Source organism: Takifugu rubripes, chromosome 16, assembly GCF_901000725.2.
Source record: "Takifugu rubripes chromosome 16, fTakRub1.2, whole genome shotgun sequence".
Lineage (NCBI taxonomy): Eukaryota > Metazoa > Chordata > Actinopteri > Tetraodontiformes > Tetraodontidae > Takifugu > Takifugu rubripes.
In genome coordinates, this window is record NC_042300.1 from 6,651,589 (window position 1) to 6,719,716 (window position 68,128).

The 68,128-nt window shown below is 51.2% G+C and overlaps 7 protein-coding genes and 1 long non-coding RNA gene across 12 annotated transcripts in view; 5 read left to right on the plus strand and 3 right to left on the minus strand.

Moving 5' to 3' along the window:
• The window catches only part of LOC101069307 (serine/threonine-protein phosphatase 2A 56 kDa regulatory subunit gamma isoform), a 10,541-nt gene extending 5,425 nt beyond the window's left edge, over nucleotides 1-5,116 (plus strand). For 3 of the 5 annotated variants that reach the window (XM_011611947.2, XM_011611949.2, XM_029849491.1), the window contains 13 exons: nucleotides 813-1,012; nucleotides 1,567-1,677; nucleotides 1,790-1,882; nucleotides 1,963-2,093; nucleotides 2,162-2,221; nucleotides 2,309-2,417; nucleotides 2,492-2,545; nucleotides 2,675-2,845; nucleotides 2,921-3,048; nucleotides 3,110-3,211; nucleotides 3,288-3,396; nucleotides 3,479-3,595; nucleotides 3,667-5,116. In XM_011611947.2, coding sequence (XP_011610249.2) covers nucleotides 813-1,012; nucleotides 1,567-1,677; nucleotides 1,790-1,882; nucleotides 1,963-2,093; nucleotides 2,162-2,221; nucleotides 2,309-2,417; nucleotides 2,492-2,545; nucleotides 2,675-2,845; nucleotides 2,921-3,048; nucleotides 3,110-3,211; nucleotides 3,288-3,396; nucleotides 3,479-3,595; nucleotides 3,667-3,798 — 1,517 coding nt within the window. In that variant the 3' untranslated portion in view covers nucleotides 3,799-5,116. The remainder of the gene's footprint in view (nucleotides 1-812; nucleotides 1,013-1,566; nucleotides 1,678-1,789; nucleotides 1,883-1,962; nucleotides 2,094-2,161; nucleotides 2,222-2,308; nucleotides 2,418-2,491; nucleotides 2,546-2,674; nucleotides 2,846-2,920; nucleotides 3,049-3,109; nucleotides 3,212-3,287; nucleotides 3,397-3,478; nucleotides 3,596-3,666) is intronic. The other 2 variants (XM_003971544.3, XM_003971543.3) reach the window with 1 other exon arrangement.
• Nucleotides 5,117-11,438: 6,322 nt separating this feature from the next.
• LOC100191069 (deiodinase, iodothyronine, type III a) lies at nucleotides 11,439-12,343 on the minus strand. The gene is given in 1 exon segment (NM_001136146.1): nucleotides 11,439-12,343. A coding segment is annotated over 1 exon segment (807 nt). The 5' UTR covers nucleotides 12,301-12,343; the 3' UTR covers nucleotides 11,439-11,493.
• A 1,334-nt stretch (nucleotides 12,344-13,677) lies between these two features.
• LOC115253053 (uncharacterized) lies at nucleotides 13,678-25,451 on the plus strand. The gene is made up of 3 exons (XR_003891379.1): nucleotides 13,678-19,833; nucleotides 20,265-20,384; nucleotides 20,456-25,451. It is a non-coding gene; the product is annotated as an uncharacterized lncRNA (long non-coding RNA).
• An 869-nt stretch (nucleotides 25,452-26,320) lies between these two features.
• slc25a47a (solute carrier family 25 member 47a) lies at nucleotides 26,321-30,586 on the minus strand. Its single transcript, XM_003971602.3, has 6 exons — nucleotides 30,417-30,586; nucleotides 29,689-29,732; nucleotides 29,539-29,610; nucleotides 29,177-29,356; nucleotides 28,841-29,105; nucleotides 26,321-28,506 (listed from the first exon to the last, which is right to left on the minus strand). The coding sequence occupies exons 1-6, from the start codon at nucleotides 30,451-30,453 to the stop codon at nucleotides 28,193-28,195; spliced, it is 912 nt and encodes a 303-aa protein (XP_003971651.1). The 5' UTR covers nucleotides 30,454-30,586; the 3' UTR covers nucleotides 26,321-28,192.
• Nucleotides 30,587-31,389: 803 nt separating this feature from the next.
• Nucleotides 31,390-35,757, plus strand: LOC115246429 (mitochondrial basic amino acids transporter-like). The gene is made up of 4 exons (XM_029849469.1): nucleotides 31,390-31,870; nucleotides 33,084-33,127; nucleotides 33,222-33,305; nucleotides 33,613-35,757. Exons 1-4 carry the CDS (start codon nucleotides 31,843-31,845, stop codon nucleotides 34,375-34,377), a joined length of 921 nt encoding a protein of 306 aa, XP_029705329.1. The 5' UTR covers nucleotides 31,390-31,842; the 3' UTR covers nucleotides 34,378-35,757.
• Nucleotides 35,758-35,843: 86 nt separating this feature from the next.
• On the plus strand, nucleotides 35,844-37,969 carry LOC101063526 (uncharacterized). The gene is made up of 7 exons (XM_029849468.1): nucleotides 35,844-36,258; nucleotides 36,329-36,571; nucleotides 36,652-36,936; nucleotides 37,022-37,087; nucleotides 37,245-37,346; nucleotides 37,548-37,588; nucleotides 37,683-37,969. Exons 1-7 carry the CDS (start codon nucleotides 36,060-36,062, stop codon nucleotides 37,776-37,778), a joined length of 1,032 nt encoding a protein of 343 aa, XP_029705328.1. The 5' UTR covers nucleotides 35,844-36,059; the 3' UTR covers nucleotides 37,779-37,969.
• Nucleotides 37,970-39,274: 1,305 nt separating this feature from the next.
• Nucleotides 39,275-42,894, plus strand: vrtn (vertebrae development associated). Its single transcript, XM_003971604.3, has 3 exons — nucleotides 39,275-39,522; nucleotides 39,994-40,315; nucleotides 40,398-42,894. The coding sequence occupies exons 2-3, from the start codon at nucleotides 40,004-40,006 to the stop codon at nucleotides 42,120-42,122; spliced, it is 2,037 nt and encodes a 678-aa protein (XP_003971653.2). The 5' UTR covers nucleotides 39,275-39,522; nucleotides 39,994-40,003; the 3' UTR covers nucleotides 42,123-42,894.
• A 17,951-nt stretch (nucleotides 42,895-60,845) lies between these two features.
• Nucleotides 60,846-68,128, minus strand: part of syndig1l (synapse differentiation inducing 1-like) — a 19,320-nt gene continuing 12,037 nt past the window's right edge. The window contains exons 3-4 of the mRNA XM_003971546.2: nucleotides 68,075-68,128; nucleotides 60,846-63,115 (exon numbers count right to left, since the gene is read on the minus strand). The exon at nucleotides 68,075-68,128 is cut by the window's right edge and continues 84 nt beyond it. Of these exons, the coding sequence (XP_003971595.2) occupies nucleotides 62,957-63,115; nucleotides 68,075-68,128 (213 nt within the window). The 3' untranslated portion in view covers nucleotides 60,846-62,956. The remainder of the gene's footprint in view (nucleotides 63,116-68,074) is intronic.

A 68,128-nucleotide genomic window follows, 5' to 3' on the forward strand; every position in this document is an offset into this window, starting at 1 on the left:
GTTGTCTCATGTTGTCTCATAGCCACTGAAACTGATTTTAAACTGCAAATTTACAACATCTACTTGTTAATGCGCAGATTAAATAATTGGTCGGGATTATAAGAGCTGGAAAAGAGGTGATATTTGTTTTGTTTTTTTACTGAATGGGGTTCATTCAAGCCAGGAGCTGAGAGTCCTTCCCTGTTTCACCTGATGGAGAAAACAGATCCGAGCATCGCTCCACTAAATACTCCCGTCGGGGTCTTTGTAACACGGGAGAAATGTTAATCCTGGAGCGCACGTTTGCATTTAGTGACAGTCACCGCTGGTGCCACTTTACAGATCACATCATCAAACTTTAATCGTTCGATGATGCTGAGCTTTGCACATTTGCACCCACGGCCGGCTTCCTGTCTGAGCTGGAGGCTTCAGATGAGTAAAGGTTATTTTCCCATCATGCCGAGGGCTCCGCCTGTGACGTCTGCGCCCGCACAGCGTGTCTCTGAATATTTCAGCTGCGTTCAGAAACCCTAGCGCTGCGGCGTAACTCGAGCCGGGCTGATGAGAGCGCGTCCGTGTCTGGGTTTATGTTTGGGTGTGAGTCCCACCTCGGCCTCTGATCACCGTGGCGACAGGCCGTATGTTTGCAGAGCCTAATGGAGGGATGGCTCTTTAACTGCCATCAGGATCGCGTTAAACACCAGGATTCTTGGTTGACTCAATGTAAATAACATAAAATGATGAGAAAAAGGAAGGTTTTTGTTCATCTGTTCGTCACAGATCACCATATTAGTGCCGGTTGTACATCTGTGGGTTCCTCCTCTGTTCCGCAGACGTTCCCCCCGCGGAGCAGGAGAAGCTGTTCATCCAGAAGCTGCGGCAGTGCTGCGTCCTCTTCGACTTCGTTTCGGACCCCCTGAGCGACCTAAAATGGAAGGAAGTGAAACGGGCGGCTCTGAGCGAGATGGTGGAGTTCATCACCCACAACAGGAACGTGGTCACAGAGCCCATCTACCCAGAGATGGTTCACATGGTCAGTGCTGCGCTCAGCGCGACGTGTCGGCAGGGTGGAGCCGAGCCCAAATGTCAGCGCCTGCGGGCCTGCTGGCCTTCCTCTGTGTCTTCCTGTCTGCTGTTTCAGGGTACAGGCCCCATCATGTACCGTCCATTTATCAGCCTCTGAAGCTGCTCCTCGCTCACCATCCTCAGTGTTGCCGGGGACACGTTTTCACGTCGTATTAAAGCGCTTTTGATGTGAATCAAAGCACCGCGTCCGCGCTAAACGCCAAGCGATCAAGGTGCAAATGCACCCGCCTCCCCCTCGTTGGGGGTTTGTTTGATCAGGGCCGCCAAGATGCAACAGAGCGTCCAGATCAGCATGAAAATCTACTCAGATTAGCTGCAGCCTGGGAGACAAAAACCCTTTAAAAGCCCCTCATCATCAAAGGGTCCGGAGCGACGCGTCCGCTCTCATGTTTGTTGCATGTTTTCAGGATTTAGACCTGGGTGACAGGATGTGGTCGTTCCATTTGCCTCGTTCGGGCCAGCGTGGTCTGACCTTTGACCTCTTTGTTCCTCTCCTCTCAGTTTGCTGTAAATATATTCCGAACGCTGCCGCCGTCGTCCAACCCCACAGGAGCCGAGTTTGACCCCGAAGAAGACGAGCCGACGCTAGAAGCAGCCTGGCCACACATCCAAGTAAACCCACACACACACACACACACACACACACACCCACACACACACACACACACACACTGAACCTGTAAATCGGTTTGTTTCTTAAAATAACCTGTTTCTCTTTCCGCAGCTCGTCTATGAATTCTTCCTCCGCTTCTTGGAGTCGCTGGATTTTCAACCAAACGTAGCCAAAAAATATATCGACCAGAAGTTTGTAATGCAGGTAAACGGACGCTGGTCTTCATAAAGCTTTTGTTATTTTGGGTTCTTTGGTTTGTGAAACGTCTCTTTTTTTGGAACCAGCTCTTAGATCTGTTCGACAGCGAAGATCCCAGAGAAAGAGATTTCTTAAAGACGACTCTTCATCGCATCTACGGCAAGTTCCTGGGCCTGAGAGCGTACATTCGGAAGCAGATTAATAACATATTTTATCGGTGAGTGTTGCCTGAGGCGCTTCAGTTTTTGGCCCTCACAGGTGTTTATGCAGGTGTTGCTCTTCTAGGTTCATTTATGAGACCGAGCACCATAACGGAATAGCAGAACTACTGGAAATTTTAGGCAGGTGAGTTCTTTTTAAACACTTAACTGAGGTTTGTGACAAATCTTTGACTCCCCAATGACCAGCTCACCGTCGCCTTCCTCTTCACAGTATAATTAACGGCTTTGCGTTACCTTTAAAAGAAGAGCACAAGATTTTCCTGCTGAAGGTTCTGCTGCCGCTACACAAAGTCAAGTCTCTCAGCGTGTACCACCCACAGGTAACCACTTCCTCATTCTCGCTCTGAATCGGAACCGTCTGCGCTCAAACGGTTAAATCTGCTGTTTTCTTCAGCTGGCCTACTGCGTGGTACAGTTCCTGGAGAAGGACAGCACCCTCACGGAGCCGGTAAGCACTAACGATGAGACGCATGGAAAGGTGGACCTGTGCGGGATGCTAGCTGTTAGCGGCGGCATGCTACATGCAGCGGGCGGTCTGTTGCTGCCTGTTTTAAGCCTGTTTCTGCTCTGCCTGCAGACGGTGATGGCTCTGTTGAAGTACTGGCCAAAGACCCACAGTCCCAAAGAGGTGATGTTCCTCAACGAGCTGGAGGAGATCCTGGACGTCATCGAGCCGTCCGAGTTTGTCAAAGTCATGGAGCCTCTCTTCAGGCAGCTGGCCAAGTGTGTGTCCAGCCCTCACTTTCAGGTCGGCCCCCTCCCTGGATGAATGTGTGTCACCTGTTGACCTGTGACGTAGCGCTGACGACACGCGTGTCCTCAGGTGGCCGAGCGAGCTCTGTACTACTGGAACAACGAGTACATCATGAGCCTGATCAGTGACAACGCTGCCAAGATCCTGCCCATCATGTTCCCGTCTCTGTACCGCAACTCAAAGACCCACTGGAACAAGTAAGTGTGCCCCCCCCCCCCCACCGGGGTTGTGATCCACACTGATCCCGTCTGTCCACAGGACCATCCACGGGCTCATCTACAACGCGCTGAAGCTCTTCATGGAGATGAACCAGAAGCTGTTTGATGACTGCACCCAGCAGTTCAGGGCGGAGAAAAGCAAGTACGTCCTGTCACATCTGCAGCACACACGAAAACCAGCGGGGGTCTGTTAACTGCCTTTTCGCAACTTTTGTCAGAGAAAAAGCCAAATGGGTGGAAAGAGACGAAGCCTGGCTGAAGATCGAGAACCTGGCTAAATCCAACCCACAGGTACTGGCCCTCCCCAGTGGGATCAGAGCAACCAATGTGATGGCAAAAATACCTCCCAGTCTCACCCAACCGTGTCTGTCTGACTAGCCCACTGATTTATCGTCTCCTCTCGGCACAGTTTCTGATGTACCACGACTCCGCGGGTCCAGAAAGACCGGTGGACATGGAGACAGACGGGCCACCGCTCGACGATGTCAACATGCTGAAGAAAACCGTACAGGAAGAAGCCACAGAGGTCAGGAGGTCATGGGAGCGCAGAGCCACTGGTGCGCGTCCTGGTTTTTGAATCCCTCTCCTCTCGTTCAGATCCAGAAGGAGCAGCGTCGGGAGCGCCCGCTGGTGCGGAGGAAATCCGAACTGCCCAGAGACATCTGCACCGTCACGGCCTTGGAGCTGCACCGGCGAGCCGAGGAGATGCTCACACCCGAAGGCCAGTGAGCAGCGAGACCCACTGAAACCAGCAGAAACCATCAGCCACAGACACCCGGCGACTCATTTCAGCCAAGCACAACACACAGACCCTCGTTGCCCCCCCCCCCCCCCCCAAATGCCCTGTCACCCATCTGGACCAGCGGCTGCGCCCTCGGCATCACACCTGCATCTTCTCCGCTCTCCTGTCCCCTCAGATTGGACCGTGCTGCCCCCTTCTGGCCGTTCCCTCAGGTGCAAGCACACCTCCCTTCACGGACATTTCTGCTGATTCTTCCCGTCTGTGTGTGCGGCCACAGTTCTGTCCCCCCCCCCCAATGATAATTTTTGAATCAGGACAGGGTCACTCAGGGCTCCTGCGGGGTGTCAATCATGCCCCCCCCCCCCCCCCACAGACTGGTATTCCAGTGCCAATCTTCCTCCAACAGTCTCACTCCTGGGAGTTATTTTCAGTCTCTCGTTTGCTTCTACTCAACTACAAGTATTCGGGGGGGGGGGGGGTTATGGACGGAGCAGGCGATGTCGCTGTGTGATGATAAGAGGACAAGTGGGGGCAGGAGGCTGTTTTCTCCCCTCAGACGATGTGTCTGGTCAGGGGGAGCCTTTTGTTTCAGTGCCTTTAATAGTCGGGTGTTGGCTCCACCGACGCTGGAGCAGATGTGGCGTCCAGGTCCAGGCCGGAGCTACGGGAGCGCTGAGCATCGGCCCTCCAGCGCTGACGCACTTCCTGGTTACACTTGAACGAGAGCGGAGCGTCTCGGAGCCCCGCTGGACCCGCCGCCCCCCCTCAGATGATCGTGTTTTGTGGTTTCCAGCCCACCTTCTTTGTCAGTGTTTCAACTGAATGTGGAAAATTGTAAATACCGCCGCCGTCGTCGCGTTGTTCTCCGTTATGTTTGTTGAAGAACGACGTTCGCCCAAAGTGTGTCGTTGGTGAGCTTCCTTCCTCCTGAGATGGCTTTAATAATCGCTTCATTTTCAGACGCTTTGTTTTCTCTGAAGTGACTTTTAGTATCTCGACTAAATGGCTTCGTCTTCGTTTTGTACATACGATGTACTTTTATTCACGTTTTTAACTGTTATTGAACGGTAGAATTTTGTACAAACGCCCACGTGTACAGCCGAGCGTCCGGAAACCACAAAGAATTTTTTTTTTTTTTTTTTAAAGAAACCTCTTAGTAATCTTGATATTTCTCGTTTTATTTTCATCTCCAGATGTGTTCAGAGTCAACATTCATGATTTTTTTTCTCCAAATCTCTAGTGGTGTACAACTATCTACAAACAGCAAATAAAGAGAACATGTGAGTTTTATATTTTCATGCTAAATTAAGTTTTCGGCCTCAGTCATTTTCCAGAAATACGAAGTTTGACTAAATCGTGTTGAAGCCGTTTCCGAAACGCGCCTCTGCCGCCCCCTGCTGGACGAGGCGGGAACAGTCTCATCCAATTGGAACCCAGGTGAGTTTTTAGATCTGATCAGAACTCCGTCTGATCCTCAAGGTGATCGAGTTGGGCTGCGTTTCATGCTCGGTCCATTTCCCTGCCTCCGTCACCCACTCGTGCATCCCATCATGAGCATCTAATGACGCCCCCAGTGATTCGTTCAGGCTGCAGAGCCGAATTAGGCACCTCTGCCCCGGCAGGTGGCGCTATTCATCACACCTTCGGGTTTCCACTCCCCCCCACCTGCATCTGTCTCCCCCCCTGCTGGGCTCAGCTCTGAACCCACACGACCCTCTGCTGTGGGTTTTTACATTTCCTGCCTCTTCATGGTTAAGAATGATGACGACGCCCCCCCCCCCCCCCCCCCCCCCCCATCATGGATGCGCCTGGATTCCACCCTCAGATCGTCCGACGGCGGCTCTAATGAGGGTGCAGATTGTTTCCCACAACAACTTTTGCCTCATTATACAGGCAGAAATCCTGGGGGCTGCATGTGTCACCCGCAATCAAATTGCGTCAGAGTGTTGTTTTTCTTGCCAGGTCACTCCGGTTCACCCCCCCCCCCACACACACACACACACACACCCTCCCCCGACCTGCAGCTGATGAGGTTCTGTTCCGATCCGGCTCCTCTGACGTCTCTGTCGCCCCCGACAGTCAGATTTCCCTGCAGCCGGAAAAATAAAACCAGCGCTCTTATCACAACAGATGTCACAACCCATCGCCATGGAAACAGCGCTCAAAAGTTTCCCCCGCTGTGACTGCATCCAATCAGATTTTAAGTGTTTCATCGCCGAGACACTTTAATCTGGAGTGCTCCGTGGATACGTGTGTGTGTGTGTGTGTGTGAGAGAGAGAGAGAGAGAGAGAGAGAGAGTCACGTGATGCAGAGGGAGCCAGGAAGTGAGTCATCAGACCGGTGCACCCCAGGGGTGCTGTGCCTCCTCTTTTGTGGCCCTGCTTCTCTCACTAGACCCCCTCCCTGAGGATGGAGGGGGTTCCAGTCTGGAGATCAGGTCCAGCTGAGTCTGACACCTTTGGGATCTTCCACTGATGGACGAGGGGCTGAAGGAGAAGAGTTAGTGGACTGGGGACACGGGGACACACGGTGAGAAGGTTATGGGTTCGATTCTGGGCCATTCGAGAGTTTCCCGAACCCGAGTGATTTTTGCTGAGTTTCTCCTCTTTTAAACGCCGTTTCCCTTTTTTCCCCTCTAGCTAATCAGCAAAATGTCACTTTTTGATCCCCTTTTTACTGAATCTTTCATTTTATTGTTTCCTTTAGCAGCGAAGGACGTCGCCGAACAGTCGAAGCTTTTAATGTTCAAGTGACACAAACGGGAGCGCCCACGAAAATCCCAGAACATTTCCGTGTCACAAAAATAGACCAGCACAGCACAATTTAAAATTCTTCACATCAAGAGCCTCGTTTATTTCTCCAGTGTCTCGTGCTCCCGTGTGGGAGAAAAATTGTGGCAACACTGGAGCAGTGATCCTGACACCCACACACACACACACACACGATGATTACCTGCCATTGTCCCGGGCAGCTGCAGACACGTGGCCTTTGTTGGACGGGCCAGATGATCTGGGACGTGTGGAGGCAGTGTCCTGGGCTGACTGTCTGGAGACGCACAGGTGTGTCTATTTTCCATTAATCTGTCCCATTTGCAGGCGAAAGGCTGGTTTTCCCTCGTGCCTATGACGACAGATGTGGTTTGGAACTACTGTTGCGCTCCTGGGTCCTCCTGCAGTACCGCGTCTGGCCGCCAGGCGTTTAATCGCGCCGTTGATCGCTTGATCGAATTACTCTTTTACTGATTTTCTTCCCTCGTGGATAATCTGTCCCAGGTTGTTGTGTAACCTCAGGAAATAGACTAAAAGCACACTTTTGTCAGGGGAGACAAACATGGCGATTGTGTGCATCATCCAGCGGGTCAAAACAGTCAAAATGTTCTAATTTAATATACATAACATATTTCTCAGAGGAAGGTTATTAACCCATTTACAGACTCATTTGTTCCCTAAAATTGGTTTAAGATTTAGTCCAGTTTAATTTAACTGGGATGTTTTGAAGCTCATGTGACCCGATGAGGTTTTATGGTGTCAAACTTTGTGATTCGCAACACGGACAGCAGCAAAGTGGGCTAACGAAGCTGTGTTTTGTTAGCATGTAGGTCATCTGAGCCCCACAGGATTACGTGCCAATTTATAGGTGTGAAATCACCAATTTAAAGGGTCCAAAATTAGCTGAATTGTTGGCATTCTGGCCCTCGCCGGGCTGCGGTCATGTCGGGCCGCGTAGGCGTTAGCCACATTTGCCTAATCTGGCGTGAATGTGTCCAATGTTTACATCTCATCCTGCAACGACCACTCAGGCCTGGTGCTGATCAACAAGGGGCTTCCACACAGACCTCAGAACCGACTGCCTCTGGATGGGGACGCTCCGAACCCCTCCTCAAGATGGCTGACGTTGCTCGCTGAGACACTCTGGATAAAAGACGTGATGCTTCTGTCCGCAACAGCGTCTCATTCCTGCCGTACAGGTGCGCCTCATTTTCCTAGCAGGGGGGAAAAGATTCCGCCTCCATAAGTGAAAACATTTCCCTCTTCTGGACTCTTTTCCAAAACATGCACCCCCCCCTCCCCGCCCTCCCCGGCGAACAGCCTCTCCTCCCCGTTGACCTTCGCCGCCCAAAGCTCCCACCGCTTCCCTCTCTGCCATGAGCGCTCCGTCTCGGATTTGAGCGAGGAGGCTTTTTATTAGCAAACCAAATCTCCTAAAAGCGCGTAGGCGGTATTCCTGCTGCCGCTCGGATCCGCAGGTCAAAGGTTCAGCAACGCGCGTCACGCTGGGACCCACCGAGCAGAGAGACGTGCAGCCAGGGGGGGGGGGGTCGGAACCTGCCTGTCGGGTCTGTTTTTTGGACAGTCGGGAGGACAGAATAGGAATGAAGGTTGAGGCTTTGTTGTCGCGAGCGGCTCCTCCGTCTGCAAGCAGCCAGATCTCCAGATAAATGGATCTCATAGCAACCGCATTGCCATGACATCGGGATAGAGACGCCACGCTGAGGCGAGGCGTGCAGAGCGTCTGGACGGCCGCCGCTCATGGAGGATTCATCCCAAGCCTCAAATCGTGGCTTCCCAGTTTCTCCGGGTGTGCAAGAGGCGGCTGTAAAATGAAAAATGGGTGAAAAAAGATGGAAGATTACGGAGCGACAGACTCCCGGGCTCTGCTGTGCTGACGTCTGCACCAAAAATAAGCAGAAGCCAGCAGGTGTTCCGTCCGCCGGCGCCCTGAGACTCTTCGCTTCGGCTCTGATCCCTCCCTCTGCTCCTCGCTGCAGCTAGCGGTGCTAAACAGACACCTCCAGCGCTAACTAGCCCCGCAGGAAAGTGAGCTGATGAGTGAACGGCGACGCTCTCGAGAGTCGCTAACAAGGCGAAGGTCGCACCTGTCCCCCCCCCCAGCTCCGTTTGCATGTGTCGGGGGGGGGGGGGCAAATACAGCTGCAACTCTGGAATATGATGGGTTATTTTTAGTCTTCTTGACCTCTTGACCTCTGCACATGTGTCAAAGGTTGGGTGCACCTCTAGATGAGCTCATCGTAGGGCTCTATGTTAGCATTTCTGGGTTGGTACCTTGCTCAAGGGTACCAAGGGTAGCTTCCCTAGAACCTTCCGCTTCTCAGCCCCTTCCCCCGCAGACGGAGCTTCCACTGACCGGTTGTATTATGCTAAAACGCAGCGCTATTGTGTTGATTACAACAGGATCGACTGGTCTAATATCGTTGTTATTGCGCCTGAAGCTAAATTACAAAAAAAAAATCTAAATAAAAAAAACAGGCTAGAGTTCAGTAAACAATGGCGTCCTGCGGAGAGGCGGCGGGGACACCAGAGGTGTGTTTACACCTCTGGTGTAAACACACCTCTGGTTTACGATTAGCAACAGGTTAGCGAACATGGTGGAGCCAAGCTAGCAAACTTCAGTGGGCCTATCAAAGAGAATTCAAAAGCGCGCCTGTCGTATTTCTGACAGCAGATGATTAAACATCGTACACGCCGGGACTTTAATGACCTCTGATGGGACTGACATTGATTACCGATTAAACGGGCTCCCGCCAAAATGCTAATTACCCTGATTGTATTGCCCTCGCGGAGGCAGTCTGGGCGAAGCTAACCGCAACAGTGCCGCATCAAAACGCCAAGCGAGCAAGTAATCCACAAAGCAAAGCGGCGCGGCGGCGCCCCAATTGATTAGCCAGCAGCGTTTCCTTCTTTCTGGGTTTTTTTTGGGAGGATGGAGGACTTTTTACAATGAGCTTTTTGATACAGCGCCATTTTCCATCTGCATAAACAGATTAGCCCCGATATTCCCGCTGGTTATATAAGAGGAAGTTTCTTGTTTGTCCCTACAGGAGAGGCCCAAACCGAATCAATAGCCATCTCCTTCCCTGCTCCGGAGTCGGTTCCCAGTCCTTTCCCACGGTTTCAGTCTCGTTCCCGCTTCTCATTCCAGGCTGAGTTTTTCCCCAAATCCTTTGTTTTCAGCTCACAAAGGTCATTAAATACCTGGAACTGGACTTCAACCGGACTTCTCTGGTTCCTCCGCAACGTCAGCGGCGCCGGGACGACTTGATTTGTGGTTTGCAGCAGCAAAGCGCTCCGAGGTCATTCGGAACCGAAACTCCGCACCGTTTTCTCCTCAGATCTGCTCACATTGCTGGTGCTGGAATCGCTCGTCCGTTCCGGCTTCCTAGGACGCCACCATCCCAGCAGCAGACCTGCGTGCACATGGAAGCCCGCTCCCGCCCCCACGAGCCCACCGGTGTGACCCGGGCGCCGCACGTGTGCCACGAACCGGCAGCGACAGCCTCCCTCCCCAAAAGGCTTCTGAATTTTCCCATTTTAGCTCTTTTCTGACACGGTGGAGAGGCTGCTGGCCACGTTGCCATGACGCCCCGTCATAATGGGCCGGCCTCTCAGGCCCACCTGACCGGCTGACGGCTCTGCGCCTGAAAAGCCTCCTTTCATTTCTTTCTCTCTCTTTTTTTTTTTTTTTCTTGAAGCAACACGTTGATCACAGGGGTTTATTGTGTCTCTTTCTCGGCCGAGTCATTTAAAAAATAAAGCGCTTATGATCTGGCGCCGTCCAAAATGCTTAAAGAAGCCTCGGGATGGAGGTTCTGTCACCACGGTTTCTGTCGCCACCGGGTTCGGGAGCCGTCGGGGAAGATCATGAAACCGGGAACTGGAGACGGAGACATCAGGACCAACAAATATCTGGATCCAAAGGTGGAACCCATCCCAGATCCCGTTTCTTTAGTCGGATCCTATGTAAATGTCAGGGCAGACGTTCTGCTTTGATCTTTTCCGTAGTTCCTTTGATCCCCTGCAACCCGCCTTTCAGGATGACAGCATCTGAATACGTCTGAATGAATTTAAAGAAATGAAATTGTTCTTGTCCCTGAGGATAATCTGGTTAATCTCACATGTTTGGTGGCTGAACCTGAGCTGATGGAGAGCCGGGTCAACAGCTAATCCTGGTATTTACCCCAAACAGCATTAGGAGTTAGCCTAAATGGGCTAATATTGTTCTTTATTTTCCATAAGTCATCAAACCTTTTTTTTGGGGGGGGGGGGCAGGTTTCAGATGTGGCCTCCAGCGCCTGTTTTGGACATTTTAACCCCCCTATTATGGTCTGCTGCCGGTGTGTTCTGAGCAGAACTTGTGAGTGGACTTGTGAACAGTCGACAGGAGCCGCATCAGTGCGTGATCCGACATTTATTTGAAACCACGTGGGCAGTAACATGATTAGCGACATGACATCGTTTGGCGGTCGGTCAGAAGAAGATTCCTGCCCCCGGTGTTGGAAACATCGGTGTCGGTTTTCTGGACTTTGCCCTTTAAAAACCGAACTTCACAAAAACACCGGGATTAAGACATGAGCCCCGACGCGCGCGCGTACACACACACACACACACACACACACACACTCACATACACACTAGTATTGTAGAAAAATAGAGTGATCACTAAATGTTCAGGATGAACAGATTTTCTCCAAAACCTCCCCAACAAAAACAGGAATCTAGTCGGGATCCCGCCCGGGAGCTCAGAGACTTTCGGCTCTTTCACCACCAAAATCCTGAAGAAGGAAAACAAAAACAAACAAACAAAAACACCGAGATTGTGTGAACGTCCGGTAGCAGCATTTGTGGAGGTTCTTGCACCAGTTGGACGCCGAACGGCGACAGTTCTACACGTGCAGCACCGCTGTTTGGGAACGCGCCACGTCGTTCCTGTACTGCTCCAGCCAGCTCCTCAGCTCCGAGATCCGGTACCCCTCGGGACCCCTGCCCCCCTGGTACACCACTCTCTCGTCCCTCACGATGTAAAGTCTCTCAAAGTAGGCCCCGTACGCCGCGTTGGAGGAGTTGTCCATGTTGTCCACCACCACGTTGCTCTCCGGCACCTCGGCCAGCATCAGCTGCGCGGCGCGGAGCCGGTCCTCCAGACAGCGGTGCTTGGGGATCTGATAGGGCGCGTCCGTGCTCACCCAGCCGTCCGACGGATGCGCCTCCTCGATATATACAACTAAAAAGTCCGCAATGTCCGCGTACTGCCGCACGACGCGCTGAAACGCCGCCAGGCGCGTCATGAACGGCGGTCAGGAGCAGCTGCCAAAGTTGAGAATGAGCGGCCTCTTCCCTTTCATGCAGTCCAGGATCCGGACCTGCCTCCGCTCCTGCACCAGCATCACCTCGGTGTTGGGCGCCGCGCTCCCGAGGTGCGCGGATTTGAAAAAGTCCAGTTTCTGGCCGTACCACACGGCCCCGAGGGACTCCAGCGTAAACATCCTGTTGGAGTCCGAGACGCACACCGGCGGGTCGTCCGGGCTCTTCTGCCGCTGCCCCATTTGGAGCAGCACTTTTCTCCTGATGCACAAGAAATCCAAGAGCCAAAGCATGACGGCGGTCAGCAGGAACCGGGGCAGCAGCATCAGGCACAGGGCGGCGTGTTTCAGCGCCGTTGCCATTTGGACTCCACCGGAATCGAGCATCATCTTCTGTCCCCGCGACCCGGCCGACGAGAGAGGCTGCGAGCTCAGACACCCCCGGCCATCAGCGGGGGGAAAACTATCCAAGGCGCGCACTTGTCCCTTTTATACGCGCAGCGGCTTTTGAATAATGAGGCGAAAATAGAAAAAAGAAAACATAAACACCACGCCTCCGGTGCCGCGCCGCCCACTCACATGGTGGGGATTACCTCCTGCCCAGCCCGGGCTCCGGCGCGGGGCGAGAGAGGCTCCGCTCCGCACGGATGGAGGCTCCGGCGGGTGGGTCTGCTCAGCTGTCGGGGAAACTTGACTGGCGGCGGAGCGGCGCTTCCTCTGACCTCAGAGTCCGGAGAGAAAAAAGAAAAAAAAACCAACAACCCTCCACTTGCTCCGGGATCAGCGTCGCCACTAGGCGGCGCTGCGCGCAAGCGGACCGCGATGGGAGCCGGAGCCGGATGACTCATGATCACGACCCCCCCCCCCCCCCCCACAGAGACCCTGAGTCTGGCTCTGGTTGCTGATAACCAGAAAGATGTTCGACTAGAACGACTGGTAAAAACAAACAAACAAAATCATCTGAAATCAGCAAATTTGTGCTGCTTTTTAACAGCAATCAATGACTTATTGATTAGCAGGAGGGGACGATCAATTCCATCAGTTAAAACTGTTGATTTTAGTGCTGTTTTGCTCTGTATTTGTGTTCAACACCCCCAGAAACTCATTCTGTGGTTTGATTGACACACTTTTAACAGAACAGAGAGGTGGAATCAGCGGGACACAGGGTGAACCGGGGACAGGGACGCATTTTGTGGTTGCACTCTTGTTGTTGTTGGACAGATTGTTAAACAGTTGCAACACCTGGCTGTCAGAACGAAAGTGAACCACCTCCAGTCATCCTTTGGCTTCCCAGAAGAAGGTTCCCACTTACCCAGAAGGGTGAGGAACCGGGCCACACCCGATTGAGCGGCGCGCGTCTTTGACAGAAGGTCATAAGGTCGCGTCAGGAGACGGAGCCGCTCGTGCTCTTCTCCTGCTCCTCCAGACGTCTGATAAAGTGGCGAAACATGTTTGTGCTTCACGCAGGCGACTGACGTCAGCCACTTTTGCACGGTGAGGTGGAACACATGATCACATCTGGTCTCCGAAGAGCAAAGACCTTCCCGGGGAACCAAAACGGCGGAAGGGGGACGCTCATCCGCAACGTGGACGTGAGTCAGACAGTTGAGTCACAGCAGAGGCAGCAGATCATCATTTCCCCGCACTCGAACTGTTGACTTTATAGTGACACCCCCCCCCCCCCCCCCCCCCCCCCGAGCACATTTTCTGTCTGCCTTTTTTTAATTTTGTTTTAATTAGCTCTCTTGATCAAAGTGACGTCGCGCCCCCTAGTGGTCAGGGGCGGTACCACCGCCGGGGGGGTTGGCGTGGATTCCTGGATTTTGCAGCTGGTTTCCGCAGTTGTTCTGGAAGAGAATGTCAGAAGGACACAGCGGATTGCAAGTTGCTTCACCGGTCAGGATTTTCCGAGGTTCCTGTTGACCCGTCGACCCAAGTGGGGACCCGGGGGCCAACGTGACCAGGTTACGTCTTAGCCTCCATTTTCCCTGCAGCTGCTGGTTTTATTGACACATTTCCATAAGTAAAGATGCTCAGTTTGAATGAATTTCAGTGCCTGTTTAACAGTGGCTGAAGACAAGGTAACACCAGTACGCCTGAGGCGGTTCCTGGTTTAAATGAATGAAAAGTAATTACATAAGCGGAACACAGACTGACAGTTTCATTTCTCCCCACATGCTGCTGTTAAAAACAGCATGTGTGTTGGATTACAGGGAATTTTTAGCTGCTGTCACTTTCTTGGGCGGAAAGTGATTTTCCTAGAACCATTAGGGCTTCTGAGATCAGCTCAGGTTCAGCCTCGTGACCCAGTGGTCAGGGCGGCCAGAAATACTCCTAATCTCATTAGCTGCAGCAAAGACTGTCAACAGCCAAAACACACACGTCCCTGCGCCTGCAGTCAAAGGCCTTCTTACACAAACACACGCCTTATCAAGATGTGAGGTCCGTATTTATCTGGAGAACCCCGCCGTCGGCGGCCACCTCGCCGTAGCCACGACTCTCATCAGACGCAGCTTGGATGTTGGCGCGGGAGCGCGGGTCAAACCAGGACGGCGGCGGGGAGGGACGACAGCTGGAAGGAGCCTGCAGCAAAGCACTAAATGTGGCAGAGATCCAGCCAAGAGGGAGACTGAGCAAACACTCAGGTAGGAAACACTCCCACACACACTCCCACACACACTCCCACACACACTCCCACACTCCCACACACACACACACACGTGCAGCCATTCTTGCCCAGCTGTTCGTGCCGCTCTCAGGCGACTGTCTTGACGTGTCGCCCGACGCGCCGTCTGCAGATCCAGAGTTAGCGCTGGTTTGTTGGCTGCTCGTCCTCCACACGGAGCCCCGTCCCCTTGTGTCGGTCGAGCATTTTGAGCAGGTTTGTAGTTACTAAGCAACCGCCACCTCTCAGGCTAATCCGTCTGGTCGGCTGCGGTTCAATGGAGCCCCTGCTGGAACCGCTACATCACCTCGGCTCACCGGCTCCTTTTGTGCGACCAGCCCGCCGCCCCGGCGGCGAGAGTCAGCGCGTTCGTCTGCACCTTCTGTCGGCGTCGCGCTGTGGCTCCTCGGCTCCTCCAGAACCAGGTCAATTCCCACTTACTGGAGCCCCATTAGGCCTGTTTAGGTTAGAACGTAGCATAAGCTGCATTGTGGGGTAAGACCTAAATAGTGTTGAAGTCCCCTCATCGATTTAGAGCAGCTAAGGAAATAAGCTAACGTGCTTCAAGAGCTTATTGCTTGGTTCCAAAACCAGTATAAGAAGGCCCACTTTCAGTTCAAAATTACCAGCAGTGTGCTTGAAATCCTGGAAAAGTGGCTTGGCGGTGTCTGGGGAGAGATTCAGTGGCAGGTTACAGCGGTTCATCGGTTATCCGGGTCAATCCTCCTCACCAACTCGCTCTTAGAGCTGCATTTACCAATAAACCGAACCTCGCCCTCCCCGGGGACACTGCTGCTCTGCTGCGTCCGCCGGGATTTCACAGCAAAAAGCAGCGGGGTCATTTTCTGGTTCTCCCCCAGCGCGAGGGCAGGCCAGAAGTTCTTGACCTTTAGCTCCGTGGAACCAAGACAAGCTGTTAGCTGAGTCCCAAGCGGGCGAGTTGATCAGGGCTCAGAATCACTAAATGATCCCGTCTGCTGTTACTGATGGGGCTCCTTTAGAGCTGGTCCAGTCTGGACCTGACGGCTCTTGGAGCCGTTCTCAAGATTCAAAAGCGACTAAACCTCCAGAAGTGTCAGCGGACCTCGTCGCTAGTTTGCGGCTGCATATTTGATCTCAAAGGCAGGTTTTCACAGGCGCTCCCCTTTTAAAAATGGATGGAAATGGATCACCTTTCTATGGTCGCCCGGCGCTGCCGACCTTTGGCGTCATTCTAAAATCAAAGGAGAGATGAACCCCGAAGAGCTCACAGTCACACGGAGTCGGAGGATGTCTATGCTGCCGTTACCGTGGAGACACACCCCTCCGCTCTCTGTTACGCAATCTTACTTTAAAATTCATTTGTCACAGGATGAAAGGAGTGAAAGAGAAGAATTCAGTGATCATGGTTGCTAATCTGCGCTACGCCGCACATCCCGGGTTGAGCCGGTTGTTATAGCAACGCTCCCCCGCCGAGGAGGTGTAGGAATGCAGCCATAGCGGCTGCGTACCTGCAAAAACCCCCATCAAGGACTAGTTTTCTCTCGTGTTGCATTCACACCAGTAAGAACTGGGAGCGCCTGTGATTGGACCAGTTACATCACTCTCCATTCTGGCTCAGCTGCTGCCACCCGGGCCCAGGCAGAACCTTTTTTAAAGACCTAACGGCAGGCTTTCAGTGAAGCTAGTGGGGGGGGTGGAAGCAGAGATTGCGCAGTAAATCCCGGGTCACCTAAGGCAAGCCCGTCTCGGAGAAGCAGCGAGGCCAGCTGGCTGAGGAAGCGGGAGGTGCAGAACCAGTTACTGATTCACCACAGCGGGAGAAAACTCCGACTGTTCCCGTATTCCCGACCACCCCACGGAGACGTGTTATCGGGTCATCCTAGAGCGACATATCTTTGATTATGTGGGAGGGGGAGAGGGAAAAAAAGCTGAATTCTAAGGCTAAATGGTATTAACTGTTTTACTGGGAGCGCTGGTGCCGCTTTAATTCTCCAGCCAGGTAGAAACCCGCGGAAACTGGGTCAAAAACAACTTTACGACCGGCTTTCATTGCTGAGCGTCAAAGAAACAGGCAATTGTGTGTTCTTAATGACGACAACAATACCGACTCGGCCACGCAAGCCCCCCCTCGGGTAAACAGTCGCCCAGTTGTTGGGCTGTCAATATGTAACCAGAACCCAGAAAAGACCGCGCAAATAGGACATCTGTGGGGAAACAAAAATATGGAGTGTCCAAAGGTTTGAAGGGAGAACAAAACACTTTTTATTTGCTGTTTTCTTTGCTGGACGATGACGTACAGTCAAACACTTGCCGCCCAACACCGGACCACTCGCACGATTCCAGGAGACGTCGTAGGGGTGTTGCGTCACATCGGTCTTGGGTAATGGTTCTGATCGGACTACAGTAAGCACCGTCGGGGTGCTTCCAAGCTTGATATAAAACAGCCAGCAGCAATAAGCCTGATCAACGGCACGGAAATAGCAAGCTGCTACCACGAAAACAGGCTGCGGGGATTAGGGACGGAGAGGAGCATTTGGTGGCCTCACCACCTCGGAAGGGAGCCAAAGATCTCCTCTGAGACGAGAGGGGGAGCCGGGAGCTGCACTCTGACCTCTGGCGCAGGAAATGGGCCTCATAATCGCACTGATTGGGATCCTTCAGATCCCTCAGGGGTCAGCATTGGGATTCTCCACCCTGACCTCACGGGAAAACCTTGAACGAATCGAATTACAGGACGGACTCGTCGCCAGCACCACGCCGAGGACGATGTGATGCAGTTCATCTCAGGTGAGTCTTTCCATCATCAGGCAGCATAAAAGCCTTTATGGCCGACTGTGACCTGGATTTCCCTTTTGAAGCACTCCAACAGGTTAGACCTGTGAGCGGGTCACGATACGCTCCGCGCACGTGCCTGCGTGTCCGTGCTTGTTTGCCCGCCACCCTCTCGTTTGCCCGAATCCAGCTAGTACATTTTGTGTTTGTTGATGTTAGTTATGCAATCCTCTACCGACGTGCGGGTGAGGAACCTTCTGAAGCGGCGCCGCGTCACAGCGGGCTGGCCTGAACATCTGGCCTGTTCCGGTTCCCGGGACCGCCGCTGGAACTTCTCCTTCCTTGGGTCAGACATTGGTCCTGGAACAAAGCGAGGAAAGGGACTGACAACACCACCAGTTAGCGTAGCATTTGGACGCCCGTCTCTGGACTTCTGATTCGATTTTTCTTCTTGATAATCGATCTTTGTCCTTACTGGATAATCGTGCACTTCCTTGCAACCGTCTGGGGCGGCTTTTTCCTCCCACCTGGCCCGCGTTGCGTATCTTATCTCTGAACGGTTTCAAAATGCGGCGCAGGGTAACGAGTTTATCACGCGCCAGTATCTGTAAGACAGGGCGTCCTGCGGGGAGGGAGCACAGGTGGACGTGGCGTTGAGGTCAAAGGTGTGATACGTGAGGGCGGTTTTTACAGAAAAATATTGTTTTTACAGTTTAACTGCTTGTCCACAACATTGTTCATTTACAGATGTTTTTGCCACATCAGCTTCTGTGTTCACGGTCACGTCCTGTCACCAGGAAGACGCTTATTAAAAGACAACTGACAATTTGAGAAACACTTTCTTCCCCTCTCATATTAGCCATAGCCTAGCATGCATCTAGCTTAAGGACCTGCAAAACCTTGAGTTAACCATAAACATGAACTATGAATGGTGATGCACAGGGGACATTAGAGGACCTTGTTCTCCGCTGTCCTTCTTGCTACCTAAAGTCACGTCAGGGCCACGGCTGCATGCGTGAGTCCGTGCGCGGTTGATACGAGCGATTTGCCTCAAAACTGTGCCAGTCAAGCTTCTCTGCAGGTAAATAAAAGCGGTTGGCAGCGCTGGCTTAACCGTCTCTCGGAGCACAATACCCTTTTCAGCGGGACTTATAGCACAAATAAAACTTCCTTTCAAGCGTCACACATCGAACTTTTCCACGGAGGGAATAAAAGCGTTCAGAAGCTACAGCTGCAGATGAGTCACTGCTTGCATCAGACGCTCATTATGACACCCTCTGCCCCGCCGTAGCGGCGTTTATGAGAGTAGACAATCCCGTTTGGGAGATTTGCTTGTTCATTATCTCCACGTCACCTCAGCTGACTCCCTCTGCTGAGGGCGCTCGTCACCTCCTCTGAACTCTGCGGGTTCCCAGATTCCGGGTCCAGGCGCGACCGCCGCGCGCTGGCCTTCATCTCCGGACCGCCGCACAGCTGTTAAATGATAAGTGTGGAATTCCCGCAGCTATCTGTGCACTGATGTGCACGTGCCGCGACCTTATGTGCGGCAGGGACGTGGGAGCAGCGGCCACCGGGGTCCTCTCGTCCTCCTCCTCCTGTCTCTAACCCGTCCTGTCTGCTCCTCGCCCTGCTCACGCTCCGCAGCCTCTCCACCGGCTTCTCCTGCAGGTCTCGGCCACGTTTAGTCATCTCTCAGGCCTGTTGTGCTGCAAGGATTCATTAAAAAATGCCTCTTTCTACAAATTAGAGCACATTCTTAATGGTGCTTGGTGTGCTGTGGTATTCCATTGTTTCCTGCCCCCCCCCCCCCCTTCCCCCCTCTGTTGGGGCTTTGGATCCAGCAGGGAGGGTTCGAGCCAGCGATGAGGACACGACCCCGTGTTAATTTCTTTGTTGGTGGCCGTGTCCTTTATTGACACAATGTGGCCGTGTCACCACAACAAGCGATCAATTCACCTGAAATGACCCTGAAGAGTACACAAATAAGTGTGGTGGGAACAGCCCCCCTGGCTCTGACGTGAGAAGCTCCGGGGCTGAATGATGCATCGGGGAGGGCGGGCTGACCTGTAGCTGCCCGTTGTGAAGCACTCAGGTGTCATTAATGGTGGCGCAACAGACCGAGGCTTGTTTTAATGCTGTTAACTGGTGACTCTGGTCAGAGGCTCTGAGAGCCTTCCGTCACGCAGGTGCAGGGACGGGGGAGGAGGCCGCCGCTGGCCGTGGACGCTCCAATTCAGGCATAAATCTACACTCTGATCGCGTTGATGGGAGGCGGCGTTCCTCCCAGACGCCATATGTGGGTGACATGTGATCTTTACGCCCTGAGCAAGAGCCCAGAACCTGCTGACAAGCACAACTATGATTCACCCGGACCCGTCAAAAGAACCCAACAAATGAAGACAAACGACGGAGGGCGGGCCCCATATTGGGGGGTTTACGTCCAGCTCAGTCTGCTGTCGGGGCCCTTAATGAACCAACGGCTGTTGAGGCTCTTAATAGTTAAGGTGGGTGTTGTTAATGACTGTCAGAATTAAAGTGTTGATCCTGATTAATTGATTTGCCTGATTCATTTTAGTCACATTTGACTCAAATCTCCCCCCCCCCCCCCCACCACCCGCAGATCCAACCTGTGAGATTCTCTTGTTTTCTGTTAAAAAGCTTTAATGAAACTCCAAATATAATACGCAATTAATAAGAAACAGGAATTAATCCTGATTACAGCGGCCCCGTAATCTGATTAAAAATGTCGCCACTTTCACTGCCCCAATTAAGAAAATCTCTCTCTTTTTAAACAAACCCACTAAGACGTCAGCCTGAATCGAGTGTCGGTGTCGATGTGTTGTTCAATGGAAGTGCTCATAAAAGTGAACACAAAAGCAGAAATGTAATCCGTAGTTGGGTGTGAACACATAATGTAAATCCATCTGCCCTTCAGCCAGAGATTTGACTGTCAGGAGCTCAGAACCTGACAACCGATGCAGCGGAATCCTGCCTGACGTGCTTGTTGTGTAGATTGACTGCGTTCACCACAAATCACCTGTGGCCGACATTCAGTGTAAGTAGCCAAAGCTCTCGCACGTGAAGCGGATGTACGTTTCACCACCAATTCTTCTCGGGTTGTTTCAGGGAACTTGGCAGAACATCTGAATGGGCCTGGAGCTGCAGCTGTGGCAACAGTTGGGGTATCATTTCTACACCGAGTGCTAACAATCGCGTCGAGTTCGTCCCCGCCAGCTTCTTCGCATGAACGCGGCTCGTTGTTGTAGCTCGTATGGGCGATTGCACAACTTCGCTAGCGTTCATTGCTGTTTCTTGACCCGCGCTCCCCCCGGTGCCACTTCGGCTTGGTGCCGGTCCCTGAAGAAAAGTGAGCCGGCATTATTCCGAACACAATCGACAAAAGTGATTCATTCCGAGTGACGGGAACGTGACAGCAATTAGTGGGACGGCCAAATCTGAGCAGAGGAACTACATAAGCTTTGCCGCATCACAAATCAAGTGGAAGGATCCTTTTGTCAAATTAGGGGAAACTGTCTGAACAGTGTTGACCAGCAGATATCAGCTGCACAAACACACAGGGTGAGCGTCGGCGTTAGCAACATGCTACATCAGGGGTCATCAAACTTTTTCCTGTGAGGGCCACATAACTTTTCCCTTCTCTGATAAGGGGCCGGGGTCAGTTTGTAACAGAAAAAGTGTGAGGATTGCAGGAGTGCCGAGACGTAAAAATGTATTGTTTTCAAGAAAGCACAATCAGATAAAGCTTTCTGGATTCTCCACAGAACAAAAGTCAGGAAATAAATAACACTATTAATGAAATAAATAATAACCAAATAACCCTCTCTGGTTTCTTCACATAAAAAAAGTCCATAGAATATAAACTTTCTGTCTTAACAGGTCCAAGTTCAGCTTGGTTGTCAGAGCAGAATCTCTTACTTAAATGACTCATATGAGCAGTCTCTAAAGTCCAACTTTATTATCAAATACAAATACACATATATGAAAAAAAATCAAAATGCTTTTTGGTATTGTTCAGGGGGCCAGACCACATGTGGAGGCGGGCTGTGTCCGGCCCAAGGGCCGTAGTTTAGGGACCACTGTGCACAGTGTGGCTGTGGTTCCGGCTTTAGCGGCTGCTTGAAGCTTAACTTTGCAGGACTTTGTAGCTCAGGTGTAAAAGATCCCATTAGCAGGAGTCACCCCCCCTTCCCCTCCGGAACCACTACCACCCTGATGAGCCTGGTCCTGCTCCTGGTTTCTTCCTGTTTCTCTGGGACTCAGACTCTAGGCTCCCGTAAAGCTACACACAATCTTCCTGCAGGGTGCAGCCAACAAAGCCTGGTCAGGTATTCGAAGTGGGCAGGTGTACTCTGACACCCCCCCCCCCCCCATCCCAACAAAATCTGCACGTGCCTCTTGTCAGCACATGTGTCTGTGGTCATTTATGTATCCAAGGTCCGGTTTTCTGCTGCTTAAAAGCCTGTGTGTGTTTCCCCCCTAATGAGGCTGGAGTAGGTGGTCTCATAAATGAAAAATGTGGAGTGCAAGAAAGAAAAAAAACAGGCTTGTACGTTCAAACGGGCGATAGCAGCAGAGGTCGGACGGGGACGCCTGAGCAAGGTTCATCCAGAGAGCCCAGTGGGACTAAACCCCCCCACACCTAATTCATTTAGTCAAAGTCAATCAGCATTGATGTTTGTCCTTAGCTCTGCCAAAACGGGGGAAAAGTAATCATTAAGAATAATAAGACCCCCCCCCCACTCCAGCACAGATGGTTCTGGCTGCAGCCCAGGCCCAGTTTCACAGAGCTGCACATGTTCAGAGGAGAAGAGGAGGTTTTCAGTCTTAACCGACTGTTTGCTGGTATGCAAATAACAAAGCTTTGGGTTTATAGGCCCGGCCTGCTGTGGTACGTCTGACCCGCTCTCGGCGTTTAACCTACATCGGTGGCGCCTGCAGCTCCACGGTTCTGTTTTAGGTTGGAAAAAAGAGCAAAAGTTCAATTGGTCGTCAACGGCGGCGCTAAAACGATGCATTCAGGAGCACGGGGAGAGCCCCGAACCCTTTGTGGACCTTTTTGAACCCGGGGTTTCGTCTAGAACCCCCAACCTGCGGCGACACTTCCGCTGACCTCAAACATGTCTGACGGCGTCGAGCGTGTCAATGCAACAGGAGTGTTGGCCAAAAGTGCCTATTTTTAGAGGTTCATGTGACAAATCGTCTTGATCCGGCCTCCAGCGCAGCAGAGGCACACGATGGCGAATCGAGGCCCTCACCTGTCAACATTTTTCCCACGGCGCCGTGGATACGCTAAAGCGGATCCGCGCCCCTCGATCAGCCGAACGGGCTTAATTTCCACCTCCAGTCTGACACGGTTCAGCTTCTTTGCTTCTTTATTGCGGGTGAAGGTAACAGCCGGAGCGCCTAGGGAGCCCGTCCCCACTGAAAGCAGAGCGTCTGAGCGTTCCGTGGGCGTACGTGAAAACGAACGCAGCTTCACGATGTCCGCATCAGAGCGGAGCTGAGGAACACCGAGGCGGCGCTGTCTCAAGAGTCGCCCTTCCGACCGTAAGAGATGAAATGGTGAAAGCGTGAGTCATCACCAGCGCCAAGAAATGTAAAAACAATGTTATTCATCAACAACCTCGGGTGTGTGTGTGTGCGTGTGTGTGTTTGTGTGTGTGTGTGTGGCTGCTCTTCTTGCCCAAAACAGAGCAGAATGACTAATGATGCCATCCATCATGTGTGTTTTTGACACACGTGGAACCGCACATATAACAGTGGATGTTAGTCACCTGAATGTGACTCTTCTGCCTCCCGCTGTGGCGTCTGGTGCCGATCCCACCGGGAGGGGCCAACGCTGACATTAATGACAGGAATTTTAGGCAGCTTCCAAAAGTCAAACTCGACTTTCCACCGACGTCAGGCCAAGTTCTGACTTTGAAACGGAGGTGCGTTTGGTAGCGGGGCTGATAGCATCGCTGCTGCCGGGGCTTGGATAAGAGCGAAAGCAGGTTTCAGCGTTCAAAGTGTTGATTGATGCTTTGTTTCTTTTAAGATCCGGGAATAGTTTTTAACCCTCCCCTCTAAAAAGAGAATCAGTCATTCATGTGGGGTTAGCCGCGATGCTAACAATGTAGACTAGAACCGCTCACATTTGGCCCCTCATGTGGGCTCCTTTGTGACGACTCCCAGCATCCTCCTGGGTTCATGGGATTGCAGCAATAAAAGGTCAGCGTTGACAGAGACCCGAGGTGGACGTTTACCTCCGCTAATGATTTCCATAGGTGGTTGTTTAATGTACAGGTCCGCCCCTCCCCCGTGTTTAACTTTAACGCTGTCAGGTCCCACAGAAGCAAACTGTCATGTACGTTGTTTCTGCCCTTTGTACACAAGAGCATCGCTGAGGCATCAGAGGCTTAAAGAGACACGAACGCATCAGAGGCGAAGCAAACGTCGCCATTAGCTGGAGGACAGTTTGATATCAGCCAGGTTCTCACATCTGTCATCTGTAACGGCGCTGAGGGAACAGGGAAAACCCGGCTGAAGTGGACCAAAGGGATCACCCCAGATGTGCTTCACGACTGATGAATGGCGCCGCCGTCTGCGTGCGGCCCGCTTTATCCCGCAGGCGTTACCTGGCTAACCCTCCTTATCTTTGCTGCCCTTCTGTGGACTTTGCTCATGTAATGCAGCAGGAATGTTGCAGGACGCCGGAGGCCACGGCGCTCGCTAATGCAACAATCGGGCACTTTGTGAACGAACCCCTCCCCACACACACACAAAAAAGTTAGTTCGGTTTACACTTTACTCCCGAGAGGACAAAAGGGAAGCATAATGACGGAATTCTTGCCGCTGAACTGCGTTCTTTCACAGAAATCCTCTGATGCCTGCTGCTAATGAGCTTTGTTCTAATAATTAACTGAGGAAAGATAAACAAGGGGAATATATAACATTCTATTCTTGTTCCCGAACCCCTGTTGTTTCTCCTATTTGCACTTTTGACTAATTCCCTTTATTTCACACATCCTAACACTGTTTGGGAGCAGGCTTCCCACCCGACTAAATGAGAGCAGTATGGATTTAATGCGCGGGCAGTGGTTGGCAGCGCACAAAGGTCTGACTCTGCTAGTGGTGAGTTTCTAATCTCCTGCATGTCTGGGTGTGACTGACCTGCTCTGAACCCTCCAGTGTTGCAGCAGCGTGTCACCACAGCTCAGCCCCCAGCGCGGCAGGACAGATTCTTCCTTCCCTCCTTTGCTTTATCCTAACCTCTTACATTTGCATGTTCAGCCCAGGTCGTTGTCTGGTTCCGAGCGCTCTGCTCGCTGTCTTTTCTCACGATCTGCAGCCTCCAGTTCAGATCAGGTCACTTCCTCCATTCAGCTGCGGCCTCTTCGTCAAGATCCTGTCCCAATGAGAGCAGCAGTGTTTGACATTCGTGACAGACGCAAGCTCAGAATGTTTGGTTTTGAATTAGGTGCAGGCTTTAAGAAAACTCACCTGGAGCCGATCCAGAACAGTCCCGGACTCCCATGAGGACCAACTGGGACCAGCCTCGCACGCACCAATGATGTGAATTTTTTTTAAAAAGACGACAAAAGCATTATTTAGATCCTGGGTCAAAGATAACGCTTATTATTGAGAATATATCTTGATCTTTGCCTTATTATGATCAGAATAAAGCTGTAATATATCATAGATGCCTTCACACCATCCACCTACAACACTTGTGAAAGAGGGAGAGCTCTTTAGGTTAGAGTCAAACGTGCCTCTTCTTGTTCACTGGTGACAGGAACGTCTCAGTATTCACATTAGCTGCAGACCTATGGACATGTTCAAGCACGGCGCAAATCCCCATAGCATAAATGTGCAGAAAGGAAAACAAACAAACAACGCAAAACCCTTCAGCTGGAGAGTGTTTTGGACTGGCGTCAGCTGTTTATGTGCGCGTCAGCTGGAGCCAAGCGTAGGAAGAACAACAGCGCCCTCACACGGCTTCATCTGGTACTACAGGAGTAATCACCTGTCAATCAGTAGTTTTGCTGCCACTGCTGTGTTTTTATCCATCCATCCATCCATCCATCCACCAACCGATCCATCCATCCATCCATCCATCCATCCACCAACCGATCCATCCATCCATCCATCCATCCATCCACCAACCGATCCATCCATCCATCCATCCATCCATCCACCCACCAACCGATCCATCCATCCATCCATCCATCCATCCACCAACCGATCCATCCATCCATCCATCCGTCCATCCGTTCATCCGTCCATCCATCCATCCCTCCCTCCATCCATCCATCCGTCCACCCATCCATCCATCCACCCACCCACCCACCCATCCATCCATCCATCCCACCGATCCATCATCCATCCATCCATCCATCCATCCATCCGTCCATCCATCCATCCACCGATCCATCCACCCATCCATCCATCCCACCGATCCATCATCCATCCATCCATCCATCCATCCATCCACCCATCCATCCATCCATCCATCCATCCATCCATCCATCCATCCATCCATCCATCCATCCATCCAACCATCCCAACCGCTGGAGCTGCAGTTTTACCCAGCAGCACACGTCACCACCAGGGGAGCGCAGAGCTCCGAAAATAGCCCAAACGGCAATTGGTGCAAGGGAAGGGGGGGGGGGAAGGACTGATGCATGACAACAAACGGAAGCTGTGAACCTTCCGCAGCTGCTCGAACCCCGGCGCCGGAAGTTTCCCTCCCTCTGACAGGGAATAAAGACATGAGAGGCTGCTGTGATGTGAATCATGCGCTGCGCCTCATCCCACTGATCTGTTTATGGAAATGCCGGCGCTGCTTCTTTATTCCCAGCCGCTTTCATCTTTATGATCCGCTTTTTGATTTGATCCGTCTGACAAAACTTATTTAACATGCGTGATGCGCAGCCGAGACTAGAACAGTTGACATGTTTCCATCACATCTCGTGTGTTTGTGTGTGTGTTTTCTCCTTTAGCTCGTGTGCATGTACGCAAATAATACAGAAATTGTGAAAACTCATTAAATGGAATTTTACAAACTAAGAGCATGGCTGGTTTCATAATTGTGAATAATTGTGCAGGTTGCGTAAAAGAATACAAACATGCAGGGTTTAATTATCAGCACACAAAGGAAACATTCAGGGCAATTCTCAGAATTTCAGCGAGTGTGCTTTTGGTTTGTGCCGGCACTGGTGTGGAACTGCCACAGAGGCGTGACCCTTCGCTCCTGCACGCTAAAACTCAGTTATTTAGTGATTTATAGAACTCCCTTCCATGCACAGCAGGCGCGCGGAGGAGCTGCGACGGTCCAGCTTTTAAAATGTTCCCCTTGATATTTGGATAATCGGATTTCTTTTGCCCCCCCTCCAACAGAATAACAGAATTATCTCCCTCAGTGAAGGAAAACTGGCTCTTTTCTGTTGTTGTTTACCCTAAACATCAGATTTGGAGCACTCCGGCTGAAACTAAACGCTTGTGTTCGGTTGCAAAAGTTGGCTGTGAGATCAATGATGACCTCTCCCAGCTTCAGCATGTTCCGACACGATTAAAAAGGACACGATTCCACATTTTGGTGCATTTATCAGCGTTTCCGTGTCACCTTGTTGACTGAATTCGATCTGATCGTCATTAGAGACGCAGAGCGACTTCCCTTAACGGAGGGAACCCGGTGATCGGGCGAGCCGGCTCCGGAGTTTAGGTGATCACTCCAGGCTGAGGATTTGTTGCCTCAGATGTCCGATTTTCCCCTGCTAATTTCTCCCCTTTGATGTCTCTTTTGTACCTGTATACTGCATTTTTGTCTCCACTGGGATTAACAGCTGTGACGCTCAGCGTAAATATGACACTCGTCCTGTTGTCGGGTGTAACAACACAAAAACATGATAAGACGTCGGTCATGGGTGCTGCCTGGATTGTCAGCGATTTTAAAACATGCACCAACAAACTGATCCGTAGAGTTTTTGTATGAAAGGCAACTAAATGATTCTGAGGCCTTGTCGCTAAATCACGTGATCACGTCGTGAATCAGCCCTTTACATTTATGCAGACCAGTCAAATACTTGTGATTTGTTCAGGGTTTTACTGGTTATTTAACTCTTCTACCTCTACTTTGAGCTTCACTCCTCGATAGAAAATAGCCATTGATTTACTGCTTTAATTGGGGAAGGCGCGTCAGCACATCGGTCACAAATTCAATAAATAAGTGAAAAATCTCTCACATGGAAATGTCAGCGATATTCTAAAGATGATAACTCAAGCCCAAACATTTACCGCAACTCCCTTCTGCTTGGAAGGCCAAAGGTCAAAGTCCCTCCGCAACCCGGAGCATCGCAAAAACGCAATCATCTCTTTTCTTGAGCCATTTTGGATTCTTTTTCCCTTTTAATCCGTTGAAAGCGTTGAGTCATTTTGCCGGCAGGCAAGACAAACATTGACTGTAATAAATTATAAATAACTTAAAATTGGTGACTGATATGTGTTGTTTCACAACTTGTCCTCCTGAGACACACCATCGTGTTTATGGTTCCAGGTAGTGTCGGGGGTGCAAACTGTGCTGCTGGTAATCCATACCTTCAGAATAGAATAGTGCTTTCAGGCTTAAATGTTCGACAGGCAACTACTACATGAATGCAGTTTTGTTTGCAAAGACCTTTGATCGCCGTCAAGTGTAACAGAAGTAACGCACAAGATGGACGAGGGCGCCATCTAGTGGCGGAAGAGGCGGTTGGTCCAAATTAGCTTATGAGCGTGGGAAATATTACCAATGGTGGAGGTAACAGCATCAAACAGAGCATATGTAAAAGCAAACATTATTAAGAGAAGAGTGGGCGGCTGCTGCTATTCAAAGCCGACGGGGGGCGTGTCCGTGTTATCAGAACTAGTTTGGAGGAATGCGGTGATGACCTCATAGGTCAGGAACACCATCATGCTGACAGGGACGGCCCTGACATAGTTGAGGCCCAAGGTCCTGAAGAACACCCCGACTCCCTCTGTCCTCAGCGTCTTAGTGAGACAGTGGAAAAAATTTCTGTATTGCTTCTTCCCCAGCAGGCCGTCCATCTGCAGACGGGCCTTCACCACGTCCATGGGCGTCCCCACCGTCCAGGCCGACATGCCCGCCACCGCCCCGCCAAACATCACGCCGATCCAGCCTAGACAGACCAGACAACACAGGAAAATCAACCATCAAATGTTTGATGTTAAATTCGTTGCCTGCCTGGGATCTAGCATATCTGGAGCAGCAGTTTATATATAAATGATAGAATATATAGTTTAGAGATGTCTTCATATGCAAAACGCTGCCATTGAAAACACTTCCTACGCAGCACTTGCGTGATGACAATGTTGTTGTTCAGTCTCGTCCCAGATTTGGGACGTGAATGGTAAAGGTCACATGACGGGACACGTGGTGTTCCATTTTAACAGCTGACTTATGACTACAGCTGCTTCCCCACGTGCCTTCCTGCCGTTTCCCTCCGCACTCACTGGGTTTTTTCTCGCCAAAGTCTGTCAGGAGCTCGGAGACGGTTCTGTACATCAGGAAGTAAACGGCGTAGGACGGGCCGTCCCTCAGCATGAGCGGGAGAGCTCCCCTGTAGAGACCTCTGACCCCGTCCTCTTTGAGGATGCTCAGCAGGCAGTGGACTGGGCCTCGGTACTTGGGTTTGGACGTGTTCGTGGCTCCTTTCTTGGACTCCGTCTGACACTGCAGACGCACTTTCACGATATCACCCGGGGCCATCACTGATATCTGTTGGGAGGGCAGTAATCAGACATGATTTTACATTCCAAACATGACACATCTCTATCCGTGAGCCGTACCTGGGCTACCCCCCCCGCCAGACCTGACAGGAAGACTTCCATCTTGGTATTGGGGCCGCCGCCGGCTCCGCGTGCCTGGCTCAGACAGTGCAGACAGTTCCTGTAGGTGCCAAACGCCACAGAGGAAGTCATGGAGACGGTGGTGAGCGGCAGGGCCATGCCTTTGAAGAAGCCCTTCACCTTCAAAACAGCAGCGAGGAGAACGACAAAAACGTGACAGGTGAATCAAGCGTTGGAGCATCTTAAAGGGTGAAGAGGCGACTCCAAATGTTCCCGTTGGAAATGCGCCGACTGGCTGGGACCACATGGAGCACGATCTTATTCCAGCTTCTGCACTTTCTATTCATGGAGAGGGCACCTACCCCTTCTTTTGAAAACGTGGTTTCGACACACTGCCATACTCCTGAGTACTGTTTCTGAGTCTGGATTCGCACCTTTTGAAGATAAAAGGACATGAAATCAAAACGACGTTGATTTGTTAGACGTCTATCGCAGGATGTCCATTAGTGTACCTTCACAGTGTCCAGAGGGTAGCCCACAACGACTCCGATGCCCCCTGAGTGTTAAAGACAACACTATAAACACAAAGATTCCAGCGCTTTAATCACTTGCTTGTGATAAAAACCAGTAATCATCTCACTTTTAACAACAACATGAATATAACGTGATTTTTAGTGTTGCTGCCAATGCTAACTGGTTCTATCTGCAGAGGTTTTCCATCGTGAGTTAGTAGTTTGAAAGGCACTTTGCATTAGATATTTGTTACAACAGAAAGAATCAGATTTTCTTTATTCTAATGTGACACACTGGCCCATTTATTTTACAGCAACTGAATTTGTGAGGAAGAAATTAATATTTATAATTCTCTGGAACACTTTTAATTATTTAAAGTCAATCACCCACACGTTCACATTTGAATTTTGCTCTACTAAAATACTGAACATTCACGTGTGACTCAACAACCATCTTATAAATGATCTACCCCTGAGTAAACAATTATTTAATGTGAAAATTTAGCTCTCTCGGCTACTGACATATATACTAGTAAAGATAAAAACGCATCTTCTATGCAAAATTCGGAAACATTTTCCATCTTAATTTCAATGTGATCAGTGTTTTCAGCTAAAAATCGGGACGGAAAAACAGAGATAATGTTGATGAACCTGCAGCATAGTTATGTAGCAGCCGGCTGGCTAACAACCCGTGCTAACACTAGCTCAACACCGGTGTCGGCTGTTACCTGCCAGCGATCCTGACACAAAATCAGCGATGTGCATCCTGTCAAACCTCTACTGACAAAGAAAAGCCGGCTTGATACGAACCCAACCATCTTTTAGTATGTCTGCATGACAGTAACCTTGAGTGTTACATCACTCTTAGGGTAGGCGTGGCTTGAAACCAGTGTTGGCCACTCCTCAATAAGGAAGGTTCCTATTGGCTGTCCCAAAACTCACTGAGTTTGAGGAGGTTATGAGCGCGAGGAATATCGTGAGATAGAAAGAGCAAACAAAACAAAACAAAACAAAAAAACACCTTAAATATGGTTTGAACTGTAATCAAACGTATCTCTTTTACATCGTACTGACTTAAACGCTATATAAATTCTTATAAATCAATTTTGTCCTGTTAAGGTAAATGATGGAATATCATAGTGTCTCTGTTTTCTAGTGTTTTCCTTTTAAAACAAACTTTGTTTAAGTTTTACACAGAACGCAATACATAAGATACAATAAAATACAATTAAATGACAGTAGGAATAAATTACATGATATCAATTACATTGTTTACACATTTAAGACTACAGGACAGTACATATTACTTCTTAACAAGAACTATTTACAGGGTCAACAAGTGCCACGGTGTGGGGGTTTTTGTTCTATTCATTGAGCTTTTTTAAGTCATTTCTTCAACAAAACCCGCCCAGAAAACAAATAGATGTGGAAGAAGATGTCACAAACAGGTTTAACCATCAACAGGAAATCAGTATTTTTTGGAATCTTCATGGAAAAATAGTCTGTACAACAACAAGAACTGTACTGGATGATCATCTGCACCACTAAATGACACTGTGTTTAAACAAATAGGAAATGACTTTCAAGATCTTGAATTTGAAAGTCATTTCTTCTCAGTTGCTCCAAACATCACACGGCGCCAGTGACGTATTTCCATATTCAGAATATTTGCGCTAAACAACCAATGAACGTCACGAATCAGTGGGTGTGGGCGGTAACCTTTTCTCTCATTGGTCGGCGATGGGCCGCTGCCGGCGGCCCCGCCCACTACTACTTACATCCTGCGACGCTAGCTTGGCTGCTGCAGCTCCCCAGACCGACTTCCTTGAAGCCCCGGACCAGCCCATGAAAGAACCGGGTTCACAGAGGTCGTTTATAGTCAAGGAGAGCGTTTCTGTACGCGCAAATCTACAGGGAAGAAGAGAAAGGTGTCGGCATCCTATGTGTTTTTAGGTCTGCGGGGAAGGTGGCTCATATAGATTACCGGAAACAGTCAATTTGATCATCAGGGAATAAACGGGATAAAAGCAGGTGTAAAGGTACAGGTGCAGCAAAAGTTGGCAATTTGGGAGAAGGTTTCCCTAAATTATTGAAGACGTCTCCTCCTCTCACGTGGGGTGAACGAGTCGATCGGCGAGGTGACGTGCGGGAGCGATGGACTTCGTTGCGGGATGCATCGGAGGTAAGTGAACCGCACCTGCGCCTTATCTCTTCATATGTTGTATAAATTCAGGATAACGAAGAGCGGCCGAAGAAGCAGCTCTGGGGTGGACATGGCTTTGCCTCCCGAGGGGGGCAGAAAGTGTCCCCGTTGCTCATGGTAACAGCACCAACCCGCCAGCACGCGCAGAAGTGATGCAACTCCATCACGAGATTTCAGTTGTATTTCCGAAATTCTGCCGCTTGTCGGCTCAATGATGGACATGATAATTATTCCACCGATTATATAGTAGCCTCCAACGCTAAACCATTATAATTGTTTTATTATGCTGATTTGCTAGCAAATATGTAATTTAGAAAAAGATTAACAATCTTTTTTTTTAAAAGCGATTTCAAATCTGAAAGCTTAATGTGGTGAACTTGGCAGACTGGATTTGACTAGGCTCCAGACCATTGTGTGTGGGATGAATGTTTACTTCATTGTTTTGTTTCCGTGTCCCCGTGCTGAGTTTAGGGCTTTGGCCTTGGAAAGTTTCCTTTCAGCACAATCAGGTGACGCTAACCAGTCCACACCCCTTCAGGGTCCAATCCTGTGCTTTCACAACACCTGGCCTGTCACACCTTGTCTTTCTCCATTCTCAGACGAAGCGGTCCGCCTCTGTGTGAGGATGAGTAGGACGCGGAGATCAGAGTGCCCCCTTTTTTCACGCCCTACGCTTGTACCCGGGCGTCAAGGTCACTGGCTGCCTGTCATTGTGCCACACGCGCTTGCCTGCGCGTTTTACGTGGCTTATGGCCGGGAGCTCGCTCCCCATTGGCTCCTTTTACAAATGGGTCAGGTGACACAGCAGGCGCTTATGTGGGATTAGCGCTGTGGTTTGTTTACTCTGGGTGACCTGTGGAAATTAAGGCTTCATTTGTGTGATGTGCAATGACTTTTCATTCTGTAGTACACACAAACGACTTGGGCGTTATCACTTAGAGCAAACAAAGCAGTTGTGCAATCCTGCCTACCGGCACTCAGATGTCAAACACACGTCTTACGCTCAGCCCGGGAACTATTATTAGGTTCCTACAGGGGCTCTATTGAGGAGAACCAGAGTGGGTATCAGAACAAGGTCGTGCCGGTTGCGTAACGCCCCGCAGAAAGCTGAACGGGCGACGATGCCCGTTTAGCACATATGGCGCTCTATAATTACACCATGCTAAATGTAAACAATGTTCTTGGTCTTCAGGCGCTGCTGGAGTCCTGGTTGGACACCCGTTTGACACGGTCAAGGTGAGGGGACAAAAGATATGTTTAAATTATGGTTAAACGTCTGTGTTTCAGCATTTATTTTTAACGCTCAGTGTGTCATTTGTGACGTTTCCAGGTGAGACTGCAGGTCCAGTGCATCGATAAGCCTCTGTACCGCGGGACCTTTCACTGTTTCCAGTCCATCGTGCGCCAGGAGTCGGTACGTAGATTTACGCTTGTTTTTTTGCTAATATGATTAATGTATATATTTAATTAGTTGTCCTGTCACAAATGTGTGTATGCTAGGGGTGGCGGTGTCAGGGGCGTTGAAAGTGGCGCCGCCTGCTAGATGTTGCTCGACAGTGACAGCAGTGTCACAGTAGCCGCACCTGTCATAATGTCAGCCCCCCCCCCAGGTTGAAGACCATCGCATCATACGATCTATATATTGTGTCTAGGTTCAGGCGTTAGAAAAGGCTTTCGGCCCAAAACACTCACCATCCGGCGGTCTTTGCTTCTCACTGCAGTTGCTGGGTCTGTACAAAGGCATCGGATCCCCCATGATGGGCCTCACGTTCATCAACGCCATAGTGTTTGGCGTTCAGGGGAACGCCATGCGGCTGCTGGCGAAGGACACTCCCACGAACCAGTTCCTGGCCGGCGCGGCGGCCGGCGCCATCCAGTGCGTCATCTGCTGCCCCATGGAGCTGGCCAAAACCCGCATGCAAATGCAGGGGACAGGGGAGAAGAAGTCCACCAGGAAGCTGTACAAGAACTCCCTGGACTGCCTGGTGCGCATCTACAACAGGGAGGGCCTGCGGGGGGTGAACAGGGGCATGGTGACCACGCTCATCCGGGAGACGCCCGCCTTCGGCTTCTACTTCTGGACCTACGACGTGCTGACGCGCAGCCTGGGCTGCGACTTGGGAGACCGCTACATGATCCCCAAGCTGCTCTTCGCAGGGGGCATGGCGGGGATCGCCTCCTGGCTGTCCACTTACCCCGTGGATGTGATAAAGTCCCGGCTCCAGGCGGACGGCGTGGGCGGAGTCAACCAGTACAGCAGCATCGCCGACTGCGTGCGGCAGAGCGTAAAGCGGGAGGGCTACATGGTGTTCACGCGGGGCCTCACCTCCACGCTGCTACGGGCCTTCCCCGTCAACGCCGCCACCTTCGCCACCGTCACACTGGTCCTCATGTACGCCAGAGGGGAGGAGCCTGCGCCCATGGACTGCGAGCCGCCTCAGCCGGGCCCCCACACGCAGATACAGCAGCAGCCGTCCAGCCTGTGACGTCGGCAAGGCGGCGACCCTCAACCCGGGCACTTTACCAGAGCATGGGAAACAAGATCTAGCATTTAAAGATACTTATTCCCGAGCAGTCGAGCAGCCATTCCCAAGTTCGGAACGTCGTAAAGCATCTAATCTGTAGAAAGATGAAATATCCGGTTTGCCTGTGAAAAATGCGCACTTATAAAGATGAATCAGCGTTATTTGATTGGATAATTAGGGCTGAAAACCTGTCCTGGCTAGGCATGTACTGTAAAGTCTCATATTCCTGTTTAACTCGGCATATCGTTCGTTTTTTTATTTCTTTTCTTATGTTTGTCAGAAACGTGTTTCCTGCCTTATGAGAAAAAAAAGCACCTGTGTGTACTTGAACTTTCAGACATCAAGAAAAATAACCAGTTTCCTGCCTCTAAAACCAAAAGAAGATGATAACGGTTGGGTTTGCACGGTTAGCTCGGCGGTGTTATTCCACGCGGCGGCGCCCTCAGAGGGGTTCCTCAGGGACCTAGAGCGGAGCGTCTGCAGATCAGACGTGGGTGTTTCCTCTGTGCAGAGCATGGTGCTACACCTTTTATTCTTTTAACCTTAGAAACTGTGTAATCTGTATCTGTTCATTTAAACTGTACCTGATATTGAGAGTTAGAACCTCTTGGAACTCTTGGAGTTTTATTTTTTTGAATACATGCACCCTGAAGAGTGACTGACACGGACCGTGTTGAACGTCTGTGTCTGTCCTGGCTCCAGGGTGTCAGTGTTCCTGGTTTATCTGAAGCTGCTCCATCGGCAGCTATATTGCCGATCCATTTGTTGTCTAGATTCTGTTCTTAGAACTTCCACCGATACTGGAACTTGTGCGCAAGCTGGTTCTGTGGAATGTTTAGGAGGCCGTCGGACGCTAGATAAGCTGCAGAGAGCGTGAATGTCACAGGCCTGTGTTCACTCCTGAACGCGTCTGGCTAATTTGAGGGCCGACTGTCCAACGCTGCTAAGAAAAACAGCAAACTAAGTATATTTGTGCTGGTTGAATGATGAGGATAAAAGCTGACAGGGAGAAAGGGACGTATCGTTGAAGTGTTTAACCCGTTCACCTTTTTATTGTTGCCTGGGAACCTGACATTTGATTACTGCTAGAGCAGATGTGCACTATATTTTGGAGTGGTTCTGACATACATACTGTATATGTGTAAAGTCTCCGTGTGTCTCTGGGTTTGTTTTTTGTTTGATTCTGACAGTTAATGTCTAAAGAACCAATTCGACCAGTTCGCCGTTACAACAATGAGAACCTTCCTGGGAAACAGATGTAATATTTTTGTAACATTACATAACATTCATTTAGTCTTTTAGAAGATGTACAATCGGGTTAATAAAGTTTATTTCAGAGTTTTTGTGGTTTGTGTGACTTAAACATTCTTATAAATGGACGTTTATGTTCTTGGGTTCGGGCGCCATCTGCTGGACGTCACAGAGTGTTGCAGCTTAAAAGTTTAAGTGGTGAATGATTGACAGGGAGAAGTGGAAACACCTAAACGGAACACCAGAGACAGCATTTCATCACGTTTATTAAATATAATAGAGCCCAAGGTCAATGTATTATTCCATTTTAAAAGGATCCTTAGTGGCCCAGAAAGCTACATTTTTATACACCAGGCTGTCTTTTTGTGGATTGTCATGTATTTCACGCATACATGTCAGAGTACCTCTGCCGTGTGGAGAAAAAAAAAAGTGAAGTCCTCCTTGGTGGGAGGATGCAAATGCAGGAAGTGATATTTGTGCTACCCCAAAAAAGAACACTGTCATCAACAGATGTTCCACACGTGATGGCTGCCGGAATCACTCGATCCCCAGTGAGACTGCTGCTCTTCTCTTTGGTGATGGTGATCAGAAGTAAGTGAAGCATTTGTGTCCGTCTGGGATCCCACGTGTGGAGTCTTGACCGTGTCATCTGGTTCTGCAGGTTCTCTCTTAGCCACTGGACAGAAATATGAGCTCATCTTCCCGTGTCAGGAGGACCTAGTCTGCATTCGCATGTGGCGCTTTAACCAGAGGAGCACTGCGGATTACATCGCCGTGGCAACGGCTGGACTGATCAAGGCCAGATCAGAGAGGTCATCAGAGTGCCATCTGCCAATCAAAGAGGAGAAAGACCAAATCGTTGAGATTTGCACGAACGGGACACAAGTGCCATTTGCTAAAAAGGGTGAGGACACGATACAAATACACGATCATCTGATTTCAGCTGTCTCGTACACACGTTGTCCCTTCTGTGATGCCCCGTAGACGTCCTAAACATCAGCCTGAATTGGGGCAAATCTGCATCGCTGCAGTGCGTCCTGCTCGCTTATGGCAGGCATAAATGCAGCGGGCAGAAGGTCCGCCTGAGGTGGCTGGATGAAGCCGGCACTGACATGGAGGCACACTCGGAGCATCGGGTTGATCGGGACTCTGACTGTAACGTAACTCTGACTGTCACCTTCAAAAGTCCTGGAATCAAAAAGCTCAGCTGTCAGGTCACTGTGAACAAAGAGAACAGGAATTCAGTGAAGCTGTGGGTCAAAGTTCCAGGTGTGTACGACTGATCCCAGACAGGTACGCATCATAATCCAATCATTATTGATTACGCTGCTGATTAATGCTGGTTTCACTGTAGCTGTTAAAGGGGAAGGAAGAGCGATGGTTGTAGTGCCTGGACCTGATCACAAGCTCCCAGACGCAGGCAAGCGTTCCAGACTCGGAACAAAAGCCCTTCCTAATTACCCCTGAATTAGCACCGCTAAGCTAACTCAAGGCCCTGCAGGTTCACAGGGCTCATTTCAGTCAACAGTGTGTTCTTTTTGGTGTGTGTGTTATCTTTAAATCTTAATGTGTTCCAGGCGGCAAAAGGGACATTGTCAGCACGGCGGTGGGGGTGGCGGGATGTGCGTTTTTTATCGCGGCGGTTGCAGCTTTTGTTGTAAGAAGAAAAAGAAGAACTAGTGAGTTGACCTGAAACCTGTTGAAATCAGGTTGTGTACACACACACACACACACACAAACAGGTTTTGCATAACGGTGTGGTTTTTAGAGAGGTCCATGTCAGCCGCAGGCGTGCTGTTCGCTGTGGTGTCTTTAATAATTATTCTGCAACTATCAAACAGGCCATTAAGCCCCTTAGTCATAATAATGTGGATCTGCAGGAAACCAGCTGCCTGGTGGATCCGAATCAACCAGCAACCACGTGAGGCTCTCCAACCTTCTCCTGGCAGTTGCATTGACAGGACGGGAGCACCAGTGGTTTAAAGTGTGTGTGCGCGTGTGTGTGTGTGTTTCAGGACAACGTGATCTATGCTGATTTGATCCTACCTGACAGCTCCGTTCAGATGTTGGTGCGCGAGGACACCGAATACGCCTGCATCCAACGCCAATAATCTGTGGCCTGCGCCGTCAATCCGTCGCCGCGACGACGCCATCGCACACAAACCGACGCAACCGAGTCAGCCGTTTGGGGCCTAAGCATCGTCCCCTGTCTACCTCGTTTAACCTTTGACCCCCTCTGAGCTTACAGCTGCATAATTAGTGGATGTCTTTAAATAAAGTTTGTGCTGAAATGTTTGCGCCACTTTGTGTGAGGACGCATGCTGAGTTGTGTTTGAGACCGGCTTCAGCCTTCATCTCCTTCTGATTGCTACACACACGCTCACGTGCACACACACACGTTGGGCCCCAGCAGGTGAGAGACTGCCGGAGCCGGCCCAGTGTTGCCCTATTTGCATTTTAAATGCTTGCAGCCAGCCCACTACTGTGTTCCGAGTGCAGCACATCTAATCTACACACCTAAGGTGTGTGTGGGGGGCTGCAGTCTGGGGGGGTTGAAAAGATGGAAAGGCGGGGAGAGGAGCATAACCCAGAAAGTGTTCCAGGCTGGATCAGAACCCAGAAAGTGTTCCAGGCTGGATCAGAGGCTGGCGCTGCGCTCCCGTTAGAATGATCCGATCTGATGAGATTTCAGGCCGGGATGAAAGCCGGTGATTCAGGTCTCAGGGAAGTCTCTTCTCAGCGGTCCTGCAGGAAGAAGATGAAGGAAAAGAGGGAATGAAAGAAGCTCGCAGATGCAAAACGTGTGTGTTGATGGAGCCGCCTAAAATGCACAAGAATCAAAGGAACAAGATGCTGCGGCCCACCGAGCACCCCTGTGTATCCCAGTTTGGTGGCTAAACTAACTACCTTTAGTGGAGATATGTCCATCCTTGATAATGACCCCCCCCCCAACACACACACAGACACACACACACACACACGCACACACAGACACTTTGTCCAAGTAGCTGATAAGTCTTGGCTGGAAGCCTTGAACCCCAGTGGATCCTGGCACCAGCACGTCTGCCAGAGTGAACATCAGTGGGAGCCCAACACTAGTGTGTGTTTGTGTGTGTGTGTGTGTGCGCGTGTAGCAGGGCAGGGGTCTGTGGTGCGGGGGCTGGTGACAGTGGCTTGGGATTGTTGTGCGTGTGTGGAACAAAAGGCCTTGATGGCTGAAATCCTGCAAGGGGCAGGAAAGGAGGTGTTAAAAGTCATACAGTGGAGAAACAAGCCGACCTGGAGCCACCCCCCCCACACACACACACCCGAACATACACACCCAGTCTGCACATATCCACTCTAATCAACAAAACTGGGCTTTTGGTTTTGTGTCGGAACACAAACCAAAGCCCCAAAAGTCCCAATGAGATTTAAATCATTTGACAAATTCTTTGTTTTGGCCAGACCACGTGGGTCACGTGATCCAGCCATGGGCAGATTTGGTTTTGGGTAAAAACCAGAAGTCTTTTACCTGCGGGACCAAAGGGCTCCGCCGGTGGCCGTGACACTTTGGCTTTTGTTCCCAGTTCACATTGAAATTGACCCTGGCTGCGGTCTAAGGAGGAGGGGTGTTGTTGGGGGGCTGGAGGAGGTGTTTCTTGACGTAGATGCCAAAAAAAAGGAGGGCGAGTCGACGGTGAGCTATTTCCTGCAGGGAGGTGCGGCTCGTCGCTCCCAGAAATCTGCCGTGCTCACCGGAGGAGGGACGGCGCGTTCTGGAGCTTTTGCGCAAACGAAGCTGAAACTCCCCGCATCCGCCCCCCCGCAAACCACTAGATCTGGAACTCCTCGCTTCGGCCGTTGGACATCCAGGTAGGACAGCGGTGCTTAGTCTTTGGCAGGGTTGTTTACTTATTCATTGATTTATATTTATTTGAATTTTTACCTGCGTGTGGATACGCGCCGAACTCGGAGGGCGCAGCCGATGAGCGGCCCCCCAGAGAGGAGCTTCAGCTGAAACCAAGGGCTGACTTAATCGGGATTAAGACGTTTGAAAAGAGGCCCAGGTTGTTTGCGGATGGCAACATGGTCATAAGCGACGGCCCGTGGGAGTTTTGGTGAACTTTATTCTTGAAATCCTCGACTCTCAGACCTGCGGGTGTTTTTAAAATCTTCCCACTGGGAGATTTAACAACCAGTCACTTTAAATGATGACATGTGTTTAGTTTGTGACAAAACGAGTTATTTTAGGCGATTTAATGTTAAAATAGCTCCTCTTTTAGCTTCCCTCTGCGCCTTTATCTCTCAGATCTCCCCCTTTCTCCCCCCTCCCCTGCTTTCCAGTTCCTCAGGTATGATCCAGAGGAAGGAGTTGGTGCTGTCTGTCCTGGGGGAACTCCAGGAGGCCACGGAGTGCTCTGGCCTGGATGCTCTGACCAGAGTGGCCCTGGAGGTGGACCAGATCCTGGCTCCCTTCGCCCTCCCTGTAACCCCCTGTCAGGATTTCCCACAGTGGGCGCGCGTGGACGAGGCCGCCCGTGACCTGTATCCCGCGGACGCCCCAGCGGGCCTCCTGCCTCTGAGCTGCCAGGGAGGTGGGAACCTGCTGTTTGACGCCGCGAGCATGTTGCTGGTGGGCAACACTGATCTCAGCCTGGAGCTGCAGGTGAGCAGCCCCCGCCTGGTCCCCTCTTAACGGTCTGTCTGCCACATTTTACCCACAAACATGTTGATTCCCGCTCCCGCAGGTCCGGACTGTGGTGGACATGGTGCTGTGGAAGAGGTACTACCTGTCGGGGATGATCGACTCGAAGATGATGCTGCAGGCGGTCCGCTTCAGTCTCTGCGCGGAAGAGTCGGAGGACATGCTCAACCTGCCCGCCTCGGTCCTGGAGGCCATTTTTGACGCGGACGTGAAGGCCTCCTGCTTCCCCGGCTCCTATGCCAACATGTGGCACGTGTACGCGCTGTCGTCAGTCCTGCAGTTCAACGTCTACTCCATCTACCCCATGTTCAACCTCAAAATCAGACCTTACTTCAACCGCGTCATACGGCCCAGGACCAGGCCCGGCGACCAAGAGCCCCAGACCATTCACATCATGTGGTCCGGCGTGCTACACTCCAGGTCTCTGTTCAGACCGGACCGTTTTGTGGCTCTGGTCCAGGTGAATGAAGACGGCGACCAGAAGGCGTCGCTCAATGAGAGCGAGGAGCTGCTGAGCCGGGAGCTGCAGCTCTCTTACCCGAATCTGAAGGACAAGTACAACATCACCAAGCGCACCTTCTACCGCTGGAAGAGACAGACCCAGGAGCACTGCAAGAAGTCCACGGCCAGGTACGAGGCGAAGCATTTCCTGCAGGCCTGCTACCTGGAGGGCAAGCTCATGCCTCTGCACCAGTTCAAGAAGTTTTTCCCAGAAATCTCCAGGTCATCTTACTACAACTGGAAGCACGAGCTCCTAAAGACCAGAGGAAGCTTTTCCACCTCGCTGTCAACCGGAGAGGTGAGTCCCGCGGAGAGCACGGAGCAGGAGGCCTGGTCCTCCCCGGAGGGGAAGGAGGAGGAGCCAGAGCACCACGACAGCGTCGCCAGCATGTTCGGTCTGAGCGCGGGTAAGCTGGACCTGGAGCGCGCTCACACCATGGCTAACATGCAGCAGGCCAAGCGCTGCCTTCAGAACTCCATCGCCATGAACACCTCGCTCCCCTTCAGGGTCTTTAAGAAGAACTTCCCGGGGATCTCCAGGTCAACGTACTACAACTGGAGGAGGGACGCCATGCTCTTCGCCAGGGGCTACAAAGGCGGCCTGGCCAGCAGTGAGGACAGCTCGGACGCCGACAAGTGCCAGAGTCCCGGCAGCCTGTCGCCAGGGCTGCCCCTCCCCCTCCTGCCCCGGGCCAGGGTCTGCAGGAGGAGGCACCGGAGCTTCAGGCTGGCATACATGAGCAAAAAACAGCTCAGGGATGCTGCCAAGCTGCACGTCCAGAAGTCCAAATGGTCCCTGATGAAGTTCAGGCTCAGGTTCCCGACCATGTCGCCCTGTTTCTACTGGCTGTGGCGTGGCGGTCTGAGCCGCAGGAAGAAGGTGGCCGAGGCGGTCCAGCTCCCCGCGGGCGGCGCGGAACCTGCTGCAGAAGACGGGCCGGCGGAGAGGCTGACGGAGAGCCGGCAAGTGCTCGTGTACACGCAGGACCCCGGACCCCGCCAGTGTCCCGCGGCGCCCCATTTCGACGCCCCACTTTCAAAGCACGCGCTCCCCAAGGTGTCCCTCGACGAGCAGATGTTTGCCCTGGATGTGGTGGCTCTGGCCAACTTCAAGGCCAAGGCCAAGCTCTTCCTGCAGCAGCGCTTCGAGCAGAAGGCCTTCCCCACGTTCAAAGAGTTCCGGTCCTACTTCCCCTTCACCCCGCGCTCCACGTACTACATGTGGAAGCGGGCCTTGTATCACGGCGTGTCACTAGTTCACGGCTAAGCGGGCGTTAAACTGCACCGCAACAGACTTTTGTGTGGAAGAGAAGAACTTCTCGCCCATCAGAACGCCTCCACGCTGCAAACGTGCTACCTAGCAGAGCGCCGAGGACACGCCTAAGTTAAGTGTCCTGCATCTCTGTTTGCCCCCCCCCCCCCCCCACCCGGACATTCGGACATGTGTGAAGATGCGTTCTCATCCCTCCACCGTGTTTTAATGCCATTTTCCCTCCCCGTTACCCGGCTGGAGCCAAATTTCCCACTGATTTGTTTTATTTGGACTCCTGGAGCTTTCTTTCTTTTCTTTTTTTTAATTATTGTTTATTATTTGAATGTAAATCGGATCTCGTGGCTGTTTCTGGGGGGGGGGTTGTTTTCTTTTCCACATGCAAACAGGATTCCGGTCCTTTCCCGTTGACTTTCCACTTCTGACCGTACGTTGTTTAATCATCCGACATTTAATATCGTCTCACTTTATTTGCACTAAAGAAGACAGCGATGAATGTATAGACTCACCTGTGCACCCAGTGGTTATCTTTTTTTTAATTATTATTATTTCTAAGCCATTTTAAGTGATTGTTTACTCGTGAACAAACTACCTACTGCGTCGGCCGTAGCCGTGGCGACAGGTTTCGGTGTCTGATTGTACCCGCTGCCGTTCTTCCTGGTTGAATGTGTGAAATGTGCTCTGCTGATGCTGGCAGGCTGCATCGGCCGTCCAGTCGTGCAGAAAATCTGTGTTGGGGGGCCGTCAATAAAGTGCAGACTAGTTTCAAGCCTTCGCTTCATTTCCACTCTGTAACGTCGTGCGCTGCGTGTTGGGAGGCTGTGAATCCTCCGGAGTCGTTCGGCGTTCTGTCCGACTGGTCGGGCCGTTATTCAGGCAGCCACGATACCAATCACCCCTCGCTAAGGCGTTCTATTCAGACGCCCCAGCGCCCGCGCCGCTGCCCCATTCTCTGGCTGGACAAACTGGACAATTAATCACAATAGTGGCGGCAACAAAAGCGTCTGGATAAACCTGCAAATCACACGATGGCAGCAGCCGCATCAGGAAGCTTTGAAACTTTTGCTCACAGCCTTTTCATTGTGCCGATGCTAATGAGGGCTGCTGAATAAAGTGCAGGGGGTGGGAGGGGGAGGGGGTAATTGTATGCGTGGTGATAGAGGTGTTGAGATAAGACCATTTGGGGTGTTTTGAAGGGGTGGGGGGGCATAAAGAGGGATGCCTGAGCCACACCCATTCCTCAGTGGTTTAGTCAGTTAAAGCTTAGCTTGAAAATAAAAATAGATCCACAGCTGACCTCCACACGGAGATGTAATTGACCAGGCGTTTTTACTTGCAGGCTGGATTGCCATCTTCATTACAGCATGAAATGAGGAACTTTCGATGGCTTGGAGCTGCCCGGCATTGTTTATCTCAAAAATAGCATGAAAATAATGAGGGCTGGCAGGTTGCAACACACGCACACACAGTCTGATAAAGCTTCTCAAAGATTCAAACTTCATACCCGGCAGTAAACAAACGCACATCAAGTATTCTTTCTGCCAATTAAGCCTCAGATAGTGACCTCCCAAACTGGGAAAACCAAAGAAAATCTTGAACAAAAAGTAAAGTAAAATTTATTGGAAAGAATTGTGGGTTTTGAGCACTTATGTGCGACAAGTGCTAAAACTCCACTATACACCAGCCTTCCGCTAGGTGGCAGTAGTTGACCTCACAAGACCGTTTCCATGGTTTCACTCCTGGGCTGCTGCAGGTTGTGCAGTAAAGATTCTGCCGGAAAATCTCCACTAACGAACATAATCCAGCTGCTAATGCCAGATAACGTGTGGGAAATCAATTGCATGGTTGGGAATAAAATGTTGGAGACAACAAACGGAGAAGATAAGAGAAGAAAGGAAACATTTGTTGTGAGCTCTGCTGGGAGATTTTGTGGTCTGAGAAACACAAGAGGTTTGTTTATCAGGGAGGTTTCAGTGACGTTTTCATGAGCTGTACAATAAAAGTTGCTCCTTCTCCCATGTTTAGTTTCAGCTGAGGCCTTGAGCCATTTACACTCCAACAGCCGTTCTCACTGCTGGTCTGAGCCTCCGCACTCATGCTGGGACGCCACTTCTCACCCGCCTCTGTATGCAAATCTGGGATTTCCATTTGAAAAGTCCGGGTGTCGGCATTTCTGATCCAGCGCAGAGTGCTTCCTGCAAACACATCACAGACCGGGGCTGGGACTGGGGCTGGGGCTGGGACTGGGACTGGGACTGGGACTGGGGCTGGGACTGGGACTGGGACTGGGGCTGGGACTGGGACTGGGACTGGGACTGGGGCTGAGACTGGGACTGGGACTGGGACTGGGACTGGGACAGGGGCTGGGGCTGGGCTGGGGCTGGGGCTGGGGCTGGGACTGGGACAGGGGCTGGGACTGGGACAGGGGCTGGGGCTGGGGCTGGGGCTGGGGCTGGGGCTGGGACTGGGACAGGGGCTGGGGCTGGGGCTGGGACTGGGACTGGGACTGGGACTGGGACAGGGGCTGGGGCTGGGGCTGGGGCTGGGGCTGGGGCTGGGGCTGGGGCTGGGGCTGGGACTGGGACTGGGACTGGGACTGGGACAGGGGCTGGGGCTGGGGCTGGGGCTGGGGCTGGGGCTGGGACTGGGACAGGGGCTGGGGCTGGGGCTGGGGCTGGGGCTGGGACTGGGACAGGGGCTGGGACTGGGACTGGGACTGGGACAGGGACAGGGACTGGGACTGGGGCTGGGGCTGGGGCTGGGGCTGGGACTGGGACAGGGACAGGGGTTGGGATCTGATCAGGATCACATCCAGGAGGCGTTTCTATCTCTCCAAGAAAACAGGTCCATGCCCCACGAGGGTTGAACTTTGACCTCTGCTCTGCCGGCCCTCCTGCAGGATGATCAACAGGTTGGTGTTGGACTCTAATAACTAGAAACTGGAGTTTGGGTAATAATTCCAAACATTAACTAGAACTTCCCAGCACCCAACAGAGGAACAAAGCGCTACGTTATTGAGAGCCGCGTGTTTAATAACAACAGCTTTGCCTCCACAGGCAGTAAATCCGCTGCAGGGAGTCCGCCTGGTGCTGTCTGAGGGTTCTGAGGGCCATCAGGAGAACCGTGTGCTCCTCTCAGATCAGCCTGTTTCTCCAGAACGCAGCTGGAATAAAAGCTGGGCAATTTACCCACATTTTAGACAAAATGACCTCAGTCGGAAGGTTGAACTATAACAGGCCGTGTCCCACAAATTTCATTCCATTTAAAAGCATTGAGTAACAAAGGGTTGCCGGTAGGTAATTATCTGGGGTTGTACGTGAGGAATAAATGCCCCAGTAGGAGGCGAGGACGAGATAAATCACCCTTTATTTAGAAGCGGGGCTATTAGCGCCCTCTTTTGTTCAAATGATGACACTGCAACTGAATACGCACAAAAAAACCCAACAAAAAACTCCCCCAATCCCCCTTGATTCCAGATCTGGACACATTAAACCCAGAGTTTAATCACTCCTGGTTCGGCCTGAGCTAGACAATATTAATTATGCTTAGCAATATATTACTTATAATCCCCAGACAGGTGATAATAAAGAATCTGAGGGGATTAGTGATTTAATTCAGTGTCTCTAGGAGGACCAGCTGATTCATTCCTGATGGAAATAAAGGTCAGTTTAGGATGTGCGATCACCAGAAGGTTCCAGGTTCAAATCCCTGTTCACAGCTGCCCAGCTTGCCTGGGATTTCCACAGAATTAGAACATTGTTTCATCAAAGCGCTGCGGAAGAGTGATTCAAAGCGTTCTGTGTAGTCCAGGTTACCCACCGTGGTGATGTCACTCTGCAGAGAGCTGAGGGGGTCTACTGATCTATTCATGTCTTGGGGGGTGGGGTTCTGCCAACTGCTTCAACAGAATATCTGCTTGTTGGAGGGTTTAAGCTGCAGAATCCTGCTGAGGTGAAGATTTCAGAGATTTTAGGCAGAGAGCTGCCCGAGAACCCTGCGGCTCCACGGAGCATGCGGCACCTGCATTATTACTGAACGTGCAGGAAAAACCAGCAGGTCGCTCCAATCAATGTAACTAATATAAAAACGCCTGTCTCAATTCTTTAAATCGGAGAGAATAAAGAAAAAACCCTGCAGCAGCGGCATCAACAGTGAGGTTCCTCCATCATTGTCACCATGGATACAGTGTTTGGTTTTAGATTTTTAGAGAGGAACGATAATGGACGGGTCATACCGGGAAAGAGCCAATAAACCGACTGGTATCAGCGTACCGGAGACTCCCTGGCTCACTAACCAGTCTGAACTGGTTATACTGGCTTACCCTCAGGCTCCACCCCCTTTGTGCCAGAACTTTTAAAGGGATTTTTAACCCGTGACGGAGATGCTAACAGAAGCAGCGGCTCTGTGCTGCCTGCACAGACACACAGAGGTGGCTTCAACATGAGCGATGGCGTACGCCTCAGAGGGCGGGCCGGGCCGGTCGGCCTGTCAGGACCCATTCGACATTGCAGCCGAAACAGAGTGAGACAAAGGGAAGCGCAGTTTCAGGGTTTAAACCGGAAATGAGAGCTGGACTGCTAGCATCTGTTTATTAGCTGTGAATTAAAGAGGCGTCCATCTGTTGGCTTTAGAAGCAAGCAGCAAGAGTCGATGGAACGAATGACACACAACCCCCCCCACCCCCCAGAGCCCCCGTGCCCCATTGAGCCGGCCTTATCTGTTCGGATGATATCGACTGCGTTACTCATTATCACGCCAACAGCGTCGCCGTGAGTCAACTTGCACTCAATAAAGCGGGACGTGGCGGCGGAGAGGAGATCTCGAGACCAGCCTGATGCATAAATCTCCGCCGCTGCCGCCGCTCCATCTCTTAAATGTCACCGGGTCGCCTGAGCTGAGCGGCTCCTGACCGAAGACCCGGATTTGGAAATTTACAGCGGCGGCCATCTTAGTGACGAGAGTAAAATAAATTGACTTATTGACCCAATGAGGAGGCTCTTCGAGGAACAGACATGTGTTGGTACTTGTATCATTGTGAGGACTCTCGGGAACGCCCTGCACCCCCCACAGCCCCGTACACTAGCACCAACCTCCATAAAAAACCTTAAATCCGCAACTCTCAAACAGCCCTTCAAAAAACTGTCCTCACTTTGCAAGAAAAACGCACATTTCGGTCCTCACACACACCTGCTCATATCCCTATCTTTGTGAGGACTTTCCTAGACGTAATACATTACCCAGCGATTTTGAGCTAAAGTTGCTAAATGTGTGTTTTCTGCTGATATTATGTAGCATTAGCAATAGCCAGTCTACACTGTTGTTGCTTATTTTAGCCGATTGTTGGCAATATTTCCACTTAATCATCCATCAACAACGATAGTGTCACAGTTCAAGAGCTCGTTAACAGAATAACCTACAGAGGTCATGATGTTGACCTCGGAGGCTCCTTCCAAAGTCTTTTTCACAGCAGTAAATAATTCAGCATTTAGAGTTCAGGAGCTAAAACTGGAGAATTTAAAGATCAGGAATAATTATGACAAATGCTTATTTCCATTTCTTTAGAAGGGATATCCTTTAAATAGTTGATAAGTCTCATATTTATTAACGACGCAGCGCAACAGCATGCGGTTAATGAGCTGAGCTTAGCATAAAGACAGGTAAAAACACAAAAACCGCCTCCTTAAAGCTCAATAATTTACACGGTAGCGCTCACAGGCAGAGTCGCTCTAGCAGGAAGAAACCTCCCTGTGCTGGAACTGTTTATGCTGAGCTAACCTTAGCCTTAAGATCACAGAAAACGCAACAATTAACCTTTCTAAGAATTCAATTCAAGAGTTCAGGATTCAGCGCAAATACTAGTGTTATTTCTCTCCAGAAAAGTTTATTTAAGCCTATTCCTAATTCACCTCTAAAACAACTTCATTCATCATCTTTAAGCCAAATTCTGAATCTCCTTCTGAGATTTTCCTCATCTTCGTGCCTATATCTTCAATAAGTTATGGAAAACCGACTAAATATTTCACAAAACTTCACTTCCATCATGAGGAAAAGCGACAAAATGCAGCATCTCCCTAAAACATTGTCCTGAACCCCACTGGTGTTCCCAGCACTGGCCCGGCCGGTCCACACCGTAAATTTTGGCTCCTTTTGAATTTCAATAATTAAGCCGAATTTGGAGCCGACATCTCCTAAAAATACTCCTGTTAAAAAAAAGAAACATTCCGCGGCTGAGAAAGTGGAGCAACAACGGCCTGGTTCCATCCGTCACACCTCGCCAGAACCAGCCTGGTTTTCTGTTCTGCAGGCTGAGATGAGGTCGTTACAGGAAGTGGACCGCGTCGTCCAGGTGGCTCCTGGTCTCGCTGTCACCCGGAGCGACTGTGGCCGCTGCAGGAACCCGCACATTTACGCCTTGATTTGCACATTCATCATCGCGGCGTCCTCGATAACGGCGCAGGGGAACAAAGAAGCGAACCTGTGATACAGAGAAGTGAGGGGAGCAGAGAGGAAACGGCCTGATTACCTCTGCTGTCAAACCTGCCTCAGCACTTCAAAGGAGCAGAAGATTGCAGCGTCGGGCTGCTGGATGCAAACTCGCTTTGAAAGGCGTCCTCCGAACAGAACAAAGCATCAAAGCGGAGCAGAGCGGGGAGGACTTGACTTGTTCCACCCCGAGCTTTTAGACGGGTCGGCGGCGCGAACGTGAAAACAAACAACTGGGAGGAAGAAAAGAACGCGAGGAAGAGCAGAAGGCTGTAAAAGTGAGCAAAACTTTGTGCCCTTCGGCTGCAGCTGGAGCTTCCCTGCTGTGCTCAGCAGGAATTGTTGAGCGGCACTTTAAGCTGCTCTGTCTGGGCCCCACTAGGGGTCGCTGTTGAGGAGGAGCTGCATCTGCAGATTTTGTCAGATTTTGAAATTTAGTTTAGAGGTTAGACCTGAAGCAGCTGTTTATTTAGACCAGTTGAGTCCATTCGTCTGATGAAGCTCCGAACCGGGTTCCCACAGACGGGTCAAGCAAGTGAAAGTTGTTTGGCGACGCCTCCACATCTGGACCGGAGAGTCCGACGACGCCACGGCGCTTTCAGCTTCATGGTTTAATCAGAGCAGCTCCATCTTTGGCCTTTAAAGAACCAGATAGAGTCAGCACCGGTGAAATTAGGTCTGCAGTTTTACTTTCTGCCCGCGGTACCTGGGAGGAGCGCCGAGGTGAATTGATCCAGGATTTGATGGAAAAGTCCTCTGTTGCTCAAGGGGATCAATCCAGTGTCGCCTTTTGAAGATATAGCCGCCGCGCATTAGCATTCAAAAAGCAACTCCTGCTGAGAGAACAGTAGAGTGCAAATAAGAGAATGGTTCATTTCTATGCCCCCATGGTAACACAAAGTGTACCCTATCAAAAGAGCCAGACAAAGGCGCAGCGAGAGGGCCTGGGGCATCAATAGCGGTCCCGAAAGCCTGCGCTGTCTGCTCGTCCTAATTGGCGATCAATCCACAAGGAAAGTTTTAAAACTCGGAGACTCGAGTGACTATTTGTGACAGCTGATCTAAATAATTAGCATTTGTTTTAGGCTAATCAATGTAACTTGTGTTTTATTCACGTGTTCCTTCAGTCCATCTTTCAGACACATTTTGAGGATGTTTGAAACTCCATGCTATAAATATGCTAATGTCAGCTACCATGTGGAATAGTGACATCATGCTCACATATTTAACTGTTTTTAATATATGATCATGCAGTTGCTATAGATCATGTTCATTATATATTACCTCCTTACAGGAGACATATGGAACTTGATCCTGCTGCTCTCTGGGCCGGCCCGGTGAGACCAGACCCCCAGAGAAGAGGGAAGGGCTCCAGAAGCAGCTCAGAATCGGCCACGCTGCCGATGCTAATGATGCCGGCGCGTTCTCCACCTGTATAATCTCCTCTAATTCCCTCGTCACCCGTGGCTGTTTACTTCTCCATTTGCCTGACTTATCCTCCCATTAGGGGGGATGATGGCCTCTGCAGCCACTTGTGAAGACAAACTCGCTCTCCCGGCTCGTTTGAAGATTTGACGGCGTTTTAATACATTCTATACATTCCCATCATGCATTTCCAAGCGCGCAATAGCACCAAATTAAAATAAACACAGGCGCTAGAACAAGACAGTAATTCAGGGCTCCAGAACCAAAGGACCTGCTGCAGGCGTCACATGACCTACTGGATCCATCAGTGCTAATATGACAGTAGTAACAGGCTGTTAAGGATTCACACGCAGAATAATTGAGTTGGAAATGGACCAGAGGAACACAAGCTTGAATACCGCACTGTCGGGCTGGAGGGTTCTAGAGGAGCCGGGGGTGTTTCCCGTTCCCGTTCCCGTTCCCGTCCTGGCTGTGGCTGCAGTCTGATGGGAGCCACAGATATCTGATGAGCCAGTTCCTGTTTATGGCCCCCACTAGGAGCAGGTTTCCACTGTGAGGTCCTCCGCTGTTGCCATCTGTTATTCCACAGTCAATAGAGCAGGTAAGTGCTTATGGCTTCATGTTGCTGTGCCCCCCCCCCCCCCACACCCCGTGACCACCCTGTGGTCTTATGGCAACTATCCTGATTAAAGAGAATATGTTCAGGTCAGACGGGAGAAGCTGCCTTCAGAGAGATGGAGGGGAAACAAAAAGGCAACAAAGAAAAATCAAAATCCGCTCACGTCGAGTATTTTCCCGCCTCTGCTTATCTGTCCGCGGCCCGAGCCGCTTCGGCCGGGAGGCCGTTAAAATTCTGACGCGTCCTCGTGAAATCCGACACCGCCGTGGCGCCCGTTGATAAGTGGAGCCACGTCCAGACGGAGCAGACTAGCCCAGAGTAAGGTTGCATCGCCGCAGCAACGCAAATGGATTCACAGGCGCAACAACCAGAGCCGGAGCCTGTTGATTGCTTTGGTCCCATCATCCGAGACCTCAAGCTGCTACTTTGATACAGCGGTTTAAAAGGAACGGCGCCTCTGCTGATGTGTTTGCGAAGCACCCCCCCCCCCCTTCCCCACACCCTGGGGAGTAAGAAAGTGGCCAAATAGGATCATTAGAGACCCCTGTCACCCCACACACAAGCTGTTCTGCTGAGTGCCGTCCAGCAGATGCTAAGATTGCAGCTAATCCCCCCCCACCGCTGCGCTCCTACACAGCGAGGGTGTGGAGCCTCCCACTTATACAGATATATGAAGTCTACGCACACATCTACCCAGACAGAGGGCAACATCTGCAGCGACACGGGCCGCGATCGCGTCAGCCCTGCTGGAATCACGGCGACGGTTGCGTTTGTCCGTGCGTTAGCAAAGCGTTCAGGCTCCTGTCGTGTCGTCCGCAACATTCGTTATTATGGACTGAACATGTGACTCAAAAGTCTTGTTGTGCCTTTGTTCACCAGCAGGAAGTGACCGTGGAAACAGGAAGCTGCTGCTGGCTGGTGGCCTGTTAGCAACCAGCCGTTGCCTCAGGTTGATGAGCGTCTAATGAAGAAGTAAAGGACTTGAACACACACACACACACACACACACACAATCCGCGGAGCAGTTCGGCAGTCAGCTCTGACAAACCCGATGTGACGGGCGTCCCGTTGCGAGGGAGTTCTGCCCGTATGAAGTGGTCGTTGACCCCTCCGCCCCGGCGCTAAATCCATGGCGGAGATTATCCGCTTCCGATATCAGACCCTGCTGAGCCTCAGCGGAGGATTGCACATAAATCTCTGTAAGAAAATAACAAAGGTCTGGCTGGTTCCATCGCAAAAGCTTTTCATCATTGCCCCGAAAACACACCCACACACCCGCACTGATGCGCTCGTTTACATGCAGCCGGAGACAGGCAGCGGGGCCGTGCACGGTGTATAACCTCGGCACCCACCACGACGAAGCGACGAGACAACTGAAATCTGACTGCACAGCCGCCTAAATTGTTTCTCCTTTCCTGGGTTTGACTGGAAGCTTGTCCCGCTCTTAATTCCGGAGGGGGGCAGCCTGCGTTGCATCAAGGCGCAGTAATTGAGTGCGCGGCTGACACGCAGCTCTGGAGTTGAGCTGCGTAACAACGCGCGTCCTCACGAATGACTGACGGATCTTTTGGCTGTGGGGGAGGATGTGGCCCGCTACACCAGCTAGCTACAGACGTCAGATGGGTTGGAAGATACTTTACGTCTGAGGATGCGCGTCGCCACGGGGAAAAGGCTGTTTCACAACCGTCAGGAAGACCGCAACTCATTAAATTTGCGACGTTTGTGCAGCTGAGAAAGCTCCAAAATATCGACTGTCTGGCATTTCAGCTTAAAACCGGGGCGACCCCACACGGAGAGGCACAGAAATCACTGGGAATCTGAACTCAAATCACTGTAAAACAAAGGCAAATAGATGGTTCGAGCGTTAATAACGGAGCAAAAACAAGCGGCGTCCTAAACGCGATCCTTGGATAAACGCAGCGCGCTCCCGACGTAGGCGGGAGTCAAACGCGACGCTGCTGCTGGTGAAACGAGGGCGCTCTATTAAAAGTGCAGGATATTCAAATCCAATAAAGTGTGTGTCTACGCGGGAGGCCCACACCTCCACACACATCTGCCTTCCATTGGCTTGCAGGGCCCCCCCCGGGGTCACCAGAGCCAGACAGACCTCGGTGCTGTGTTTGTCTGCTAATCCTCACACTTCCCATCTCCCCCTTTGAGTTGGAGACCGAGCAAATGAACACACGTCCCCGGTCGATGGCTCTCCATTTGAAAAGCACGGAGCGTTAATGCGAAGCCCCTCTGCACTCCTCCCACGCGCTGGAGGTTGACTGAGGAGACAGGAGGGTGGGGGGGTGGGGGGCGACAAAACGGAGCTCCCGTAGACGCCCACACAGTTAATGGATGGGGGGTTCTGCAGCAGCATAAGGATGCGTTTCGCCACCAAAGACCAATATCTGCTTTGGATGAAACAGCTCTCCTCGTTTTCTCCTCGTTTTCTCCTCGTTTTCTCCTCGTTTTCTCCTCGTTTTCTCCTCGTTTTCCTCGGCTCCAGGCTTGATGTTTCTGCCTCCTCCCGCCTAAAAAGGTCCGTTCAGTGTTGGCGCTGCAAACACGCAGCAGAAAGGTGAGATGCCCGTCGTGTTGTGCATCAGAAGAGGAGGAACCGCTGCCCGCTGTGCACCAAAACCGAGCATCTGCTGATGGATGGAAAGTACCCTCACGCCCCCCCCCCCGCTCATGAGTGTGCTCCTTATGCTCCCCCAGTTAATGGATCCTGCACCAACATCCCCAGTGGGCACTAACAGGTTCAACAGCCCCCTCCCTGCAGTCTCAGGGAGTCTCCCGCCAGCTGCACCGCACAGGAAGAACCCAGGACCTGACGTGGAGCTGCAGGTTTAATCAGGAAGTCTAGTTTTTACCCCACAGGAAGTCTAGTTTTTACCCCACATATCTTAAAACTACCCCCGTTCGGCCCGGCCGTCCTGTTGGAACATCCCTGCAGCTGTGCGACCGTGGGGACAGGTGCCCCTTTATGGTCAGCCACGGTAGCTCAGACGCCGCCATGGCCCCATTAGGCTCTAAGATGGAAGTGGCGTTGCTCCTCGCAGGGCTCGCCACTGCAGCCACGAATGCAGCGGAGCCCGAAACAACGTTTTTTTATCGATGAATTCAACGTTTTGCTGTCTCACACAGCTTATTTATGTGCCTACTTTTCCTGGCGCTGCTCGTGTTTGCTTAAATAACGCTCCGATACGAACAGACAAACGTCCCATATTGTATCAAAGCAATCTATTATTCAAACTGTTGGCGGCGCGGTTTAAAAACAGGGAATAATTTGATTTATTGTGCATCGGAAACGGGGGCCGCTGCAGGGCATCTGCTGGAAACACGCGCAAATCAAACAGAGAGACGGCGAAGGCATGTTCAGCCTCAGCCTCTGAAATCAGGAAATACTCAGAGGGGCTGTTTTCCCTCCTCCGCCACCGCTGCGTGTCCACTTCTGTCAGTTTCACTAAAGAAAACCAAAGAGAGGACCCCCCCCCCCAGGCCTCCCTCCATCCTCTGATTAATTATTTCCAAGTTATCCATGAAAGTAATACGCTGATAAGGCCGCCGACAAACAGGAGCCAATTACTTACATTTCCCAGCAGCGCAGATTGAGCTGTTTAAGGCCGCCGGCCCCCTCCGACAGGGGTGTCGGGGGGGGGGCAAACTTTGCCCGTCAGCGGGTGACATCTTAATCGCCCGACGAAAACGCCGCAGAGCCAAGATGGGGGGCGAGACATCGCGTTGAAAGGCAAACAGGAAGCAATATCAGCAGCCGCAGCTGCGACCGAGACGCTCGGACCGCATTCGTTTAACGGAGGTTCCTCTGATCCGGTTCTGTTAAAGGTGAGAAAATGACGGTCCGAGCCCACGCGGGAAGAGGCCGGGGCTGCGTGAAGGGATTAGCACGCCGTTTTCTTTCTAATCGCATTTCTTTCTCCCTGTTGACAAACACTGGTGGTAAAAGAATGAAGGTGGCCACAGCAGCAGGGAGGATGAAGCATACGTGCTACTGATGCAGTGAGGTTCCCATCGATGGACCCAAACATGTCAATCAGGCTCCATCGACCGCGCTGAGGCGGGCGGAAACGCGACGGATGATTCCGATCGTGCGATCAGCCGCGTCTGTCGGACATTTATGGGCACGCTGAGGCTCGATGAGTCTCTGGGGCTGCAGGACGTGGACCACCAGGTCAGGGAGCGCGACCGCTGACCGAAACGATGCAGAAATCTAACAGCTGCTCGACGGCGGCGCTCCGTCGCTCTGACACGGCGGCGGCGCCGTCACAAACGCGGCACAAAGGAATTCTCATCTCTCTACGATCTGCGATGAACATATCTCCTCTCTGTTTTACCTCCAGCTACCAGAGACGTTCCGAGGTCCACGCCGGGACGACCTCGCTGCTGCGGCGCCGTCGGTGCATCGACCCCGCTGCCACCGCGCTTTAGAAGCAGCCGCTGACGCGCTGACATCGAGTTTCCTTGCAATCATCTTAACGGCGCGATTCTTCCTCCCACAGCGTGATCGGGAATTGACTCGTCTGCTGATACGAGGCGTTTGAAAGCTCGGCTTCTGGAACCATCAGCAGGTTCCTTTCTGTCCTCCAGACAATGCAGCCATTGTGAGTCCGATCTATAGCTGCATTAACCTGACATCAGCCCTGCAGTGTTGCTCAAGCTGGGGGGGGCCAGGCTGTGAAAGAGGACATCCCTTCATTAGCCAAGACAATAAAAAGGCCCCCACCCACCCTTCGCACGCTTAAATTCTCCCTTTTTCTCCTTATCTCAGGCGTCAATATCTGTTTTTTTCCGGAGTTCAGGGAGTAAAGAAGTCTGTGGACATGAGGAATTGATTCGTCCCTGAAGCAGAGGTGGTGTTAGCCTGGCCGAGCCCGGGAGGGGATGTTGACAAAGCCTTCACGTGGACGGCCGAGCCGTCGGACGGGCCTGTCATTGAGAGATAATTGACTGTCAATTAGTGATGGAGACAACAACTCCAGAGTCGGCAGGGGGCCAGTAAATCAGCGCCTGCCTGCCTGTCAGGGCTGCGGCCGCCTCGCCGTTGCTCCCTTCGCCGTTGCTCCCTTCGCCGTCGCTCCCTTCGCCGTCGCTCCCTTCGCCGTCGCTCCCTTCGCCGTCGCTCCCTTCGCCGTCGCTCCCTTTGCCGTGTCCCTGTTCAGGCTCTGCACATACGCAGCCTCTCCTCTCGCCCGAATTCCCGGACGTCGCCGTGACGACCGCTGTGTTTGTATTGACCTTTTACCTCGGGAGATCGACGCATGTTTGTGGCGCCGCTGTGACATTTATCCAGGTATCGAGTTCCCGGCTTTTGTCTGAGCTTACGAGCACGTGCCGCCGCTCCTCACCCCCACCCCCGTCCAGCACTCACACAGGCCCATTTGAAGGCGATCCAACCCCCATTCCCCCCGATTTAACCACTGTTCGTTTCCCAACAGCGAATCCGAGATTGCGGTAATTGGCCAGGCTGGCGACGGCGTGGGATGGGATAAAGGCTGGATGGTGGAGTGTTGCTTCATGAGGGTTGACTCCTTCTGTCCAGTTCTCAAACCTGAGTCCCAACATCTCGAACAACAGAAGGGACGTTCTGGGACTGCTCCCGTCCTCTCACCGTCCTCGACAACGCTCCCTCTGATTGGCTGCTCAGGGCCGGAGCTCCACCGTCCAGGATCACACGCGTTAATCCTCCATCCCACCTCAGCAGCAACAGAACCTTCCTTCCTTCTCGCCAGTCATACTGAGCCAGTGACACCTGGACATTATTTATCTCCATAGATGTGTCTTCGGGGTTCCCCCGTGCATCCTAATTGACAGCCGGTCGATATCGTCTGCGTTGTGGGACGGCTCTCATCCTAAAAGGTGACAGGGCGGAATGTCGGGTCAACACGAAGGGATTTTCCGGAGCAGCAACATAAATCTGCTGGTATTACGTGCACATCTGTTGGTATGTAAAACAGCCTAGAAGGGCAGAGATGGGGGTTAAGTGGAGGAATCGAGGGGAGGTTGGTTTGAAAATAATCCTCACCTGTAAATTATTCAACCTGAGCACGTCGGTCACATTCCCACATTTCAGGCAGGATTCGTGTCTCGCTCGTCTTTGGCGCCACTTTGTTTGGCATCTGCAGGACAAAAGCTGGAGAATAAGAACAGAGTTTTGTCCACGTTGTGCCCTTCACGTAAAAATCGAAGGGGGAGTCAATGGAGGAGGGACGGGGGAATGAGAGGATAAATTGTGCCTGTGGATGGAAAGATGGAATAAGGCTAAACGGATAAATGGCTGCGATGCGGAATCGATGTGTCTTCGAAGGAAGACGGGGAGGTAAAACCTGAGTGTCTGGAGAGGAGGAGTGAAGAAGAAGAAGAAGAAGAAGAAGAAGAAGAAGAAGAAGAAGAAGAAGAAGAAGAAGAAGAAGAAGAAGAAGAAGAAGAAGAAGAAGAAGAAGAAGAAGTGAAAGGCATTTCAGACATGTTTGTTGTTCTATATAAGAGATCTGCTTTCTTGGGTTCTGTGTTGTTGGAAATTGGACAAAACTCACCTGAAAGCACAGAAGTGGTGGCTGGATCCCTGCGAATAGCGCGTGCCAGATGTGATGCTGTTTGCAGCGGCGATGCAGGACTCCTTCTGTGAGGGTGCAGGAGCGTCTGGTGCATCGTCACACGGCGGGCTACGTAGCTGGATGCTAACGAGTCAGGAGGTGCAGGGGGAGCTGTTAAACTCCTGTAGAGAAGCACTTTTAATCCGATCAGGCATGAGCACACAAGACAAACAGGTCCAGATGCCTGCAATAAATCATTAATGTGGCAGTCGTCTGGTTAGTCTGAGACAGACGTTTGCGCCTGACTGATTAGCATTTCATCACCGTAATCAGTTGTAACGTGTCGCAGGAAGCTCATGCGACAACTTTGTGTAAAAGTCATGTGAGGAAAGGATCAATGTCATCGAGTCATCATCCTTCAGCTCTGGGCCGTGTTCCCACAACCTTGACATTTGAAGGTAGCAGACATTCATTTTCTGTCTATTAACGCGCAAATAGCTGCTACGCTATCATAAAAGCAATGGATGCCCCCCGTTCCCCCCGGCGATGCGTCTGCTGGTGGCAAAGCGCTGATCCCGACTCGCTGCATCCCTGTCATGCTTTTCCAAATGTGAAAAGGTCTGAGCCCCTAAACTGTTGCAGTAATTCCTTTTTAATGTGCAAAGTAATAAAATAGAGTTTTAATCTACTGGTGTCACACAGAGAAAGGCCAATCTTTCACCAGCGCCGTTAAAGGAGTGGGGGACAAAGGCAGGAAGTCTGAGCGAGCGGCGCGTTAGAGGGCGCTTCCTCGGGACGCGGCGACGCCCGCGGGCCGCTCCGAGTGCTGCGTTTGACTGCATTTCATCTGCGTCCTGCTCCCCTTTGTGCTCAGGATTAAAGCTCTGGGGCTGCTCAGACAGATGTAGCCGCTAAGAAATATTTATTAGGCAATCAGGCCAGAACAAACACAAAAGCCAATACGGAGGGAAGGGGAAGATTAATTTTCACTTCTGCCAAAATGACGGCTTTCATCATTCTGTGAGGCCTTTTAAAATGGCCGTGTGCGTTTTCTTTGCTTTGGCTTTCAGAAAGCATCATTGGGTTCTTAATCAGTTCCTTTTGAGGCAACAATTAGGTAAAGATTTTTTAATTCAGCATGATTTCACCGCCCGTTCTTTCACTATTAGAGCAGAGAAGACTCACAATAAAGGTAGTAATAATAACATAAAAGGTAGACCAAGAGTAAATTAACATTGCAGAATGTATTTTGGTGCCTTTGCACTGCCTGAAGAAGCCCGGAATTTTATGCTAAGCTAACTTTAACATGTATAATATAACAATAAGGTATAAAACCTGATCAGCTGCACCTGTGACACAACATTTATGTTAAGGTTAGCAACTTTAACCACCTGGGTGTTGAGAACATCCCCCCTTTTCTCCTCAGCCAGACTAGTTTTTCCAGTTTTTGTTGCTCCTCTGGCTAGCAGCAGAGCATCCATCAGTACACCTCCCCTCATGTTCCACACTCTGCTAACATTCTGAACTGCTACTTGATAAATCTGTGCAGGGCCGTCTGACTCCCTCCTGAGGGCTTCAGCAGCCCATGAAAGTTTCATCCCCCCTCTTCCCCTCCGCTCTTCCCCGTTGCTTACGGAAAACCCCTCCTAGTTCAGGCGGAGGAGCAAAAGGTGGACACACGTGAACACGGGCCCTTAAACCCAGTAGTTCATCAGAGGTCCGGCTGGATTAAAGTGCAGATTATAATTAGCCGACAGATAGCAGCGTCCCTGCCGCCTCTGTTGGCTCCAGCTGCCATTAGGTTGGTCTGTGTGTGTGTGTGTGTGTGTGTGTGTGTGTGTGTGTGTGCTCTCATCGACCCGAGAATCCGTCTTTTCAGATGAGAATGAGTGTCCCCAAATGAGGAGAAGGCCGAGAACGGCGTGCTAAAGTACAGTCTCGGCTTCGGCTTCAGGTTTACGTGTTGGCGGGGTGACAGGATGTACAAGGCAACACGGAAAGAGAGGAATAAGTTTGCACCCAAGGGAATTTTTAACGAGGGGATCGATTTGATGATGTATGGCGTTGGATCGGAGAACAGCTGTGGCGGGAAAACAAGCCGGGACCCAGCTGGCGTTCAGGAACGCTGCTGGAACGTAACAACTGTGAGCTTCCTTTCAGGAGCAAATGCCACAAAATCAAGATGGATTCTTCTTGATCCATCCTTCGATTCCCCCGTCTCTGAGTTTAATCGCAGCTTTTGTGACGACAAACGGCGACATCGAGACAAGATCGTCCAGGATTGTACCTGGGAAGAAGAAACCCGGAGCTGCGGAATTCAGCCTTTCACCTCCCGCGTGTGAAGGAGATCTCTGGGATACTGCGGCATCTCGGAGAGAAGAGCTAGAACAATAATTCCAGCCGCGGATATGAAGGCAAATAAAATCCTTCTTGACACTGGAAGATAAAAAAAAAAGGTATTGAAACCGATGAAAAGTGACTCATCGGGTGTGGAGAGGAAGTGGAGCAGTCAGACACCCCATTCCTCCGAGCTTTATGGAGTATAACTCATGACGGCCCATTTCTAAAGGAATCTGTGTGTAAATTGTCTTTAAAGGGAACACAGGAAATCTCCCGCAACCATAAATCAGACTAAAGACAGAAGACAAGCATCCTCCAGCTCTCCGTTGATGTGCTCCAACACAGACTCCATCCTCCTTTCATCCCTGCAGCTTATTAATTCCACACCGTGCTCCCGGTGTGGAGCGCCGCCTGTTTAGCATATCCCAGTAACAACAACAACAACAACAACAACTCTGGAGCGAGTGGAGTGATCCTCGTCGCTGACGGCGAGTGTGTGGTTGTGCTGCAGACGCTTCTGTCTCGCCGCCCTGATGAGAGCTCGTCCTTCAGTCAGAAGCTGCCCGTGTGTGAGGATGCTGCCCCCCCCTCCCCCGAGCAAGCTTTTGTGGCTCCTTGGTCCAGGGGTGGGCATCGAGGGCCGGATCCAGGCCAGACTTTCTGTCCTCCAGGTAAACACGTTCACCTGGGGTTCCATTTACCTTGGTGAAAGCATTTCCTGCCTGGTGGGATGCACATCCTGGCTTGAATTTACCCTCGAGGAATGGATTTGACCTCCTCTGATGGGCAAGTCCAATCCATGAAGGCCTGAATCCAGCCAGGTTTTGCATCCTACCAGGGAGAAACCACTTTCACCAAGGTAAATGGAACCCCAGGTGAAAGTGTTTACCTGTAGGACAGAAAGTCTGGCCTGGATCCGGCCCTTGAGGACTGGATTTTCCCAACCCTGGTCTAGGGGGATGAGTCCCTCTTTGGGTGCGAGAGGTCCCGGGTTCAAATCCTGGATGCGCCCAGATGCTTTTTAGGGAGGAACTATTGGGAATGAAGGAGAAATTTGTGTCTGAAGGGATTAATTAAATAGCTGCTTCTTCTTCTCCAGCTCCCAGGAAACAAAGGTTTGCTGCCCTCTTCTGATTCCTGAAATGCTCCACGAGTCAGGTCGATAACGAAGCATCGGTCCGAGGATCAGAAACGTTTGTGTTGCATGGAGAGATCGGGCGGACGGACGTCAGACCCGCTCCAATGTGACAGAACGGGCTCTTCTGTGGGGGGGGGGGGGTTACAAATAACTAAAGAAAGCCGGTTTCTTGCTTGAGAGGAAGGTCATCCCCTTTTTTGTTTATTTGTCATTACATTTCAACATTTGTTTGAACTATGTACATGTTGCCTTCACAGACAATAGGAGAAATGAAACTTCAAACATAAACGCAGTTCAAAGTGCATCCAGACTTCTGTTAATGGGGATTTTACACCACCTCGTTCAGACACCAGCGGCGATGTTTACCCACGACCCGCTGGAACGCGTCGCACGATGCCGGGTGAAACCAGACGCCACTTAATACAAAGCGTGTCCGAAAATCTTTTCAGAGCGAACAAACAGTTTCTAGCAACACCAAGGATGCTGGCGCACATGTGCTTGGAACATGAAGGGGTCAGAGGTCGTGAGGCTGAAACAGCAATGTCAGATGAGTGGGAGCTAAATGCTAATCAATCAGAAATGACTGGCAGGCACACTGAGAACAGCCAAATGATGTCATAAAAATGAACACGTCTAATTTATTTATTTATTTTGTTTGTTATTTTGCGTTCAGGGAGCAGGCCTGTAGAAACACTGGTCGGTTTGACGGGGAAAACTGTCTTATTAACCAAACGACTGCGAGGTGGTTGTGCTATTTTGAGAAATGCTCCGGGGACGACACATTCCTTCAGAAAACAGCCATTACGGGGAGCTAATTGTGCACCATAAATGTCAGGTATGACTAATGCGGGACCAGTTCAGGGAAGCTAGCATCGTCTCCAGAGGCCCCGCCGTCTACCTGGCTACCTCAGAAAAACAAGCCCTTCACTGGAAGCGGATGGGTTCATGCTCAATGCTTGATTAATATCAAACGCTCTGTTTTAATATCTGGATTGAGAATTGCTCTTAATGTATCACGAGCGCGGGCTTTTTCACAGCTTGATAAAATTTAATTTAAGTTTGTTTTTTTTCCCTCTCCCACAAAAGCGAGTCAGAAAGCCGATCAATCATGTGCAGCTAGCATAGCTGGAAGCATGCAAAGAATAATTGATCTCGGCTAATACGACCTGCAACGCTCTTCATTTTACGGTATGTTCACCCCTGAAGGCTACAACAACGCCATCTGCCTGATTTATCAGTCGCCCTCTTCCTGCGAACGGCTGAGGGTGCGTTAGCGGATGCTTTTCCCTTCTGTGGGACCGTTTCCGCCCTGAAATTCCGACCATCTGTCCGCCTCACATCTGTCAAAGGACGCTAACGAATGACGTTTAAAGCCACATCAATCAAGGTGCATCAAGACGGCGGGAGACAGAAGCGCACACATGGGGGAAAAAAGAGACAAATCGTTAAAAAACAAAGCCGTATCTTACAAACAGACGTCTTTCCGGCTTGCTGCAGGTCCGAGCTTCCCCTTCTGTGAGTGTTTATTCCTTTTTCAAGTCAAAACTGTCCATGATTCGCTTCACGTCTCACTGCGATAACATTGATGGGGTGTTTTTGTGTTGATGAGAGGAGCTCAAAGTCTCTTGGAGACAGTCTTGGGTGGGAACGCCCAGCAGGGCTCCACGCGGAGGCTCTGGTGACACCACGGGGAGAGTTTTCCATCCACACGTTTGTCCTTCAGTGAGACACCTCTGAGGACGCTCGCATCAGAGTCGACTAAAGCCGGCCGCTTCCTCCTTTAGTGGAATTTGAGTGGAATAAAAATGTTCTGGCACGTGGCCCAAGGTGCTACTGCGGCAGGGAAGTGCAAATCCAGGGCGGAAGGCCCGTCCTGAACTGCAGACCGCCACGGCGAGAGGCCGCAGGACGGGAGCAGGCCCCGCCCCCTTTCAATTCGCCAGCGCTCAGGCCAAACCGGGAGAAAATGACTCAACGTCTCAAACCCGAGGTCCGTCTTCAGGGTCTCCTGGTGGATACTGTACAAATGACATCATGAGTTTGGAATATTGAGGCCGACACCAACAGAAAAAAGGACCTTAAATTAAACCCGCTGTTGTGAACGGCGTCTAAACTGCAGATTTTGTGCGAGTCTCAGTTCATCTATGGCATTCTTCAAAAAGTACACTTCCTGTTCCTGTCCGTCAGTTCCCGTTCCCGTTGAAAAACAGCATTCCAACGCCGTTCCCAGGAGCCGACGCTCCTCCTCCCTGCTCCAACCCTCCATGTTTGGGAAGCGCGGCCGCTATATGTGCCCCGGTTTGGACAGGTAGGCGATGAGAGCGACCACCACCCCCACGTACACGCCGGTGCCTATGGTGATGGAGAGGGCGGCCAGGAACAGAGCCCGTCTGGAGGCGATGTTGGCCGACGGGAAGTCACCTTTGTTCACCGCCTTGGTGGTCTGGAATGGAGAAAAATACAAGGCTGTCAGATTTATTTTAGCCGGTCCTCAGGAGGAGGAGCGGCCCATTTTTCAAAGGGATCGTAATTACTGAGGCTGTCGAGCATTTCGGCGCATCAAAAAAACGCCAGCGCAGGAGTGTTTCCAGCGGGAGATCTCTAAAATAAGCCTCGCCGTGGCAAAGTCAAGGAGGGCGCGCTGCTGTCCAATCAGCTGCTAGCGTGGAAGCGGTCCCGGACGAGGACGTCCAGCAGTAATAAAAACGTACGGCGATCATCTCAAAGGCTGATTGACGACATCCGTGAGCTACGATTGGCATCGGGAGAAGGTTTAGCATTGATCTATGTGTCGGTCTGCGTTACTAACGTTATTATTGACTGTTGACATGGCAGAAAACTGGCCGCTAGCATCAAGCTAAGCCAGATTTGTATCCCAGAACCTTCGTAAAGTATTCGTGCACATTACGCCCACTCTCAGCCCAGACCCGGACTCTTGGACGGTATTGATAAATGAGAGAAACCTGTTTTCGGCGCCGGTCGAGCGTGTTTGCGACTTCGCCTCATCTTCATCCTCATCTAAGCTTTCCTGCTGCGACTTCAATTAACGCTGATCAGAGCGCCGAAGCTGAGGAAAACATTAAAGTTTCCGGCCGTGAAGCCTCAACAATGAAGCCAAAAGCCTTTTGAAGCCGCGTGAGGACTCGGGTGATAATTCTGAGAGTTCCATTTATCCAGACATGTCGTTTTATGTATGGCCTCTGGCATGTGTTTCATTAAGCCTTGAAAGGCTTTTTTAAAAAGAAAACTGGTTTATATCAATAAACATGTTTATTTTCAGAGTAAAGCTACTTCTGCATCCAGAATAATTAACTTTAACGGTTGCGCGGGCAATTTGTTTCTGATTCACAAAACAGACAACAAATCCTCAGTCTGCAGTTACAGTTTAGAAAGTATTGGATATTTTCTGTGTGTGTGTATGTGTGTGTGTGTGTGTGTGTGTGTGTGTGTGTGTGTGTTGTCAGAGTTTAAATCCAGCTCGGATTGAACCCGATTGATTTTAACCGGTGTCAGGAAGCTTTTTTTTCCGTCTGGAGAGGGTCGATTCTTCCATCACGCGACATCAACTTGAATTAATTCGTGATTATTCGCCTGATTTCGCGTTCGCGCTCATTAGCGCTCAGTTCGGGTCTTTAGAAGTGTTCGCTGCCAGACATTTATGCATTGAGCGACACTAAGAAGACAAGAAGGAGCAGAATGAGCGTGTCGGCGGCTAAAATTAGCATCGAGCAGCCATTGTGTTGCCACTAATACCTTTTTAAATAACGAGCTTTTTCTGAGAAGATATTTCTGCCCGTACGTAACCCTAGGCAACGCCAAGCTAACTTATGTGTGTTGGCCTGATGATTTGTGTTTGTGGCGAGGTGTTCCAGCCCGTCTGGCAAAAAATACTAACTCACCCGCAAATGGCCAAATAAGTAATCTTTTAAAAGCTTCCAGCCTTCAGCAAGCCTGCAATTATTTGGCGTCCACAGAACACGACCGCACACGAACAGATCCGGGATTAAACAGCTTTTCTCTGTCTTCTTCCCAGTCCATTAAGCCTGTTTAGCGCCCCACATGTGTGAATTCACACCCCCCCCTACGCTCCCGACCATCAGACCAAAATAAAGTCTAATGGTATGAAAAAGGTTGAACTCTTTCTGAATATGAAGAAGCCGCTAGAGTTACCGTGGCGTTTTCAGATTCCAAAGGCACGACACGTTCCCGTGATGATGGACCCTCAACCAGGTCAAGTGCAGAAACCCATCAGCCTGTCCTCCGTCCACCACAGCTAATGTCTGTAACGAGGTCGAGACACCACTCGGCCTTAATTAGCTGGGAAAAGAAGAACTCCGGTCCTTTAAAAGTGGCCCGGCATTGTTTCCAGCGGCTCTGCGACCACCAGTGGCATCGTTAGCACGTCGCCTTGACGATGAGGAATCAAGACTCTAACGCGTTCCACCGTGCGGAAGTGCCGAACTTCCTTTTTTGGGACGCGTCTCCTCACACGTCGCAGATAAAAACTGCGATTTTCTCCGCCTGAACCCGAGGAGGAGCCACCAAAGGGCTGAAACTGGAAAACAAAATCTCCATTCATCAGCTGCTCCGAGCAGGGCGACAGCAACCGCTCTCACCGGCATTGACGTACGGGCCGATCGTGGCCGGAGCCGGAGAGCGCTGTGTTTTACTCTCCGTCCACTCTGGGCGGCAGGAGCGGGAGGTCGTTTTAAAGTTAATGAAACACATAAAAGGAACAAATAATCCCTTTAATGAGCCTCGCAGCGGTCAACCTCGCACCAAATCGTTTTACACTTGCGCAGGAAAGCCCGAACGTTGGCTCCAGCGCCGCTGGTTGATGGTGTCTGTTACCTAGCAACACCTCCCTCCGCTCGCTTCACTGAAGGCAACTAAGACGTGGACCAAAGGAGAGGTTAGAAGGCGCCTCCTACGAAGGCGCCAAACGCACGGACCATGTGGTAATTGCTGTCGGCGCCGTGGCCAAAAAGCCACTTTGAAAAACGCCATCAAGGGAAACAGGAAATGGAAATCGGGGACTGGGCTGTGAGATCGCTCGCCGCCCGGGGCAACCCGGCAGCATCTTGTTGTGGGAGCAAACGCAATGGAGGCGGTCCAGAGGAACCGTCAATGGGCCAGTTCCATCTGTTGATATTTGGATCACGTTGCAGACGCGATAAATCGGAGCCATAAGGATTCAGTGTTGCCTGAAGGAGACGTGGAGGTGCTCCATCGTGGCGTTCACCCAGGGCTTCGACCTGCTGGAATCACCTGGAGACGGAGGCGAGCGCATCGCCGCTACAGGCTAAAACTGGCAGCAACGAGCAGATTTCTTCTCCGAGGGCCCCAAAGTTCAGGCTGCACGTCTCACCGGCGCGCTGCCGCAGTCGGAGAGGCTTCCAGATGGGATTTACTGCGACGGGAACACGAACGCACCGCCGTCTTTGTGGCGAGAGAGTCATCGCGGACACTTTTATTCTCCAGCATTTGTTCCGTTTCCTTGGCGATCGGAGCAACACGGCGGTTTCCTCTGTTACGTGACAAACAGTTCAATCAGACGGAACGTCTGAGGATGATAGAGCGGTAACGTGGACGCTCGGTGCGGGGGGGTTAGGTGAGGAGGATGGTTGGAAGCATCAAGTTCCTCTCCCCCGCAAGCCTGACAAGATGATGGAAACAGGTGAAGATAACATCGAGTCGTACCTGCGCACGCCGCGCCTCAAACCCCAGCCATCGGCCGGCTGGTCGTCCTCCATGACGACGGGCTGGGAAATGACCTCAGAAACATTTATCAGCGTCTCCGAACAAAACGTTCACCCTCTTAGAGGAAATAATTGAAACACAATCAGGTTTGGAGCTAATTTTCTCAGGATATTTGTATTGTTAACGTGAGTGTGTTGGGGGGGGGGGGGGGGGGGGGGGGGGGGGGGGGGGGGGGGGGGGGGGGGGGGGGGGGGTTCGATTGCCCTGATACGGGGGCCTGGGAGGTGGGTGTGATGCAGGGGCCTGGCAGCCTTCCTGACCCAGATGTGATCAACAGGCCCCGTTAGGCCACCAGCAGCTATTTCTAACCAGAGTTAGCGAGAGAAAAGCCTGACTGACCCATTTCAGAGGCATCTGAAATCCCTCCAGGTCGCCAACGTGGGGACTCGGGTCATGGCGGCATGATCAAACTGCACAGTAAGCACAGCGGGTTAGCTTCAGCTGGAGCAGCGAGCGAGAGGATTTTCTCTCGGAGCGCCGCTTCACCTCACTCTCGAGCCTTTAAGCGTCAATAACCTGTTTGTTCGTAGAGGAACGGACGTTAAGAAAGAGTTACGCTAACTCTCTACGTGCACGTGGATGAATAGGGCTTATATTGCTAATTTATAACGGAACTTTCCTTTGATATTGAGGATTTTGCTTCCATTAGCTGCCATGAAGCAGACTAACAAGAAGCTTTAGCTCCATCGGTGGTGCTCAGGTGAGGACGGTGTCTACTTCAGCCGCATCCCTCTGAAGGGATGAAGGTCAGTAACATCACGCGCTCTTCATCACACACTCATCACAATGGCGCGGACCTTCAGGCGCACGGCCACGTTTCAGACTGCTGAAATCGCGCTGCGCCGTCATTCCGACTCCGAAATCCTTGAGTCTTTTACGAGGCTCCCTGATAAAAACGAAGACCGCGGAAGTTAGTGGGCCATAAAACCAGGCGTCTCCAGACTCCTCGCTGTAGCTCTTGCTGACAGAAACGATATGGCGGACTGGCGGGGAGGCCGTCCCTCCGTAAACGCAGCCGTGACGTCTCCATAATTGCGCGGGAGCAATCAAATTAGCGTCTGACGAGATATTTCATGAACTGCCTCCGACTGGCCGGTAAAACCTTTACGGCTCCTATACATGCGGCATGTTCGCAGAGGGCTGAACTGGAAACAACTCAAAGCAAGAGAGCAGATCCATACGTGTAGAATAAGCAATAATGGAGCAGTTAGCATGTCGGAGGAGTTATTTTGGTTTCAAACGCGTTTGGACGCATTTATTTGCATAAATTCTCCTCCCCAGCTCGACCACGGCGGCCTACTGGGGCTGAGAGCGCATCACCTCTAATACGCTGGCGCGCCTTTAATTGGGTTCGCTTCAATCCTCCGCGTCTGACAGCTCCTTGAATGTGAGTTACGCGGGAGCCTTTCTAAAGGCGGCTTTCAGCCTGTTTACAGAGCATCAGGCCGTCATTACACACTGGCCTTGAGTTATTGACGGGCGTCTCAGTGAAAACAGGCACACCGCCGGTGGATTTTCTACTATGTGATAGTAAATTTAAGCGCGTTCTTGGCCTATATTGCATCAGATGAGGACAGATAATGCTCCTTTTAAACGACCCAGCGATCACAGCAGCGGAGGCCTGCGTGTTGCATTCACTTACCCCCTGGGAGAAGTAAAAGGCTGCGATGCCCAATGGCCAGAAGCAGCAGAGCAT

Coding starts and splice junctions, on each gene's coding strand:
- vrtn (XM_003971604.3), top strand. CDS start 40,004: ATGATCCAGAGGAAGGAGTTGGTGCTGTCTGTCCTGGGGGAACTCCAG. Junction 40,316..40,397: donor ATCTCAGCCTGGAGCTGCAG/GTGAGCAGCCCC, acceptor CCGCTCCCGCAG/GTCCGGACTGTGGTGGACAT.
- LOC101063526 (XM_029849468.1), top strand. CDS start 36,060: ATGTCAGAGTACCTCTGCCGTGTGGAGAAAAAAAAAAGTGAAGTCCTC. Junction 36,572..36,651: donor AGTGCCATTTGCTAAAAAGG/GTGAGGACACGA, acceptor GATGCCCCGTAG/ACGTCCTAAACATCAGCCTG. Junction 36,937..37,021: donor GCTGTGGGTCAAAGTTCCAG/GTGTGTACGACT, acceptor GTTTCACTGTAG/CTGTTAAAGGGGAAGGAAGA.
- LOC115246429 (XM_029849469.1), top strand. CDS start 31,843: ATGGACTTCGTTGCGGGATGCATCGGAG. Junction 31,871..33,083: donor CGTTGCGGGATGCATCGGAG/GTAAGTGAACCG, acceptor CTTGGTCTTCAG/GCGCTGCTGGAGTCCTGGTT. Junction 33,128..33,221: donor ACCCGTTTGACACGGTCAAG/GTGAGGGGACAA, acceptor TGACGTTTCCAG/GTGAGACTGCAGGTCCAGTG.
- slc25a47a (XM_003971602.3), bottom strand. CDS start 30,453: ATGCACATCGCTGATTTTGTGTCAGGATCGCTGGCAG. Junction 29,733..30,416: donor TGTGTCAGGATCGCTGGCAG/GTAACAGCCGAC, acceptor TTTAACACTCAG/GGGGCATCGGAGTCGTTGTG. Junction 29,106..29,176: donor TGGCGGGGGGGGTAGCCCAG/GTACGGCTCACG, acceptor CCCTCCCAACAG/ATATCAGTGATGGCCCCGGG.